At 32.4% G+C, this 55610-nt stretch overlaps 4 protein-coding genes across 6 annotated transcripts; 3 read left to right on the top strand and 1 right to left on the bottom strand.

The window, feature by feature from the left end:
- Positions 1 to 1689: 1689 nt before the first annotated feature.
- Positions 1690 to 6145, bottom strand: LOC139528311 (RING-type E3 ubiquitin-protein ligase PPIL2-like). The gene has a single exon (XM_071324239.1). The coding sequence runs from the start codon at positions 6100 to 6102 to the stop codon at positions 4549 to 4551; it is 1554 nt and encodes a 517-aa protein (XP_071180340.1). The 5' UTR covers positions 6103 to 6145; the 3' UTR covers positions 1690 to 4548.
- Positions 6146 to 8780: 2635 nt separating this feature from the next.
- On the top strand, positions 8781 to 26160 carry LOC139528327 (caspase-3-like). The gene is made up of 7 exons (XM_071324262.1): positions 8781 to 9010; positions 14078 to 14190; positions 16580 to 16660; positions 18606 to 18895; positions 19539 to 19756; positions 22864 to 22984; positions 23905 to 26160. The coding sequence occupies exons 2-7, from the start codon at positions 14096 to 14098 to the stop codon at positions 24099 to 24101; spliced, it is 1002 nt and encodes a 333-aa protein (XP_071180363.1). The 5' UTR covers positions 8781 to 9010; positions 14078 to 14095; the 3' UTR covers positions 24102 to 26160.
- A 5432-nt stretch (positions 26161 to 31592) lies between these two features.
- LOC139526590 (uncharacterized) lies at positions 31593 to 38219 on the top strand. The gene is made up of 6 exons (XM_071321749.1): positions 31593 to 31648; positions 33354 to 34445; positions 34590 to 34783; positions 35617 to 36035; positions 36694 to 36740; positions 38159 to 38219. Exons 1-6 carry the CDS (start codon positions 31593 to 31595, stop codon positions 38217 to 38219), a joined length of 1869 nt encoding a protein of 622 aa, XP_071177850.1.
- LOC139528330 (uncharacterized) lies at positions 36577 to 51738 on the top strand. 3 transcript variants are annotated; one of them, XM_071324265.1, is made up of 7 exons: positions 36577 to 36740; positions 38159 to 38268; positions 38919 to 39005; positions 44011 to 44300; positions 45999 to 46213; positions 48255 to 48381; positions 50734 to 51738. In XM_071324265.1, the coding sequence occupies exons 2-7, from the start codon at positions 38243 to 38245 to the stop codon at positions 50931 to 50933; spliced, it is 945 nt and encodes a 314-aa protein (XP_071180366.1). In that variant the 5' UTR covers positions 36577 to 36740; positions 38159 to 38242; the 3' UTR covers positions 50934 to 51738. The 3 variants fall into 3 exon arrangements, with proteins under 3 accessions (XP_071180366.1, XP_071180368.1, XP_071180367.1); XM_071324267.1 differs by lacking the exon at positions 36577 to 36740 and adding an exon at positions 36907 to 36934; XM_071324266.1 differs by lacking the exon at positions 36577 to 36740 and adding an exon at positions 37580 to 37603.
- The last annotated feature ends 3872 nt before the right edge of the window (positions 51739 to 55610 follow it).

Raw genomic sequence — 55610 nt, 5'->3', positions numbered from 1 at the left:
TGAGCTAAAAGGTACATAAATCTGGCTCAGGATGTCAGTCTGGTACACAGCAGGGTTTGTACCCTGATTTCATCCTGAATATGCTTCTAATTTGCCTCCAAATTTTAAACATTAGTCCATCATCGTACTATGTTACTGCAACAACACAAACATGAATAGACATCATTGAAATTGGAGCCTTCTTTGTGGGCCCTGCTGTCAATAATGTGTGGTAAAAATTTGTATCAAGACATTGGCTTGTCAACTGAAACTAAGTTTTTGACCATGACCTTTGACCTAGAAAGTTGTACATACATTATGACACACCCTATGGTGTAGGTTAATATACATGTCAAGTATAAACTTTGAAATCATAACGGTTCTCCAGATATATTAAAGCAGGCAACTACATTGGTTAGAGGTATAGGGGGAGGGTTGAGATCTCACAAACATGTTTAACCCCGCCGCATTTTTGCGCCTGTCCCAAGTCAGGAGCCTCTGGCCTTTGTTAGTCTTGTATTATTTTAATTTTAGTTTCTTGTGTACAATTTGGAAATTAGTATGGCGATCATTATCACTGGACTAGTATATATTTGTTTAGGGGCCAGCTGAAGGACGCCTCCGGGTGCGGGAATTTCTCGCTACATTGAAGACCTGTTGGTGACCCTCTGCTGTTGTTTTTTATTTGGGCGGGTTGTTGTCTCTTTGACACATTCCCCATTTCCATTCTCAATTTTAAGTTCTTTACCATAGGACATAGGGTTATCAACTCAAACCAGTTTTTGTCTTTAACCGAAAAATTGCACATACATTATGACAAACACATCCGGAGTTGATTAATATACATGTGAAGAATAAAAGATTGTCTACATGAAGAGAGGACATAATTCTCACCACAGGTCTTGGGGTTGTCAACTGAAATTTAAGTTTTTGACCTTGACCTTTGAAAGATGAAGTTGTACATACATCATAACACACCCTCTGGATGCCTCCGGTTGCAGGAATTTCTCAATACATTGAAGACCTGTTGGTGACCTTCTGCTGTTGTTTTTCCTATGGTCGGGTTGTTGTTTCTTTGACATATTCCCCATTTCCATTCTCAATGTTATGTCAAGTATAAACTTGAAAATCAAAAAGGTTCTTAAGATATAGAGCGGACACAATCTTTACAATAGGACATGGGGTTGTCAACTAAAACTTGTTTTTGACCTTGACCTTTGACCAAGGAAGTTGCACATATATTATGATACACGCTCTGGAGTTAGTTAATATACATGTCAAGTATAAACTTTGAAATCAATGGTTCTAAAGATATAGAGCACCATAGGACATGGGGTTGTCAACTGAAACTAAAGTTTTTTACCTTGGCTTTTGACCTAGGAAGTTGCACATACATGAAGACACACCCTCTGATGTCAAGAATAAACTTTAAAATCAAAAAGGTTCTCAAGATGTAGAGCAGGCACTTTCTTAACCATAGGACATGGCCGTTGTCAAATGAAACAAAAGTTTTTTACCTTTAACATTGACCTAAGAAGTTGTTCAAACATAATATGACACATCCTCTGGTGTTAGTTTAAAAATATATGTGTCAAGTCTAAAGCATGAAAAAATAGTGATTCTCTAGATATAGAGTGAGTGGACAGATGTACTGACTGATCAGTATAGGGGGAACGGTCACTGGGCATGGCCCTTTTAAACAATATCATCTAATTTTACTATGATTTAATTCAGAGATAGAATTTAAAATGTGAAAATACTATATACAAATGTAGTCAATCTAGGTAATTATGAATACAAAAAGTAAACAACTCTCAGATATGTCATTTTCAAAATAAGATTTCATCATGATAACAGAGTTCGCGAAATCTTTTTTTTCCCTGGTGGTCCTTGAAGAAAATCTACTGGTCCTCACTCATAGTTCTATTGAAAAATACTAAAATTGTGTCAGTCCTATGTAAAATTTTGGTGGTAAAATCCTGAGGACCGCCACTTTTCGCGAACTCTGTGATAATAGACAATGGATTTAAAAAATCATAAAAACAAATGAGAAACCCAACTAGATGTACATGAATGAATGAATGAATGAAAGGGAAAATGAAGGTGCTGTTTACTTATATGTATAAAGAAGAATATCTAAGCAGTATTTATAATTCCAAACATAAAGTTGTCAAAATAGAAAGACATTGCTGGTATCAATTTACTCTAGATACATGTAATTGTAAATGTAACTGAAACATTTTATTAGTTTACATGTAAATATCTGGCACATATTTAATTTTAGGAAATAACTATAGTTTAAAATACATACAACAACCTGACTGTGGTTTATCTTTTCATACTGTTCTTACTGTATTATCATCCAGTCTTATTCTTAGGAAAGACAGAACATTGTTTTTTCATCAGATTTTTACTGTTAATTACCAGAAATGCCATAAGTTGTATCAGAAAAAAGAAAAAAATATTTATAAAAAAATTACCATGGTTTTAATATTAAAGGAAGCTGGAGGGGACAAAAATTTCATCAAATTTTAAATATTTTTTTCATTTCGAATTTTATTCATTTCACTATTAAATGTTAATTTATCATGGTTATGGTATGGTTGAAAATAAACCAAAAAAATCAATTCTATTTGGTCCCAGATGACATTAAAAATGTTTATATCATTGAAAAAGCTACAAATTATCTCCCTTTGGTTCAAAAATGCATAAAAATTGAAATCTCTTTTTCAATACATCTGTGTCATATTTCAAATGAGCTATGACTAAAAAATTATAAAATTTTAGCACTTTCTGTACTTTAGTTTTTGTTTTATATCAATATTTACCTCTATTTCTTCTATTAGTTCATCATAAGAAAAAAGTACCTTAACAAAAATGCATGATTCTTTTGAAAGCAGATTATGGGCAATCACACCACATCTTCCTATATCTATTTAATAAACGGACTGAACCCATTTTTATTTTATTTTTCTATTAAGTATATGATAAATTTCATTTATAGAAAAGAAAAAGAAAAAGGGATTTATACCCGCTAGCCCCATTAAATACTGTTAAATGAAATCAATAGTTTCGGTAATCAGGAAATAATTAGGTTTCTTCAAAATGTATGTAATGATAAGGGGAATCTTGCTGAGCACTGTGACAAATTTTAAATAATAAATGGAAATGCATCAAAAATATACATTTATAAAACAAATATACATCACTCTTTCACCTCAAATAATGGCAATGATACAATCACTTAGACACAAAATTCAAGTTTTTCAATCAACAATCACTGAATGATTTTTTTTTATTTTGTCATGTTTATATATTATTTAATTAAGGATTTAAAATAATTGTAAAAAATATGCATATAGAAATTACAAATGGATAGTATACATGGTATATACATGTATGCATTTATGGTGCAATTTTTTCTTTTACATTAACATAACCAGAAAACTTATTTTTTATGACTTTAACAATAGAAGTATGTAATATATATCTATTTGATTACAGAAAAATTCCCATGGCACACTGTTAAAGTTAATATAATCTTGATAATAAAAAGGGATCAATAATTAGTAAATCAAATTACAAAAATAACTGTCATTTAGTTGAAAATTCACCAAATGTGCATTTGAAGATGAACGGGAACGTTATGGTTATCACGTTACACGTAAATCACTGATATTTAAAAATCTTTAAATATGTTAAAATAATTGCTAATGAAATCAAATATTAATTTAAGTCATGCCTCTGGAATTTGTGGATATTTGATTTTGTGGTTTTGCCAATCTCTGTATACAAAGCCTATTCAGATATGTGTTGTTCATTGAACATTTGAATTCGTAGTTCATCTCTACCCATGAAAATTGCTATACAATGAATAATAATGAATCCAAAGTTGTTTTTTTAATAAAGAAATACTAAAATTTAGATGAGCATGCATACATTACATGTATATATGGCAATGAAAAAATTAAAATACATGTTACATGAACAAAATTGTATGTGCTATTCATGCCATTAAAACTTGTATCTGATTTATAATAATAATCAACATTTTACTTTAGTTTAATTGCATTTTGTATTTTAAAGCCCCCACTTTTTTTATTTCAAAATGCAGAATGGCAGAATTAGAACGTTAGTTAATATTGATAAAATTAAAGTTTTTAAGATTGTATCATCATCATCATCATGATGTTTATTGAACATGTTGAATTTGAGTCTTCAACATGTAATTTTCTTTTTATTATAGTTTCTACTTTTATGACTTTTGGATTACTTGCCTCAGATCAACTTAAAATTACAAAATTATATCTGAGAAAGGGGAATTGAACAGTTCAGATGTCATCTATGACATGTACATTTGTATGATTTACATGTCATGCATGTATTAATCATGTTAATGGCATAATGATAAAATATCTTTATGTGACAAAATATCTTCATATTTTTATGAAACTTGGTATACATGTACATACAATGTACATTGTAATTTCATTTTCACCTGGTAACTTTCAGCATGAACATGATGAATAAGGTTAAAATTAGTCAATTATAACATACATGTTTATATTTTCACCAGTTACTAAAGTTCCCTAATTTCCCTGGTACAAATTTAGCTTTCTTTTTTTCAGTCTCTGATTGCTCATCGCCTCCTGATCTTTTCAAACTAGTTTCACTTCCAGTCGAATTAATGTACTTTCCAACACCAGATTTGTAAACCGTAGGAGTACCCTCAGCTGCAACCTTCCTCTTCCTTTCTTTTTCTAGCTTTTCCTTTTCTTCTTTTGCCTTCTGAAGATCTTCTTCTCTTTCTTTTTGAAGTTGTTCATCTGCTTCTTCATATGGATCTACAAACACTGCACAGTCTTCGATTATTATGTCTTCCTTTGGCCTATCTTTCTTGTCTGTCTCAATGAGTTCTACAGCATCTAGTGAACCTATTCCACCTACAACTCTACCAAATACTGAGTGTTTACCATCTAAATGATGAGCTGACCTGAAAGTGATGAAGAACTGAGATTTGTTTGTGTTTGGTCCAGAGTTTGCCATACTTAAAACTCCTCGGCCGGTGTGTTGTAAATTTGGTTTAAATTCATCTTTGAAAGTTCCACCCCATATTGATTCCCCGCCAAGGCCTGTACCAGTAGGGTCTCCTCCTTGTAGTACAAAATTTCTTATTGAGCGATGAAACTTTGAACCTTTGTAGTACTTATTTTTACAATGCTTCAGAAAGTTCTCACATGTTTTTGGGACCATATCACAATAAAGTTCAATATTCAGTGGACCATAATTAGTGTCAAGTTTGACGTATCCTTTCTTTTTCACTCTTTCATAACGCAGTATATCTTCATCAATAAGAGCAGTTTCATGTTCTGTGACGGGATTCATTGCTGTTGAGGTAAATGATGCTGCAACTTGACCAGTAGAATAATGAGCTGCATTGAACTTATCTGCTTTGGCCATTGAAGCTTCCTCCTTTACTGGAGCTTTGTAAGTTTTTTCAAGCTCATCAAGGACAGATTGAGTCATGGTGCTTGCAGATCTGATCTTTGACTTTGAATCAGCTTTGTCTTCATTTGTAACCTTTAAATTATGTTTAAAATGGTAAAAATTGGCAAAATTGCATTTTTCCACATCTGTGGGGTCCTGAATGTTTATGATGTCAGCCTTTGAAAACGGCTCGTCAGATAAAAGGTCTTTCAAGTGATTTGGCTTGAGATTAAGTTTAGCCACTGCGTTTTTGCTAAACACGTTACCTGTTGTTTTAATAGCCACGATGCTAGAGTTCTGATTAAAAACCTGAAACGTAACTGGGCAGTGAAATTTATCATCTTTGTTTTTATAAAAGTTCAAATGGATCAGATCTTTTGCTGTCATCTTTTCTCCGTTTACCGGATTCACGCCGTACTTTTTCAGAAACGGAACAATGTTCATGATATCGAAAATGACGCCGTCTTTGGTACATAGTGGATCTTGAAAAGGTTGGAACGATAAGCTACAACAGTAGAAAGGTAAACGTCTAAATTCTGCAGATTTCTGAAGCTGACCTTTATATCCTCCGAATTCTGTTCTCCATTCAGTAGATGTAAGATACAACTTATCTTTCTGATGTTGTTTTTTGCCCATTTTGCTTGGTCGGAAGTTACTGTATCATGATAAAGAAAAGAGTGCACTGACGGGAAGGGAATGCGCGAAGTTCCGATACCCACATTAACTGGCCACCCGCTGATTGATACTTCGACAGATTGAAACAACAGCAGGGGTCCAGTTTAATACCCACATAGTCGGAAGCAAGACAACTCGCCTCCTGTAAAATCGTCCCAAGTCGCCCCATTTTTTTCACCAGGTCGTCCCACTTTATAGATAGTCGCCCACTTATGAAAAAGTATTTCCCGTTAAATATACTCCTTCCAACTCTCCCCATTTTATAAATCAAGATATAAAATGATAAAGGTCCGCCAACTCGCTACTGTAACGTAACGGTACCCAAATTGCACCGAGTACCCAAATTGCACCTATTTAGCTAAAATAGCAGCGGACATCTAACAAGATTTCCTAGAGACTAAACAGTAAACATTTTGTATTTTTATGATTTGATACTATGCACATCTTTCGACATAGGTAAATATATTTAGATATGCACAAAACGTTCACAACAGTATTTATCAATAGATGAAGTGTTTACTGAAAAAGCAAAATGAACTGAAACGTCGCCATGCCGTCATCAAAACGTCATCTTTTTAAAATGATGAAATACAATATGTTACAAGTATCCATTTAAAAAAAATGAAATTAAGCATGGACTAATATCCAATTGTTTAAAATATTTGAAGAAATTAAACAAAAGCTCTGTTATTATTAGACTTTTGACGATGCGAATTTAAGCATAGATGCAATTTGGGTACACTTCTCATTTCAGAATCATTGATGGTTTGGAGGTCAGTTTAGACCCTTTTTTCTAATATATGATTCAATATGAATTAAACATCAAATTGGTGTTCCAATATAATAAAGAAGGATACGGCTAGAAATTAAACACAGAATGGACATTTTTGTCTTTATCATAAAAAAACGTAGATGAAAAAACTGTCAAAAGAGGTGTAATTTGGATACCGTCACGTTACACTTAAAATGAAAACTTATATATCCAGAATAAACAAAAAACAAACGAAATTTAATATGATATTTTTTTTTTATTGAAATGATGTACTTTTGTCAGTTTCACTTCTTAAAATATAATTGCAGATACATTATTTATGACATTTATTATTATATAATTTACCTATTTATTGGAGATGGAGAATAACTTTATTCTTGCAAGCTAAATTATTTGCAAAATAATTGCAAAAAAAAAATCTATTCATTGTATCATAATCCGATATATTTGCATAACAATTTAAAGTGAAATAGTGAAATAATCACTGATTCTCTTTTAGCAGCCAGTATGGTTCAATTTTGTCAAAATAAGATAAGAAAAATAGATGGTGAATTCTTCACTTGCAATAATTCGACCTCATTGAATCCGTAGAAATGAATAACGCATGCACTGTCCGTGTTCAGTTATTTAAAGGAAATGAATGTCAACATTGAAAGTGAAATAAAGATGAATTAGTTAATTATATGGCGTCCAGACTAAAAAAAAACAAGAAAGTATGCTAATATCTTATATACATTAGTAGATATATAAATATTTACAAGATATCAGTCGAGCTTATTAAGAATTTGTTTAACAGACTATCTTTTATAAAATTGAAAATGGAAATGGGGAATGTGCCAAAGAGACAACAACCCAACCATCGAAAAAAACAACAGCAGAAGGTCACCAACAGGTCTTCATTGTAGCGAGAAATTTCCGCACCCGGAGCCGTCCTTCAGCTGGCCCCTAAACAAATATATAGTAGTTCAGTGATAATGAACGCCATACTAATTTCCAAATTATACACAAGAAACTAAAATTAAAATAATACGAGACTAACAAAGGCCAGAGGCTCCTGACTTGGGACAGGCTCAAAAAATGCGGTGGGGTTAAACATGTTATGAGATCTCAACCCTCCCCTATACCTCTAGCCAATGTAGAAAAGTAAACGCATAACAATACGCACATTAAAATTCAGTTCAAGAGAAGTCCGAGTCTGATGTCAGAAGATGTAACCAAAGAAAAAATAAACAAAATGACAATAATACATAAATAACAACAGACTACTAGCAGTTAACTGACATGCCAGCTCCAGACTTCAATTAAACTGACTGAAAGATTATGATTTCATCATATGAACATCAGGCACAAATTAATCCTTCCCGTTAGGGGTTTAGTATCATACCATCATAACATATATGAGAAGAATATAACCCGTGTCATGCCAACAACTGGTTTTTGAATAAATGTGTTTAGTTCCGATGCAAAGACCCTATAAGTGAATCAATATTAACGCCAAAATATGCAATCTTTATAATGACCTGACAACAGTATCGTAACTATATCCCTTCTTAATAAGTCTATTCAAAGATTTTGTTAGTTTTTGAGGTGAATACTGACACCTTTGTGCTTTATAAAGAATATTTCCATAAAAAATTGGATGTGAAATACCTGAACGTATAAGAAGTCTGCATGTTGAGCTATATTTAAGAATTGAATGCTCTTTTTTGTAAATTTATTGGGGTGTAAAAGCGTTAACCGAAGTACATTTTGTATGAAGCGCGGAAGTATTCAAGATATCTTATATACTTTTACAAGATATCTGATTATCCCGTTAAGATGATATCTTGAAATTAAATAAACAGTGATAAATTCAAATTAATTTAAAAAAAAGTACTTTTAAAAAATACCTCGCAGTATAATGCGGAAAACAATCATCACTGGTAGGATTTTCGATTCTTTATTTTATTGTACGCTACTGTTACCCTAGCGAAAAAGCCAAAAAATAAGGAAAGAGAACATCAGTGGATAGAAAAGAAACCAGTATTTCGAGGAAATATTCTCGATTTTCATGCAAGAGGAGTAAGACTGCTTAAACAATTTGTCATAATCACAAAGGTTAAGTAACTTAAAGAATACCTTTTATTGTATAAATAGACACGAATATGTCATAATTAGAACCTGAAGTAATACTTTCACAATGCCGCATCTCTATTTATTTGTTTCAACTTTCACTTTATCCTAAAGTCATAATGAAACCTCAAATCAGGAACATATATATATAATATGAGGCAGGCATTACCTGTGAATACACCTTATCGCTAATCCCGGCTGACCCGGCCACTTGAACTTTTGACGCATACAACAATCACTTCCATTGTGGCGTCAGATATTTTGTTTTATGACGTCAAAATTTTACGGGAACCTGTGTGATTTCCAGTAATGACGGACAAATAGCGATAAGGTGTATGGGGACAGAGTCTGTATGAATTATTTTTTTTTGTAACTTACATATTTGTTAAAAAAAAGAAACGGAAATACTGCATTACTGTAACGTTTCCGATTTTGGTTCTGTTGTTAGGGATTTTACTTGTGACGTTATTTAAGTTATGAGGTCATGTTCAATGTAAACAAAGAAAGGCAATGCATCAGGTAATGTTAATTCATATCAAAGACAAAGAATTATTTAAAATGAATTCTAATATGACGTGCTTCTTTAGCTTTGTAAAGAAACCGTATACTTTATTATCCAATAAAATTAGTTTACACATGCGTATATTGACTACGGCAGAAAAATAAATTTCGTCAAATTGGTATGCATTTAATGTATTTCCTTAAATTAAAGCACTTTCAAACACTAAAATGATACACATTTTGTTACTAATACTTTTCCAATAACAACAATGTGTTACAATTCGTAATTGTCATAGTTGACCTAGAAACCACAACGTTCATGTTGGCTGTTCTAACTTCAAAACCCCTCCCTCGTTTCATCTCTCCTGTTAAAAAGGCATGTCATTGTATATAATAATTTCATTGAAACATATGTTCCGACGATAAAATATAAAATAAAGTATAGGTTATTATTACTGTTGTACTGAAATGACAAAATTGTTTCATATTTCTGATAAAATGGATTGACCCTAGCAGGGAATCGAACCCCATTCTCCTATAAAAAGAAATAGGCGTAATTACCAATATACCACCAAGGTTTCCAATCCATTTCACAAATGCAACAAGATTGTCACCCAGTATTAATTTAAATCATCATGTTATACAGCATTTGAAACCGTCAGATGCACAAAGGGCACCAACTTTACAAGGTGTAGCCACCGCAAGTATAAATGGAGATCTGTCAAACTGAAAGGGCCCCTCCTGCCAAGTCTCGAATGTCAGCAAAACTTTATCAAGGAATCCTCTATCAGATATGAACATATTTACCAATGCTACAATATCAACCGGCGGAATATTTACGATTAATTTAGTAAATAAAGACCTACCCGATTCTCCTTGTGCAGTGGCGGATCCAGGGGGGGGGGGGGGTGTTGTGCGTCCACCGCCATTGACAACTGACTTGAAAATGTGCGTGTCAGAAATTGACCTCAAAGGAAAAGACTGTTGTAATATAACTTTTCTGTTATATTATGACACAAATAGTGTTTTAGTTAATAAATTAATTTGTTAATTTCTGTTTCAATTTTGAATTTTAGAAATTAACAACTTTGCGAAATTAAACTGGTTTGAACTAGTTGGATAAAAATCGACAGGAAGGTTGATGGAAGAGCCTACACAAATAATGTGCACCTATACACAGCGAACATAGAAATTACCGTAATTGTCCTAATCAGAATCGAAATAATTGATGCCAGCTATTCTTTATTGTAGTTTTAACATGGGTAGGCATTATATTCGTGTTATTTTAGCCCTCGCTATCGCTCTGGCAAAAATAATCACGAATATAATGCCTACCCATGTTAAAACTACAATAAAGTATAGCTGGCATCAATTATTTCTTAAATATTGGTATTGTGTTCCTTGAGTTCCTATATTTTACGTGACTACTCAAAGTCTCACGACAACAAGACTGAAAGAAGGAAGTAGATTTTTACGTTATGCGCAAATGTGGTAATTAAAAAAATCAACAACAAAAATTTGAACGATTATGAGTTCATTAGTACAATGAAAATTTCGGAAAATTTGAACGATTTTTTTTTTTTTTTATTGAATTTTCTAATGTAATAGTGGACGAAGTCCCCATATTAGATATACTGTTCCCAGCTCAAATTAAAAAAAAAATGATGCTTATGTTTTTTATAACTAAATTGATAGTTTTCATTATAAAACTTATTTCTCTAATTTTTGTGCTATTTTCACATTTCCTGACCGGTGTGAGAAAAATATTTCTCCTCACTAGTGAAAAATCTGTTCTCGGCAAATAATTGGTCGAAATTTGATTATGACGTCTAAATGTTTTGTTTTCCTCTGAATTTTTCTATTGTGACGTCATGAAAAAAGGCGACCATGCCTGATGACGTCGCATATAAAGAACACAAATTTCTGAAAATCTTTAAAAAAGAAGGATAAAAATCATTAGAGAAACAGATTCCTACACTATAACTCGTGTATTACGATATTTCTCCACTCTCGACAGTTAAATTTTAGTTATTTAAAGAGCTCGGCAAGCCTCGCGCTTTAAATAATAAAATTTAACTGTCTCGAGTGGAGAAATATCGTAATACACTTGTTGCAGTGTAGGAATCTATATGTACATAATACTTTTTTTTCTGAAGAAAATTCTTTGATTTGTCCACTTTTGAAAGGAGTTTACTTTTTTTAATTGCTTGCTTCCAGGAAGCAATTGCCCGACTTATTTTCCTTTTCAGTATGCAAGTGGCTCTTCTCGTAAAAATCAGGTGATCACACTTTGCATGTATCTGTCATCATGGTCATTGAAATAAACTATTATTTGATTGTACATGATATACAGGTGTTCATATCCATGCTTCTTTGTTGATTGTTTACTATATTAAAGGTGACAATCGGTAAACTATGGCTTCAAAATACGACAATTAATCAGCTGCCATATTTTCTAATTCACAACATCATGCACAACAGACACTTCTAGAGAAAAAAAATTGACGATTATACGATATGTTTGCGTAAAAAAAGATAAAATAGTGCACAGAAGACTAAGTTTACGATATATACATGCATTGATTCAAGAATTGGATAAACATTATTTTTCACCAATCACTTGTTTCATATGACTTTAATATCAAGGACAAGGATTTGTAAAGTAAGACTAAAACTAAACGAATCCGTGTCCTTATTAATTAATATTACCAGCTTTTTCAATAGGATATTCTTGCTTTTGACTCTTTTATGATCAAGTGCAATAAAGGGGGTTGGGTTGACAATCATGAACATAAAGTTGCAGCTGAGATGGTGAGGGTGAAACAAACAATTTTTTTTTCTCAGGGTCAAAAAACAATTTTTTTTTTTTCTCCAAAAAATCCATATCTGCATTATATAATATGAGGACTCATCTGTACCAACAGTGTTTATCAAATTATGTTTATAAACATAAAAATGATAAAGCTTCAGATATTAAAAGTTCAATGAATCACATGTACAGTCGCTTGAAATTTAGTGATTAAAATATGAAAAAAATGAACAATATACATGATATATACATCTCTATTTTTTTATTTTTTTTATTTTATTATCACTTATGTTCAAGTGACTGTGAATGAATGTTAGTGTCAATAGAATGGCTGTTGTGATCACAAAATGAATCTCTCTCATGCTTTCTGAATTGGTTGCAATGTTAAAAATTAACTTATTTTCTAATAGACTTTCAATGACTTTATGCTGTAAATGATGATTTTTTTTAGATAACTAACAAAAAAAATCTGGAAAAATTTGCCAGAGTTGGTGAAACAATTTGAAAAAGATTTCCACACAATTGTGTTAGATTTTTCAGTTTTCAATATACAATTTATTAATACAATGTAAAGTAATTATGAATGGACATCATTGTAATTGAAGCTACAGCTAAATGGGACAATAATTAATATAAGTTCTTGCTTCAGGATGTCTATGAGGGAGGATTTTAAAGTCATGATGCTCTTTAGGGAGCTACCATTTGATTTTTATGGGGGGGCTAGGATGAAAAATTTTGTCCTGCTTTTTCTTTTAGTTGTAATCTCTGTCCTGCCTTTTTATTTTTTACTCTATTCGGTCCTGCCTTTTTTTTTACTAGTTTATCCTGACTTTTTTTAAACAAATTGTCATCCTGCCTTTTTTTTTTAACAAGTTTCTCATCCTGCCTTTTTTTTTTACTCAAAACTCCTGTCCTGCCTATTTTTTTCAAATTTCATCCTAGCCCTCCCATAAAAATCAAATGGTAGCTCCCTTAGTTACATATCAAACTTTTAATCTGTGTGTATTTTGACGTGAATCATGTTCATGATGTCATGGATGTTAATAGTATACATTTAGTACTTTGTATTATTTTTTCCCTAACTGGCTAAGGGGCATGAGGGGTGTGGGAGTCCTCTGAACATGCATGAACCCTCAAACCCATTTCAGCCTGTTTATACCTCATGTACGTTTGTTGTCTGAAAGATCAACAAAATTTTCATATTTTTACTGTACTTTTTTTTTTAAAGATTGCTCACAGAATACAAACAGGACAAACAGGACAAAATGCCTAAAAAAAATCAAAGGAAATCTGAAATAAAGAGGACTAACTAGTCAGGAGATTTCCCAATAATCATTTTCAAAATGTTTTATGTACATGTATGTGTGCTTTCATGTGATAATGTCTATTGTACTATATTCAAATAATACTTAATGCCAGTAGAATCACACCACATTAAACTAAGCAAGCCACTAAGGCATGTAAGGCTTTGTCTATCATGTCTATAGACAAATGATAGATATGTTATCAATCTGAAATAATTGTAAATTTTTTATTAGATGTCCAACAAATCAGGAAAACTTTATACATTTTTTTTAATGGAGATTGCAAAATAAATGTTTGCATAATGACAAGGATTTGTATACAAATCCTTGATAATGATAAACAAATTGGTAGATGCATGTTTGATTCCACTAGGTTATCACTGTATCATGTGTATGTATAACATGTATAAACAATATGATTTTCGTTTTTAATTTCAGAAAAGAGACAGAACTATCATGAGTGATAATCAGGATGAACCTCAGAGAGGAGACAGTGAGGTCATGGAGGTAGATGCTAAGGTTGGAGATAGTCAGATGGATGGGAAAGGAGGGTTTGTATATATATATAATCAAGTAATATACTATATGTATCTCCCTCAGTCATGCAAAGCTCTGATTCCTTTCACGGATTTGGCTATACTTTTTGGATCTTTTTGATTATAGCTCTTCATCTTTTATATAAGCTTTGGATTTCAAATATTTTGGCCACGAGCATCACTGAAGAGACATGTATTGTGAAATGCGCATCTGGTGCAAGAAAATTGATACCGTTAATTTTATTATATATGAATAAACCTATAAACATGATAAAGGGCCTCAAAATGACTAGTGTGAAACATTTAACAAGAAATCCAATGGTGGAATCTATATAAAAAACAAGAAACACTTTTTAATCACTGCAATAAATGAAAACCAAACAACAGACTCCTTAACACATGTACGACAGCCTTCACACTTAACATTTGAGTCCACAAGCCAAAAGCTGATTTATTTTGAAAATTTTGGTTAGATTCTGTTAACTTGTAGAGAAGAATTTTACAAGCCCGAAAAGAATTTTACAAGCCCGAAAAGAAATTTTTCAAGCTCGAAAAGCAATTTTTCAAGCCAATGCCGTAGGACTTGTGGTTAGGGATGAAGACTGATACAATGTACATGTATTATTGTTAAAATTCCATCTCTTGTACATTTTGTAAGACTTATCTTCAAAATTAAACTGATCAAATTTGTAATAAGCATGAGCAACAAGACAGGTGACACATGTACATGTAGAACAAGATGTACTTATAACCCTTTAAGACTTACTTTTAAAAATAAAGAAGATATAAGTCCCGGAATATATAACGAAAATTCTTGGACTTATTTCAACCATGTAATACCAGAAAGGTGTACAGTTCTTTGGGAAAGTTTCGTCAAAATAAAAATATGTGCCCTTTTGTACTAAGAAGTGGTTTTTACAACAAAACAAAAGTTTTTATCACTAGAAATTGATCCCTCATTTAAGGTGTAATCATTACATTGAAGGGTTACTCTCATTCGAGGGGTTGTTCCCAACCTTTTGAATAGATTTCTTCACAATGACAGTTTTCTTTTCTAGACCACTAAATGAAAAAGTTGAGAAGCAAAACTATGCTTGAAACATGTGTGTCACTGAAACGACTTTAAAGTACCCACTCAAATCAATTATCTATATCAAAGTCAAAGGATAAAGTTTTAAATCAGAGATTTTTCTTGCTTTTGAACATTTTTCGTCATGATAACAGTTTTCTTTTCTGAACTATTATTATACATGTTATAAGAAGGAGAGGAGACGTCAAAATTTTGCTTCAAACACGTGCATCACAAAGTGATTAATAAATCCTCTATGTGACATGTGATGGACGCCATTTAACCATATCATTCTATCAAACAATAAAATCAACACCCTTATTAATTAGTCTTTTGTTGTCGATAGCTATAAAATGCAATCAGCTGATTATTGATTTTCTATCAAAATCTTAACGAGTTCAAGTTGAGTATTGTCCGATCAGGTAAATTAAGTCCGAGAAACCAGAAAAAAAGTAAATAAACAATATGGTTGAAAATAAATCGTTATATATATTTCTTTCGCCAATGACGAATTTTAATCGCCACAATTATTATTTTTTCGCAAATTGCAAAAAACGGCGACTGCCAGCGGTACCCTGCTTTAAGTTCACATGAGATCACTGATGATATTTTGTGGGTTTTATGTTTATGATATTGCTCAGTCTCTTTATTGTGTAGTGTTTTGTAGACTAATGTTATTTTAATTTTTGGTCTTGATATTGCCAGTTATTAATCGACTTTGCAATTGTTATTTCCTTCGTTATCTCAGGCCTATTTGTTGCAAGGTCATATCACATTATTTCAAATATCTCAACTCACATGAAAATTCTGATATGACTTCTATCAGATTATGAGTGATCACCAGTCAAATTGAGAAAAACCATCAAGATCTTGAATGATGTACTGCGTTATATACGGTAAAATAGTGGCGTTGATGATTTACTTTTTACTCTTAAATGGTAAAAGTCATCCAGAATCCTGATTATGCATGAAATAATAGCCACTGGAATTTTGCAATCAAAAATCAATCATTAAATAGAAAAGTGACGTTATGAGCTCACGACGGTTATCTTACACAATCATTAGGTTGCTGTTGTTACGGATAAAAATCTAGACTTAGAACATGTCATTTCAAAAAAATATATTACACAAGATCAAGCCGAAATTAAAAGTAGCACTGGCATCAGTAGATTACCCTTTGGACATGTTGGAAAGTAAAAAAAAAATTAAAAAAATTCTTGATTATGATTGTCAAACTGTAGTCAAACAGTCCCCTTTATCATGTTTATATATATTTACAGTGTCAAAAAGTGTAGAAGACACACCAGTATATGCTATAGCTTTTTTGTATTTCAGTTATGACCAAGCTGATGCTTTAGGTTTATATCCAGAAGATCCATCTTCTCAAGGGAGACAGCAACCAGCTTTCAAAGATTTGTAAGTCAGATTTGTATACACACATTCCCCATTTCCATTCTCTATTCTGAACTTAATCCTTCTTGTTCAATAATATACAAAAAGATGTGTTATTTCTATAACATTATCAGGTATGGTCATCTTTTTAGTGACATCACAATAGGAAATTCAGAAGAAAGCAATAAAAATTGACCAATGAAGAACTGAGATCAAATGAACCACATGTTGATTAAATAGATATAATCAAAAGGTCAAGAAAAAGATAAATAAGTTAAGAATTGGGGAAAGAAAGATATATATTCAGTGATTGACCCAACAACACCTTAAAATGCTTAACCATCCTTTTCTCACCAACAACTTTTGTTTTTGTCTCACTCTACAAAAGTTGTGGACAACAAGACCATGAAGACATAGGTGTCACTTTTTCATGCTGTGTTGTGGCCCCGGTGGCTGATGCATCAACAATTGTTAAGTTTTCTGATTAAGTCTTTTTGATAGGAACTTCTTTAGATTGATCAATGATATTTTCAATAGAGTTGTAGTACTTTTCAAGGCCCTGTCCCCTATGTCATGGTTTTGTCACTTTGAAATATTTAGCAATTAACAATGTTAGTAAATCTGCTCAAACTAGTATGATAGGAATTAATTGTGATAGATTAAATATATTTTCTATAAAGTTGCATTAATACTATCATGACTATTGTACATATTAGTTTTACAACATTTCAAGGCCCTGCCCCAGGGTCATGCTGCAGTGACTTAATGGGAATTAATTAGCAATGTTGCTGTACTTCATATTGGTTTTTTTTTTCTTCAAATTTTGTAGCGATAGGCGAGACATATATCTGTATATGTCAACAGATTATCTATAAATAGAGTATAATACAGTAAATGCTATGAAATTTTTATAAATACATTTTACAAACTAGTCAAAACATTTACTAAATTTTATCATCGGTATAAAGACATTATTCGTAAATATAGCTCAACATGCAGACTTTTAATACGTTCAGGTATTTCACATCCAATTTTTTATGGTAATATTCTTTATAAAGCACAAAGGTGTCAGTATTCACCTCAGAAACTTACAAAACCTTTGAATAGACTTATTAAGAAGGGATATAATTACGATACTGTTGTCAAGTCATTAAAGATTGCATATTTTGGCGTTAATATTGAGTCATTGATAAGGTCTTTGCATCGGAACTAAACACATTTATTCTAAAAACAGTTGTTGGCATGACACGGGTTATGTTCTTCTCATATATGTTATGATGGTATGATACTAAACCCCTAACGGGAAGGATTGTGCCTGATGTTCATATGATGAAATCATAATCTTTCAGTCAGTTTAGTTGAAGTCTGGAGCTGGCATGTCAGTTAACTGCTAGTAGTCTGTTGTTATTTATGTATTATTGTCATTTTGTTTATTTTCTTCGGTTACATCTTCTGACATCAGACTCGGATTTCTCTTGAACTGAATTTTAATGTACGTATTGTTATGCGTTTACTTTAGTACATTGGTTAGAGGTATAGGGGGAGGGTTGAGATCTCACAAACATGTTTAACCCCGCCGCATTTTTGCGCCTGTCCCAAGTCAGGAGCCTCTGGCCTTTGTTAGTCTTGTATTATTTTAATTTTAGTTTCTTGTGTACAATTTGGAAATTAGTATGGCGTTCATTATCACTGGACTAGTATATATTTGTTTAGGGGCCAGCTGAAGGACGCCTCCGGGTGCGGGAATTTCCCGCTACATTGAAGACCTGTTGGTGACCCTCTGCTGTTGTTTTTTATTTGGGCGGGTTGTTGTCTCTTTGACACATTCCCCATTTCCATTCTCAATTTTACTTCTTTACTATTTCTGTTGATAGTTGGAAAAACATTTATTCTTTCATTTTGAGGACACACTTTACATTTTGTATATGTATAATATGTAGGAATCTAATCATCAGTTTTTTTTTTTTAGAAAAATACACGTAATCACAGAGATTGCTGATATAAGAGATGATGAATTTAACTCACAAACCTATAAAACTTGTGAAAATGTTGGGAAAGCCGTTATCGTTAGTAATTTTATGGAAGGCTATGTACCAACAGGTAAAAGAGATTTAGCTATCAGGCAATATGCCACAGGTGATTGTGTGAAGCTAGAAAATGCACTAAGAAGGATTGGATTTCAACCCTTGGAAAAAGATGAAGACAGTATGGTTTACAAAAACCTGACAAAAAGTCAGTTTATTGCCCTATACAGTAAAGGTAATATGATAGATTATAGATGATAGAATATCAATTCTCTTTGAGCTCATTTCAGCATAGTTTAAATTGGAAAATATGAATTATTTTGGGAAATATCATATGAATTGGGACGGAAAACACTTCACATTATGTTTAATGAATGGTGGTTATATTAAATAGTGTCCTTAAGAAATAAAGTTAAAATAAACATTTTGTGATCTAAAGATTGGAAAAGACCTATCCACCCAACACCCTTGTCTCCATTTAATCTATACCTGAAACAGTTTTAACCACCTTTCCATTAAATGCAAAGTCTGTGTATTGACATTATGCACATTGGAGACATTTATAAGCCTAATTTATCAGCATCCAAACAAAGAAAAAAAGCAAAAAAATGTTAGCTCACCTAGCCAGAATTAAGCTATACAAGACAGGGTGCAGACAAACCACAAATTTAGATTTACAATGATGTACAAATTATCTATTTATAGGGTTGTAGGCACACTCTGGTGAAACCATGAAATCAATAGTAAATATTAACAAAATTTAAAAATAAAATATATTGTCAATATATAACAATCTTTATTTTCAATCCACAAAAACTTATACTGAAGAAAAATAAATGAATCCATAGTATTCTAATTCAATTTTCTATTACTTTTAGTTGCCAAGGAGATCAACTACAGACCTAAAGGACAAGAAGGATATACCTCTGTACTGTTTTTTGTAATGTCGTATGGGAGATCAGGACTAATAAGATGTCATAGAGAACCAGAAGAAAAGGGAGACCATCCATTTGTAGAACAAAAACACCTGCAGGAAGCCTTCCAACCACAAAATAATCATTCACTGGCCTTGAAACCAAAGTTATTTATTATCCAGGTTTGTAAAAGTTTTATGATTAGGCTTAAATTAAAATATTGTTTGTTTGCAGTTTACCGACCGACCCTTGAAAATCCACCCGACTGTGAAAATTTTATTGCTTTAAATTTGAAGAAATTTTTTTTAATACTTCTATTGACACGATCACGAACTTTGGGTCCTTTCCGAAAATGATTTAAAGTCTGGGTCAATTACGCATTTCAAGTTCGGTTTTTCTTAGCTTCTCGTCAAGCGTTCATATGACCATTTAATGATAAAGCACATGGAAATTGTTTACACGTATCCATGAAGTCACGGAGATGTACTTTACGCTGTCGTCTCGTGTCAATTTTAAGACAAATAACAAAACAAAAAAGTTTATTAGTAAACTGTTTATACAGATTCAGGCACATGTAATGATGTGTGATGATATCATTGACGATGATGCAGCGGATATTCATAACTGACACGATAACCATTCTGTCTCAAACAAATCGGGTACAGAATCTGTGGAGCCTGACTTTATGGAACCAATTTCAGTGGTTAAATGATTCGACAGCAACTTGAAGTATGGCATATTTTCTACAAATCATTGTGAAGACGACAAAGATGAAACCACTCCTCCGTGACTTAAATCTTCATGGATATCTGTAAACACGCCTGTACGGAGGAAGGGCTCATTTGAAATGTTAATGGATATAGATCATGCCAAATCAATAAGAAGCAACCCTAACTACACAAAGATGTAGAGAAAATGAATGGTTAGCTTGAAAAATAAATATACTCTCTCTATATTAAATCTATCTTCGATTGCAATGAATATGCTCCTTTAGGATAAGAGGGGCTGCCCCACTCATTGCAATTATTCTCTTTCTTACAATATTAAATATACCCAAACTGTGTGGCCTGTGTGAATTCAATTAAAACATGTCCTTAGGAGCTATGCTGCCAATTTTTTTTATGCATTAAAAACATTTCAGTACAGACCATTTACTTTTAATGGGGTGCTATGGATTTCACCCCAAACTTTAGATTTCTTTGGTTTTCATTAAAGCCTGGCAAAAATATAACCTTATCACATATAATTAAATATTGTTAGAAATATGAAAACAGTCGAATGTCTTAATACTTTTTTTTCAATTGAGGAAGATTCAATGCCAATGGTTATTTTTTTTTTATTAAAAATACACTCTTTAATTGTCTTATAAATCTTTAATATCTACATTTTTCTGATGAAAATACTCTACTCATGAAAACATTCTAGTCAAGAAGCATACATGTCTGAATATATTTCTTTAAAACAGTTCTAGTCATAATGACATTCCTTGTTTATAAGTGTTCCAGTATTTAATAATTATACCATATTTTATGTCATAAATTGGATAATGACACTATGTTAAAGTTTCAGTTTTGGTTAAAAAGTTTTTTTATCTGAAAATGCCTGTTCATTTGATGTTGGTTTTCAGCATGTCCAGTGTTTGTTGTTTTAAAATGGTTTTTTTTTCTTCATAAGAAACTTGGTTTAGTGTAACTGCTTGTTTAAACTGTATTTTGGCTGATAAAATAAAATATTTTTCCTACCTACCGACCCTTCAGTCTGAAGGTACAGTCGGAAAACTGCAAACAAACATATTTTTAAGGTTGGCCTTACATCATTGAGATAACAAAAGAGAACTGAAAAAAAATCTAAGTTCTAAAAATTCAGAAATTATAGTGTGCATTTATAATTGTGATTTTGTAATTTTACAATGTAGATCTAGACTAAAATGTGATTTTAATTTTTCAATATTGAGAAAAATCCTGTTTAATTCATATAAAAAAAATCAAAATGCATGTTTAAATTATTGCGTTTATAACCCTGTTGCATTTTTCACAATAATAAAAGAATTGCAATTATTTCTTAATTTACAGTTTCTTGTCAATATTGCATTTTATTGCTTCTGTACTAATCAATGTACAAAAAATACAAATACTGCATGTGGATTTATTATTATTGTTGAATACCAATTTTCATGTAATTAAGGTTTTAGGAATAAGAATAAGAATAAGAATTTTATTAGTCTAAAATCCAAACAATAGGATTGTTACTAAAATACAAAACAAAAACATAAAAAACAAACAGACAGGCATATTAATTACAAAACGATAGACATTAAACACTACAAACATGAAGCATTGAAAAAAAAAAATATAGATTGATACACAAAATTAAATGTTCAATAATTGACAAATTTAGTTTACTATAGTCTTGTATGCAGACTTCCCCAAAACAACAAAATTAGATTTCCACGAACTATTAAGTTTTTCCTTAATACAAGAAAATTGGTACTCACAAAAATAAATGAATCAACAGTAAAGCAAGATACATCAATTCAGACAGAATAATTTCAAAGGAATAACTCAGTAATGACATCTCTCAATTGGAAATAGGGTAACATATATGTAAAAGTATGTAGTATACATTGCTTTTGAAAACCATGTGACACCAATTGCAAAATAAACTAATGTCCATGTGTAAGTATTTACAAAAAATCCTCTTTGTAATAGTTTGGTCATTTGATTCCAACAAAATAAACAAATATTGTATTTGCCAACCATGTAGTCTAGAATAAATGGAAAAATAACAATTATCATGATTATGAATAAACGTATTTACACTTATGGTATTTAGCTGAATCTTGCCCCCGAATGACCTTAGATCTACTCCGAATCACCTTTTGACGTCCAGCAACAATCAGTTTTAAATTGTGACGTCAAATAATTTAAATTATGATGTCAAAGTTTACGGGAACCTGTGTGATTTTACGTAATGGCGGACAAATTTGCATACAAGTGTAAATACGTCTATAGTTTCAAACATATTAAAAAGATAAGTTATTTTATGTGGATTCGTTTTGATTTAATTGCTTCACATTTTATAGCAAATAGGACACACTAAACAAATCTGTATACCAGTAAATATGTAACAAATGATTTGTTTCCAGAAAATTGACTAAAATGTGAAACAATATTATATGTATTTACATGTTGATAGATATAGATTCATGGACATTCAATCATTCAAAAGGGACTGACAACAAGCATTATTTTGACTTCAAACTTTAAACATGAGGTTCTCTTTTATTCAGACTATTCCTGAAGCCACATCTGAGGCAGATGCAATAGGTGGTACTGAAGTAACAACCACCAAAAGGATACCAAGAGAGGCAGATTTCTTAACATATGCCTGTGATCAATATTGTATAAAAGGTGGGTGGTATGTGTATAGATATTAGAAGGTGTGGTTTGAGTGCCAATAGGACAACTCACTATCCAAGTCACAATTTGTAAAAGTAAACCATTATAGGTCAAAGTACGGTCTTCAACAGGGAGCCTAAGTTCACACAGAATAGCAAGCTATAAAGAGCCTAAAAAATGTCTACTAAGTGTTAAACAATTTAAACAGGAAAAACAACGGTCTTATCTATATTAAAAAAACAAGAAACAAGATTCTCATAAACCACATCAACAAAAGACAACCACTGAACATCAGGTTCCTAGTAGATGTGTTCAAATTTTAGTACTCTTCATTTTTATTATTTGTGTTAAAAAAGTAACAAAAAAGAGATTAAGGTGTGCATTTTAGGAGGTGTCAGTGGCACACACAATTTGTTTAAGTTTCCAATAAGTCAGTTAAAGAGAGAACCACTAATGGTAAGTCAATGATGTTTTGTACACATTTGTATTAGCATTTGCACATATCGTTTCCATAAAGATTATTTGGTGCATCCTCAGTCATGGTCTATTGACTAGGTAACTAGGACTAGGGCTAGGTAACTAGCTTGGTTTACATGTTGAAGTTTGTAATTACCTGTTTTAGGGGAACCACTAATGAAAGATCAACAAAGTATATAAGTTGTATTTGGATTGATACATCTTATTTCTACTGAGATTTGTTGGCCCTGTATTTAATCATGGTTTATTGACATTTATGCATGTAAAAAGTATTGCCATTTTAATTTTCAACACTTGCATATTGCTATTAAATTACCATTACATACAGGCTAGTCATATGTCATTTAAGATTGATATTCCTTTCATTGAAAATTCGTCAATGTAATTGTGCTTTTGTTTTAAAAGAGATGGCTGCATATATTATTTGACTAATTATTCACAATGCTATTTTTCAGATAACAATGTCTTTATCGACTCGGTAGTGCATGTTTTAAACAATCTAGCCAAGGAGAAAGAGGAGAGAAAGCCTGCCATGGAGATACAGAAAGTTTTAATAAGAATGAACAAACAGTACAAAGACACTAGAGCAAACAAAAGTTGGAAACTGCCCTGTGTTACATCTTCCCTTACAAAGCAATTGATTCTGTTTTGATTTTTACATAAAGGGACAAATTTCTAACAATGGAAACAAAAAGCCCTCCTGAAGGAAAAAACAAATCACCATTTAAAAAAAATCATTGATGTGTACTAATTTGACCAATTTTCTCTGTATTTAAAATAAAAAACAATTTCGTTTAATCATTAATAATGATATTTTGCATAATATGCTATTGCACTATAATATGAAGTTTTTATTGAGAAGTACTGGGTCCCAGGTATATAAAAGTATTAAAGTGTATGTCATATCCATAAGATTATAAGATTCAAGAAATGTGAATGCCATCCATGATCAAATAAAATCTTTATTTGGAAACCTTGAGGTGATTAGGACATTTCTTTATACTGGATTTCATTATTAATTTACTGCTAATGTGGTTTTATATTGGTACATGTATCATGCACTATAGATGTTTGAAAGTTGACATATTTTGTATGCATTTTTCTGGAATATTATTGCTACTCATAAATTATAGGAAACAATTCTATAAGAGTATTGACAAATTACCAGCAATTATTTTTTTATGATTTTTTGTTGAGTTATGATGATATGGATTGCTTAATTCTTTCAGGTTACATATTTTGGATAGACATGTGTTTGAGAAACATATCTTACTTAAATATGTAAATGAGGTATCACAGAAATGTAATTTTTATCTTTTTTACCTGTATGTGAAAGGTACAGCTGTAATGGGATTGTCAATCTGCCCAATAGTTCATATCAAATTGTCATAGAAAGATGTATATATTTATTTTTACATAATTATTTAAATTGACTTTTAATGGGTTTTAGCAGAGCCATATGAGATATTGGTATCAATAATAAGTGTCCCCATTAAACATGTTAATAAGCATCTTTCATTATCCATTGTAAGCTTATTCCAACATAGCCAAAAGTGATGTACCAATTTAATACATATATATAGAAAAATTTTTGTGCTATTTTCACATTTTCTGACCGGTGTGAGAAAAATATTTCTCATCACTAGTAAAACATCTGTTCTCGTCAAGTGATTGGTTGAAGATCAATTGTGACGTTAAATTTTCTTGTTTTCTTCTGAGTTTTCTTATTGTGACGTCATGAAAAAAGGCGACCATGCTTGATGACGTCACATCAAAAGTACACAACTTTCCTCAAATCTTTGAAAAGGAAGGATGAAATCATAAGAGAAACAGATTACACCACTGTAACTCGTGTATTACGATATTTCTCCACTCTCAACAGTTAAATTTTAATTATTTAAAAAGCTTGGCAAGCCTCCCACTTTAAATATTAAAATTTAACTGTTGAGAGTGGAGAAATACCGTAATACACTTGTTGCAGTTGTGGAATCTATATTTCTATTAACCATATCTTGATTATAGTTTGTAAATTATTTTGTTTTTTTCAACCAACATTGTCACTAAGGTTTTTATAATATTTTAACAGGGTAAAATAAAAATAACAACCTATACTGTTAATTCGTTAATTACTGTGTGCATGAATTATTTTGATCTTTAAAGAATGGACAAAAGTTAGAGATTAATCATTGCAATTTCAGGAAAATCTTCTTACAGGTATATATATGTAACTCATTTGTTAATTTGCAGTAATTTCTGAATTTACATCTTTTATTGCACTCATCTATTTCCAGTTGTAATTAATTGTTTAATTTGATTAGGAAAAGGTTGCTATGTTATTTCTTCATGTTTATTATTCACAGACCATATGCTCTAGCATGGAGTCAAGGTCGTTAAACACCTCTCTTGTTGTAGAGTTCATTGAAAATTGAAAAAAAAGATGATTTGTATTGATGTTGATTTATTTGTTTTAAATATGATCATAGTGCTTAACTTGAGGAGCTCACTACAAATGTATACTTTATTTTTACTTATGTTTGAAGGTTGAAATTACCTATTGACTGGTGCAGACTTAATATGATAACCTATATATTGATTTTATACTAATTCAATGGGAAAAATTTAATTAACATATTGATATCACTGTTATTGATTAACACATTGTGAGTTGATCTTTTACCATATATGGTTATTAAACAGAAAACATTTATAAACATAGTGCTACTTTTCTCAAACACTTACATGCAGTTGTCGAATCAAAAGCATCCTTGGTTACATTTTCTGTCAAAATTCCTGAAATTAGAATGTTTTTTAATGAGACAGTATTTTAATGCCCCCACAATAACAGAGAGGAAATCAAGTATTATCCTTGTTTGTGTTTGTCTGACCCTACATCCATACATCCCAAAATTGATTTCCGTTCTGTACCTTTAGTTTGCCTCAGCCAAATGTCAAAAAATTCATACACAATGCTTTTTACCAAAAACTGTTTGTTCATAACATTATATGTAAGTGGGGGAGGCATCATCTGTGTCCCATGGATACAAGCCCCATCAAATTTTTAAAATAAATCTGCATTGATGTTGATTTTTTGCACTTATATATAGATACTTATGTCTGGGGTTGATGTTTTAAACTAGCCTGGCCTTAAAACCACATGAGCTAATGCATCCCTTTGAATCTATTGTCCTTCTGTTGAAACAAAAATCTTCTCCATTGAAACTGCTGGGCTAATATAACTACACTTTACATGACTGTTTAATGCTTCAAGTAAGAAAAATTGCATCAAGGGATTTGATCCATTAACAACCATAGCCTCTGTTTACAAAAGTAGAACACGAGTTTTAACTACAAATTTGGGCTCAAAAGCTTGAGTAGTGAGAGGAAAATTTCAATAGAGTAAAATTAATCAGCAGGTTGAGGTCTATCTCTGGTGGAAATTTCAGAAACACTATTATATTACATAGGAAAACCTTCTTTGAGAGATGATTGTCCCTGATATGTCCATTTTCAGCAAATGTCGTAAAGTTTTTGGCTTACACTTCATAAAACCAGATTAAACAAAAATTGGCAGGTCATCATGACAAGTTTTATCTCCTCTGGTATTAAAAAAAATGACAAAAATAGTTTTGTTGTCATGGTTGGTATTCCCTTAAATTTCCTTTTTTTTTTTTTAGCAAATATTGGTGTGTTTTATGATTTCAAACTATTATACATTGAGAGAATCTCCAAAAGTAAAAATTACCAGAAATAAGATCTACTGTAACAAATAAGTTAGTAGACAAAATCGTACATTTACAATGATTAACCCCTTATTGGAGTATTTGCTAATGTAGGATGACTTGTACAATATTTTTTACAGGAACTAGAGCAGAAAGAGTGTTTTAGAAGTAAAAATGTTTAGCAAAATTCGGCCAAATCGCCAATTGAATCATAATGGGAGTTAATGGCTATGCAAGACGAATTGTACACATTTTTTTGTTGTTTTTTGTTGAGACTATAAAGGACAGAGTGAAATTTTATTATACAAAAATGTTCAGCAAAATAAGGTTTTCTAAGATGTCAACTTGGTTGTAATAGTCAATTGCTCCCTTGCAAGAATTTAATGCTCTAAGCTACTTTTGTTTTCAAAAACTTTTAATAGATTATTATAGTAAATGTGTACAGTACAGCAAAATGATAATAGTTATCAAAGGTACCAGGATTATAATTTATAAAATATGCAAGAAGCACGTTTCGTCTACATAAGACTCACCAGTGACGCTCATATCAAAATATTTGTAAAGCCAAACAAGTAAAAAGTTGGAAGAGAATTGAGGACTCAAAATTCCAAAAAGTTGTGCAAAATACGACTAAGGTAATCTAATCATTGGATAAGAAAATTCTTAGTTTTGACAACAGGAAATTTATTAAAATTAAAAAAACACATTTGATATGAGGAGGCAGTCTTAGATTTTGGGAGAAAAAAATAGACTCTGATTTTTGCCTTAAACAAGTTCTGGCCAGAACTGGATTGAAAAACAATAATCTTGTCCATTTTTTTGCTATTAGAAACAAAAATTTCCATCAGAATTATTTAACATTAAATAAACATGGTAAACAAAAATGGACGTATTTCTTGTGGCTGTGTTTGAATTGCATGTCTGACCAGAATGTCTGTTTCGCCAAACTGATATATTGAATACTTTTTTTTAAGACTGGGTGTAGCCTTTCTGTCTCCATTTGTCGACCGTCATTCGTAAATTCGTTGTCATAAGACTCATTCGTAGCCTTTGGTTGATTTGGAACCCCCCGCTTCCCTTAATTTTGTTGGATGAAACAAATCAACCAAACATTGGGATAAAAATTGCTTGATTGTCTTTTTTAACACTTGTAGTATTGTAAATTTTGTCGAATAGTCAGGCGTATATCTTGTTTACAACATGATATCTGTGAGGTTATGATAACTTAACTTACAACATTTACAAACCGGGAAAAATTTCCTTGTCTATTTTTTACTGACAAGTCCCACATCAAATTTATTAGTACATTATATCAAGGATTTGTATAGTATTACTATACAAATCCTTGATTTTATGAAAGACAATTAATAGGGAGAATACAGGATCGAAAATGTCCAACCCTTAATTATGCTTTACAGCAACAACAAAATAAGCATGCCCCACGACAAGAACCATTTAAAAATTGCATGTTACACTTATTTTATGTTTTTAGCTTCGCTCGGCAATCATTAAAAACTTCGCCCCCTTTCCAAATCATGGATCCGCCCCCTGGTGTCAGTCCTTAATAAATATGCTTTTAGTAGACAAGATGAGAGGTTTCCTTTCAGTCATCTTAATATTCTACACGATTTGTTGCATAGACTCCTCTGTGTCGGCCATAGAGGATGTTTACTCTAAAAGATATATAGTAGTAATAAATAATAATAAATTGGTAATAAAAATTGGAGTTTGATATCTTGGAGAGTATATTGAAATGATGTTTTTTTCTACTTCCAAATCAATGTCGACATGTAAGAATCTCATACCCTAAATAAACGCCCAAATATTTCTCTGTAGCACACATAGTCGTTTATGAACAGCCTTATTTCCGATGTTACTTGTTCTGCTTCATGTCGGTCATGTGGACGTTGAAGGAATTGGAAGGGTCCGAGAACCGTTCCTTAATTACGTAATGATAGTCAAGGCCGTAGCTAGGCATCTTATTTTAGTGAGGCAAAATAATTGAGCCGAGGGTATGAAATGAATGGTGCAAAATCCTTCATTATAGGCATTTTTTGAGAGTTTGATAATGTTTTGAATTTGGACACTTTTTATATAAATTTTTCATATTTTAAGATTTTACTAACACCAAATTTTTAACAACTTTATTTAAATTTATATGACAATAGACAATATAGACAATAGACAATAGACAATATTTTATTCGCACAAACACATTTACATTAAATGGTTATGGCATACAAAATTAAGACAATAAACTGACAATAGTTAAATTGATTATAATTATATTAGAGTGACAGTGGTATTCACAGCGAAGAAGAAAAAGGCTATAAATATCAACAGTTAACACATTGTTAATGTTCATGATCAATTAAAAAAAAGAACACAAACAAAAATTAGGTTGCATATTAAAAAAAGTTATACAGATGTTCTTAATAAAAGACAATCATTTATATACTTTATGGTGATTTTTATAATGACTGGTAGACTGCTATTTAAAAGTACAGTCAAATGATTTAGTGTTATAGTGGACTGCAATTTAATAAAATTGAAATTAAGATTTTTCTTAATATTTTGTATATAGGTATCCCTTAATGATTTATAGCATGGACAGATTGAAAAGAAATGGTATTCATCCTCAATTTCTTGTCTGTTACAGGATAAGCAAATGCGTTTACTTCTTTCAATGTTGGTATAACGCCCTCTTTCAATGGCTAGGGAATGCGCACTTAGTTTAAATTTACTGAAAACTGATCGGTCGGTTTTGAATTTACATATATCAATATATGGGAGCCTTTTTCTAATTCTTTTAGTATGACAAAAGAAATTTAATTTTTCACATTTATTGATAGAACAATTCATAATTGATAAGCCTGGTCATAGATTCTTTGTTGGATACTATTTATGTGATATTTTAAATTAAAAGTATTAAAAGTGAGATGACCAAAACCTAATTTATTTAAGATAATCATCCAAATATTACTGATTTGAGTCTGCTGCCATAACATAGAACAAACATCCGGATTCAGTAGGGTTTGGGGGTGTCAGATTCCGAAAACCCGAATATAAAGAAACGAAATGTTGAGTTATATCCAGGAAGAATAGTTTAAAAGGAAGGATGACAAGTTATAGAAATTAAGGTTGAGACAGAACAACAAATGACCATTATATTTATATATATGTATAAAAAAAAATAATCAGTGTCGAAATTTTAGTGAGGCAATTGCCTCACTTGCCTCAAGGGTAGCTACGGCCTTGACTGTTAAAGTTTCAGACTAAACTCGAATCGCTACCACACACTGAGATATTGTAGATAGAAATGCGTTAATCCAAATCAAGATGTTTTTTTCCAGCGCACCATAGTTGTGAAGTTTACATTGTAATAGCTCGTACAGTACGGTGTTGAATCCTTTTTCAAAAATCTAAAATAATTATATCAGTTTGTTTCCTGATGCCCAATGACAGTATTAGTTGTCCAGTCGTGTGTAACACGTAAAAATTTTGTGTTTTTTCTTCTAAATGTATATATGTTGTCGGCATTTAGGATGTTCTGATTTTGAAAGTGCTGCAATAGGTTCGAGCAAATGCCATGTTCCAGTAATTTGCAAGTGATACATGTTAGAGGAACTGGTCTGTAATTACTCGGGATGGTTCTGTCGTTCTTTTTGAATACACATGGCATATATTTGTACTTTTCTATTCATCTGCCAGTGGATGTTGGTTCTTCTGTTGATGGATTGTTTGAGAAAGTCAGACATTTCCTCTGATATGTAACTAGGTGCCTATTCTTTCTGTAGTCAGTCTGGAGTGTTAACCATCATATTTTGAAACGCATTAACGTTTTCAAGTATCTTCTCCACTCTTTTGGTGGTTACTGTTATGTTTCTCATTTTGTCTACACAAGAAGTTTTGTATAAAATGGATTCATATTCTGTCTTGTTAGGGGGAGGGTTGGGATTCCGCTAACATGTTTAACCCCGCCACATTATTTATGGATGTGTCTGTCCCAAGTCAGGAGCCTGTAATTCAGTGGTTGTCGTTTGTTTATGTGTTACATATTTGTTTTTCGTTCATTTTTTTACATAAATAAGGCCGTTAGTTTTCTCGTTTGAATTGTTTTACATTGTCTTATCGGGGCCTTTTATAGCTGACTATGCGGTGTTGGCTTTGCTCATTGTTGAAGGCCGTACGGTGACCTATAGTTGTTAATGTCTGTGTCATTTTGTTATTTTGTGGATAGTTGTCTCATTGGCAATCATACCACATCTTCATAACTAAAGGAACGACCATTTAACTTCAAAACAATATTGGGGTCACGACATATACAAATATTCTGAATCTGGATATTCCCCATACATTCAAGTTTTAAATTTTGAAGAAAAATAATAATCTGATTTTTTGTGTCGAAAAAAAAAGATAGCGGTATGCGGGAAAAGATTACTGACTCTAACAAAACGCCAAAACCTCTTGAAGCTAAATGGTAATCCTATTTGAGCTGATGATCATATATATTCATTCGATCTGTTTAATTATTTGAAACATATCAAAGATACCAGACTTATAATTTATATGCATGGCATGCGTTTCTTATACATGTAGATACATTCAAGGCTCATCAGTGACGCTCGTATCAAAACACAGGTATACGGCTAAATCAAGTACTAATTAAGTTTAAAAGCATTAAAAAACGAAAATTCCAAACGTTTTGCCAAATAAAACTAAGGCAAACTAACCATAGGGTAGAAAAAAAGTAAGTACGTGTTCCTAAAAATGTCAACATTTATCATAGTAAATTTACGGGAAATAAACAATGTCATATATAGATATAGGAAGATGTGGTATCACTATGAGTTCCATTATGAGAAAACTCTCCCTTCAAGTAACAATGTATAAAAGTAAACCATTATAGGTCAAGCTACGGCCTTCAACACGGAGTCGTGGCTCACACCGAACAACAAGCAATAAAGGGCCCCAAAAATTACTAGTGTAAAACCATTCATACGGAAAAACCAGGGTCTAATTTATATAAAAACGAAAAACACGAATGAACTACATAAACGACGACAACTAATATACTGTACATCAGATTCCTGACTTAATTAGGACAGGTGCAAACATTTGCAGCGGAATTAAACGTTCATGTCAACACACACGTGCTGACATAGTTGAAAGCCGTATGGTGACCTATAGTTGTTAATTTCTGTGTCATTTTGGTCTCTTGTGGAGAGTTGTCTCATTGGAAATCATACCACATCTTCTCTTTTTTTTTTATAGAGACTGGATTGCGATCAAAGGTACATCGATGATGTATTGTGTTTTGAGACCATGCAATTAGTCCCCCACCCCCATTTTCATTTGCACCAATTACGCCGATGCCTTAAAGTGGCATAATCTACGAGATGTAAAACATTTAAATATGTTGTTTTTTTTTCTCAATCATAATCGGCATTAATAAAAGTGAAATATTGAAAAATTAATTTGCTTTGAGCGGCCAGTTTGGTTCAATTTTGTCAAAATAAATTTTGAAATATTGCTGATGGAATATTCCGAATTGAAGCCAGAGTTGAAATTGAATTACGCAAGCATTATGCGTGTTCCGCTATTGAACGAAAAAGAAATGCCGCATGCAACATTGATTCAAGTGAAACAACATCAATATAATTTTTTATTTGGTAAATCATTTGATTCACAGCTTCGATCCACATTACGTCAATCTTATACAGGTTACATTATTGATCAAACAGACCTAGAAAATCACCAAATTGCTCGAGTTGGCTATCCGCTATATGTACCTATATTTATGTTCATTTCCGGTTTTACGAGTCAGACCGTCGGCATTCACCTCGATAGTGATTTAGATTGCGTCTTGACTAAAATACACTCGAAATGATGATATATATTTTTCATGCCAAGAAATTGCCTCCGTTGAAATTCTGCAAACACCCCATAGAGCAAATTACATGGATGATTAATATTGACCATTTGGTATATGGCCGTGTTCTAAGCGACACGTACATGAAGGTCATAAATTAATTTCTTGAATGAAATCAAATTTTTAGCTACTAATGGCTGCCGTAGGGGGTCGACCGGAATTTTTAGCGAGGATTTCTTGGCATGGATTCATTTTTGAGCCCCCATGCATTGTTAATTGTTTATTTTAGACTTTTTATAATTTGGATTGATAGGTTACCTAAGAATTTGAATAACATCAAGCCTCTTCATGCATCTACACCCATACGTAAAAACACTTGGGTGTCATCCTTTAATAAGCCTTTGAGAGTACTAAATATTAACTTTCAGTCAATTAAAAATAAGCAACACCTAGTAAATAACATCATTGACAGCACAAAGCCTGACATAATATTTGGCACAGAAACTTGGCTAAACCCCAAAATAAAAGATGTTGAAATATTTCCTGACAATTATAAATTGTACAGAAATGACAGAAAGAAAACAGAAACAGACAAAGAAGGGGGTGGTGTTCTTATAGCTATAAAGAAAGAACTTATTAGCTCTGAGGTATATGAACTTGCACCCCCGGACAAAACAGAAATGGTCTGGGCAAAAGTAGACATTGTTGGCTCGAAAACATTGTACTTAAGCTCTTTCTATAATCCAAAAACATCTGACGAAACTAGTCTCAAAAATTTTGACTTGATAATAAGAAAAGCCACACAAATAAAAAATTCTACGCTTCTTATAGGGGGAGACTTTAATCTCCCAGGTTGGGACTGGAATAACAGATCATTAAAACCAAACACCACTTACCCACACCTTCATTACTTCTTTGGCAACTCACTTGACGACACATGTCTCACACAAATTGTTGATGTCCCTACACGTAAAGACAATATTCTTGATCTGATAATTACAAACTTACCAAACCAAGTACAGCGTGTTGAAGTTATCCCTGGCCTATCTGATCATGATATTGTGTTTGCAGAATTTGCAATAGCTTCATCAAAACTTAAACAAAAGCCAAGAATAATTCCATTATACAAAAAAGCAAACTGGAGCACAATTAAACAAGAAATTAACACCTTACATAAACATCTCTTTGAAAATCAGCAACATCTTTGTGTAAATGAAATGTGGAACTGTTTTAAAACAACAATAACAAAAGCAGTGAAAGATCACATCCACATAAAACAGCAAAATCAAAGGACGGTCACCCATGGGTCACAATGGAAACAAAACGGCTCATTAGAAAAAGAGATAGACTTTATAAAAAATCAAAAAAATCTGGGAATGCATCACTTGCTAAAAAATACAAAGAGGTTAAACACCAGGTGCAGAAAAGTATACGAAAATCATACTGGGAATACATTGAAAGCATCATATTACCACCACAAGATGAAACAAATTTTGGCACTATGAAAAAATTTTGGACCTACATTAAACATAAAAAAAACTGATTACAGTGGAATTACTGAAATCAAACAAGATGGCAAACTTCTAATTGATCCACTGCAAAAAGCTGGGGCACTTAACGCACAATTCCAGTCTGTATTCACATCAGCATCTAATATTTCTCATACAGAATTTGTCAAACAGTGTAACATGTCACAGAATACTCCTTTTCCACCCATATCAAAATTAATAATAAAAACAGAAGGTATACAAAAACTTTTACATAACTTAAATCCGAACAAAGCAGCAGGACCAGATGAAATTAAACCAAGATTTTTAAAAGAACTTTCACATGAAATTGCACCCATACTCACTATAATTATCTTTAAGAAGTCAATCAAAACAGGCGTTGTTCTAGATGACTGGAAAACTGCCCATGTCTCTCCTGTATACAAAAAAGGCCAAAAATATAACCCTGAAAACTACCGTCCTATATCACTTACATGTATTTGTTGCAAACATTTAGAACACATCGTAGTTAAACACATCATGAAACATGCAGATAATCAAAACATTTTATATCCCCTACAGCATATGGATTTCGGAGAGGTCGATCCTGCGAAACACAACTACTAGAATTTATAGACGATGTATCATTAAACATGGAAAACGGTAAACAAACAGATATTTTGGTCATGGATTTTTCTAAAGCATTCGATAAAGTTTCACATTCTTTTTTAACTAATAAGCTTCATCATTACGGGATACAGGGGGAATTAAATTACTGGATACAAAATTTTCTTAGCAATCGCAAACAGGCAGTAGTTCTAGAGGGGGAAAAATCTGAGTATGTTGCAGTTGAGTCAGGGGTTCCACAGGGGTCAGTTCTTGGACCGAGTCTCTTCCTGTACTATATTAATGACATTCCAACTGGTCTAACATCTACAGTACGTTTATTTGCAGACGACACAATAGTTTATTTGGCAATAAAATCAAACTCCGATGCATGAACACTACAAAAAGATCTCGACAAACTGGCATCATGGGAAACTACCTGGAAAATGGCATTCCACCCAGATAAGTGTAATGTAATTTCAGTCACCAGAAATAAAAAACCAATCACATTTCACTACACATTACACAATCATTCTTTAGAACATGTAACAACAGCAAAATATCTGGGGGCCACCATCAGTTCCAACCTTAAATGGGATGTGCATATTAACAACATATGCAAGAAAGCTAATAGCACACTAGGCTTTCTAAGGAGGAACCTGAACATAAGTTCAACATCCATTAAAGAGCAAGCATATAAGTCCCTAGTAAGACCATCACTAGAGTATGCTTGCTCTGTTTGGGATCCATACTTACAACAAGACATAGATAGCATTGAAAAAGTTCAAAGGAGGGCTGCGCGTTTTGTTACCAACAAATACAGAAACACCTCAAGCGTTGGTAACATGTTACAACATCTTGAATGGCGCAGTCTCTCTGACAGAAGAAAAGACTCCAGATTGGTAATGCTTTACAAAATTGAACACGAAAAGGTTGCAATTCCTAAAAATAACAAATTAATTCCACAAAAAAGACAAACAAGACATTCTAATTCGAACAGTTTCCAAATTCCATCCTGCAAAACACAGTACAGAAAAGAATCATATTTTCCAAGAACTATTACCGACTGGAACAAACTACCGGATAACATTGTAAATTGCACTTCAGTAGACTCTTTCAAATCCTCAATTTCAAAGCATCAATATTAACTCAATTACAACATCTTACTTTATTATACAAAACAATTTATATTTTTTTAATTTTTTCGTATTTTTAAAAATTGTACATTTTTTTCAATCTATGTCTTGTTGTAAGTTTCCTCCTGTGACATAATCTTCAATTTGTTGAAGGCGGTCACTATATGGTAGAATAGAATAGAATAGAATAGGTGAGCATGAATTTGACAGCTAATATATGCCCCTTGATATAAAAAAAGTATTTCGTAAGTAGTTCCGTAAACAATTGTAAAGACACGGAAATTTTGCATTACCGATAGCGACTCCTAATTTATAATGTTATAACTGGTAACAGGTTTTTCCAAACATGACAGAAGAAGAGCGAACTTTTTCAAGCAACCAGTAATATTGAATTTCGAGTAATACAATTTTTCGATTTTCTTAGAAAGGGAGACGGGAGCAGTATCATTCTTCACAACATCAGTGTCTCAGGTACTTTAAAGAAACATTTTAACATTTTTTATAAACTTTCCATGTTTGATATTTCTATAAAAATAATTCTCTCTTGGTTTTCCTACTTTAATTACTTTCACTTTAGCAATACAAATGTGAAAGTGAAAGTAAACTGTGTCTGATGGGAAAACCGAAGAACTGTTCGTCTTGAGCATGAATTAATATTTGAATAAGTTAGTATACATCCTTCTTTTGATGTAGCTGTTACCAGAAGTCTGTCTATCTTAAGGTTCATGTGGACCCTATGGCTAAAATGGCCGTATTTTCACCTCAAAATTTACTCTAAGTACAGGCAAACCTGTACATCTGGAAAAGTTTTAAGGCATAGCATGCCCTAGATAAATACAATTCAAATGCATTGTATGATTTAGAAAATTCATAACTTAACTGGATTTTGCCGTACACTTTTTTTCGTCCCTGCAGAAGATGATAAAATTAACAAACAGTTGAGTTTACCTTGATCATGTTGATATGGTCCACTCAGGTACACAGTTTAAATAACCAATTATTGTCAGGTAACTATTGTCCATCTCATGTCCATGTCAAGCAATACAGCTCACTTCAATTATTACCTGTGGGGAAGTTCTCAAACCTGTTTCCCAACTTAGTTTATTTTGGCACCTTCTGGAGGAACGAAAAAAAGTGCACGGCAAAATCCTGGTAAGTTTTTATTTTTCTAAAACATAAAACATATTTGAAATTTATTTATCTAGGGCATGCTATGCCTGAAATTTTTTACAGATGCGCAGGTTTGTCTGTACTCAGCGTAAATTTTGAGGTGAAAATACGGCCATTTTAGCCATAGGGTCCACATGAACCTTAAGTAAATAGAGAGACAAGCAGTATAATTCACGGTTACCAGACTGTTTTGTTGGGTTGTTGACATGTTTTTTTCTTTTACACTTTCCCTGTTTCCTTTCTCTATTCCTTTATAATGACAACACAACAATCATTTTGTTATCACACTACCTCACAGCTTGAAGAATCCTTACTGTAATTTACATGGTGTTGTCAATTAACTCTTTTTCAAACCTCCTGGCAATTAACTTCAGGAAATTGTAAACAGGACAATTTTGGAAAAAAAAAACCCATGTATCTATACAAAAAAAATTATGTAGTTGTTTATATAATTAGAAACATGTCATACAAATAAAACTGATGGTGCTGATTTATTGAAATACCCACAGCTATACATATGGATATATACATGATATATGGGCGCTAAACATCATATTTTTTTGTCATGGATGAGACTACACAGCTACACATTAGATGGTGCATACTGCATATACAAATGATATATATTCATAAAAAGAACAGAATAAAATGAAAATACACTTTATCATGTTTGTACATTGTTGTACAGTGCATTTAATAGATTGTTATTTGAATTTCAGAAAAGGGATAGAAGAACGAGTTGGAAACAGGAAGAAACTACAAGAGAAAGAGAGGAGGTAGATACACAAGGTGGGGATAATCAAATGGACTCCAAACATACCAAAGGAGGGTTTGTATATATATAATCAATAATCATGATAATAAGATAATCATCATCATGATCATAATATATACTAAAATAATGTAAATAATTATTAATTTCTCTTCAAGTTGTAAAAAAGAGTCATGAGTGGGAACACTACAAGCAATGAAAAGTTAACAATTTTGTAATCACTGTGCCAATTCTGATAATATTTATAATAATGATGCTCAAGATCTGTTGGATTTAAGAAATACTGTCATGACTGTGCACTATATTAGCATATATATATATACAAAGATTAGGTATGTCAGATTGCCAATGAGACAACTATCCACAAAACACCTAATAATATAGAAATAATAGGTCACTGTTCTGCCTTCAACAATGAACAAAGCACATACCAAATCAAAGGCCCTGAAATGACAAATGTAAAAAAAATGTAATCAGCCTAATTTATGTACAAAATAATGAATGATAAACCGATGAATAACAGACTCCTGACTTTAAGGTTGACAGGTGAGCCTTTAATTGCTGTAAATATAAAAAAAAAATCACCTGTCATGTCTAAAAGTATACCATTTTTTTTGATGTGCAGATAAAATATAGTCTATATTTAATGTAAAATTAAACTTTAGTAAATGTATAAATATCATCTTATACCCATTTTCTACTTGCAGTTATGACCAAGCTGATACTCAAGGTCGTCAAGAAGATCTATCTTCTAAAAAGATACAGCAACAAGATTTGAAACAATCTCAAAATGAGTAAGTCAGATGAACAGCAACATAAAAAAAAATAGAGATAAAAATTTTACGGATTTAAATGTTTCACAGTGAGATGTGTAAAATTTTTATGCCCCCCCCCCTATAAAATGTAGGGAACATTAAGCTTTACCCTTATCTACCTGAATGTCTGTCTGTCCATCCATACTTCTCTAAGTTAAGTTAGTTTCAGTTCTTTTAGTTTGCCTCAACCAAACTTATACAGAATGTTTATAACCAAGAAAGGAAGATTAAGTATGATTTTTAGTGGTGTCTTTTTAACCGTTCCAGAGTTATGCCCCTTTACAAATGGAAATATTGCTGAATTCAATTTTGTTTCCGTTCTCCAACTTAATTTACTTCAATCAAATGTTACGAAACTTTTCTATAATGCTGATACAAATCAAGTTTGAATTTTGGTGGGGTCACTTTTACTGTTCTAGAGATATTTGGCTTACAAATGAAAAAAAAAAATGCTTAACTTTTTGTTTCGGTTCTCTAAATTAAGTTTACCTCATCAAAAGGTTATGAAACTAATCTAAATACTCATAACTACAAAACTCAGATCAAGTACAACTTTGGTTGGTGTCACTTTAACAGCTCTTCAGTTATGTCCCTTTATAACTTTAAATGAAAAGCAAGAGAGGGCATCATCTGTGTCCCAATTTTTAAAGTTGTAAACAAAAGACCATCAAACATCCAATATGCATATGCAAGTAAATATTTTTTTCAGGTCTGCATGTTTTGACAACAAGTGTAGTGTCTTTAGGACAAATTCTGCGTAAATTTAAATAATTACATTAGATGTATGTTTTATTAGCTCACCTGGCCCGAAGGGCCAAGTGAGCTTTTCCCATCACTTTGCGTCCGGCGTCCGTCGTCCGTCGTCGTCGTCCGTCGTCGTTAACTTTTACAAAAATCTTCTCCTCTGAAACTACTGGGCCAAATTAAACCAAACTTGGCCACAATCATCATTGGGGTATCTAGTTTAAAAAATGTGTGGCGTGACCTGGCCAACCAACCAAGATGGCCGCCATGGCTAAAAATAGAACATAGGGGTAAAATGGGGTTTTTGGCTTATAACTCAAAAACCAAAGCATTTAGAGCATATCTGACATGGAGTAAATTTGTTTATAAGGTCAAGATCTATCTGCCCTGAAATTTTCAGATGAATCGAACAACCCGTTGTTGGGTTGCTGCCCCTGAATTGATAATTTTAAGGAAATTTTGCTGTTTTTGGTTATTATCTTGAATATTATTATAGATAGAGATAAACTGTAAACAGCAACAATGTTCAGCAAAGTAAGATTCACAAATAAGTCAACGTGACCGAAATGGTCAGTTGACCCCTTTAGGAGTTATTGCCCTTTTTAGTCCATTTTTAACCATTTTTCGTAAATCTTAGTTATCTTTTAATACAAAAATCTTCTACTCTGAAACTACTGGGACAAATTAATCCAAACTTGGCCACAATCATCATTGGGGTATCTAGTTTAAAAAATGTGTGGCGTGACTCGGCCAACCAACCAAGTTGGCGGCCATGGCTAAAAATAGAACATAGGGGTAAAATGGGGTTTTTGGCTTATAACTCAAAAACCAAAGCATTTAGAGCAAATCTGACAGGGGTAAAATTGTTTATCAGGTCAAGATCTATCTGCCCTGAAATTTTTAGATGAATCGAACAACCCGTTGTAGGGTTGCTGCCCCTGAATTGATAATTTTAAGGAAATTTTGCTGTTTTTGGTTATTATCTTGAATATTATTATAGATAGAGATAAACTGTAAACAGCAATAATGTTCAGCAAAGTAAGATTCACAAATAAGACAACGTGACCGAAATGGTCAGTTGACCCCTTTAGGAGTTATTGCCCTTTTTAGTCCATTTTTAACCATTTTTCGTAAATCTTAGTTATCTTTTACAAAAATCTTCTTCTCTGAAACTACTGGGACAAATTAATCCAAACTTGGCCACAATCATGTTGGGGGTATCTATTTTAAAAAATGTGTCCGGTGACACGGCCATCAAATCAAGATGGCCGCCACGGCTAAAAATAGAAACATAGGGTAAAAATGCAGTTTTTGGCTTATAACTCAAAAACCAAAGCATTTAGACCAAATCTGACATGAGGTAAAATTGTTTATCAGGTCAAGATCTATCTGCCCTGAAATTTGCAGATGAATCAGACAACCCGTTGTTGGGTTGCTGCCCCTGAATAGGTATTTTTAGGAAATTTTGCTGTTTTTGGTTATTATCTTGAATATTATTATAGATAGAGATAAACTGCAAACAGCAATAATGTTCAGCAAAGTAAGATTTACAAATAAGTCAACTAACCGAAATGGTCAATTGACCCCCTAAGGAGTTATTATTCTTTTCTAGTCAATTATTAACAATTTTCATAAAATTTGTAAATTTTTATTAACATTTTCCCCTGAAACTACTGGACCAAGTTCATTATAGATAGAGATAATTGTAAGCAGCAAGACTGTTTAGTAAAGTAAGATGTACAAACACATCACCATCACCAAAACACAATTTTGTCATGAATCCATCTGCTTCCTTTGTTTAATATTCACATAGACCAAGGTGAGCGACACAGGCTCTTTAGAGCCTCTAGTTACAATATATTATTCTGATTGGCTACACTGCAACTGTTATTCCTTAATCAACTTCATTACACAATTAAATTTATCTTTCATGATGACACAAGGTCCCACAATAAAGTGCACAGGTAAATTAAAAAAAAACTTGACAAAAATCGTGTTTTCATTATCCTAGCTAAAAAATGTAATTAACCGGATTTTTGTGACAAAAATGTCGGTTATTGATTTGGGGATGTACGGCGGGCGGCCGGGCGGTCGGTCGGGCGGGCGGGCGGGCGGCAATCAAATGTTGTCCGTGCATTAACTCATGAACCGTTCAACCAAAGCTTTTAAAATTTTAATATGTTATTACTGACAACTATACAAAGGTCAAGTTCAATAATGGCGATTTTGACTTTTACCGTTCAGGAGTTATGGTTCTTGAAAGGCGGCAATCAAATGTTGTCCGTGCATTAACTCATGAACCGTTCAACCAAAGCATTTAAAATTTTAATATGTTATTACTGACAACTATACGGAGGTCAAGTTCAATAATGGCGATTTTGACTTTTACCGTTCAGGAGTTATGGTTCTTGAAAGATTGAAAAATGGAGTTTTCAGTCGTGTCCGTGCATTTACTCATGAACTGTTTTACCAAAGCTTCCCAAATTTTAATATGTTGTTACTGAGGACAGAATGGAGGTCAAGTTCAATCATGACGATTTTGACCTTTACCGTTCAGGAGTTATGGTTCTTGAAAGATTGAAAAATGGAGTTTCCAGTCGTGTCCGTGCATTTATGCATGAACTGTTCTACCAAAGCTTCTGAAATTTTAATATGCTGTTACTGATGACAAAATGGAGGTCAAGTTCAATAATGACGATTTTGACTTTTACCGTTCATGAGTTATGGCTCTTGAAAGATTGAAAAATGGTGTTTCCCGTCGTGTCCGTGCATTTTCTCATGAACCATTCATCCAAAGCTTTTGAAATTTTAATATGTTGTTACTGATGACAAAATAGAGGTCAAGTTCCATAATGACGATTTTGACTTTTACTGTTCAGGAGTTATGGTTCTTGAAAGATCGTAAAATGGCGTTTCCATTCACGTTGTTGCATTTACTCATGAACCATTCAATCTAAGCTTTTCAAATATTATTATTTCAAAATGTTGATACTGATGACAAAATGGAGGTCAAATTTGATACTGATGATTTTCACTTTCACCATTCATCAGTAATGGTTCTTGTGATATTGCCAGGACACAAATAAATGTAAATAAATCCGGTTTGCTGTCGTTGTGACAGCCTCTTGTTTTAAGTATTGAATGCTTCTTTTTGTAATTTCATATGGTTGTAAAAGTGTTGACTGTGTGCACATTTTTAGAATGAAGCACTCCTTCGCTTCATACAAAATGTACTTCGATCAACGTTTTTACACCCCTATGAAGTTACAAAAAGAAGCATTCAGTTCTTAAATATGAGAGTATAAAACATGCAGTTATGTGGTACTAGGATTCACAGGAGGTGATGTTACAATGACATTTTTAGTCAATACTACATGTTCAATTTTATGTTTAAATTGAAAATGAAGGTAAATTATAAATTAGAGTCGGTGTTTTCCTGTTCTGTAGCTGTTTACGATGTGATTGATGTCTATTCAATATATGTCTGTGTTCAGATATTCACAATGGAGTTTTCTAGTGCTGATCGACATTATAAGGAAAATGAAAACAAATGATAAATTGTCAGCCTCATTTCCCAAATAGATAACACCTATTGTTGCCTGTATTAAAAAGTCTATACACAATCAAAGATATTTGTTGAAAACAAATGGACTTGATATGTAAAGTCTAATCAAACACAAAAAAGTGTTTGTTATACAGAAAATCTTGTTTAAAATCTTGTCAGCTTGATCTGTCTACTAGTGTAAGACTATCCAGAAAAACAAATGACTTTTCACCATAAAGTTATGTTAAAATGCATGTTATATTTTGTAATATTTTATGTAACTATTTTTTCTAAAATAGTTGACAATACACCTTATCGCTATTTCTGGCTGACCTGCGAATCTGTCTCGCTTGAACTATTGATGTCATACAACAATCACTTTTCCATTGTGGCGTCAGATATTTTGTATTATGATGTCAAGATTTTACGGGAACCTCTATGATTTCCAGTAATGGCTGACAAATAGAGATAAGGTGTATGGTTGAGAAGGTCAGAGGACCTATTTTGATAAGCTTATATCAAGTATTACCATGATTTTCTATATGGAAGGGTCTATAAATACATGTACAATTAAAGGTAAGGATTTTTTTTTTTATTACAAACCAACCCTTTTTGATTCTTTGATTTTTTTTTTATCTTTCATCCTTTTACCAAATTATTATTTTTTAAACTTGACACATTATTTTAATATTTTAGTAAAACTCCTTCTGTAAAAGACATAAAAGTTATGAGAGAGGAAGAATTTAATTCACCAAGGTATAACACATGTGGAAATATTGGCAAAGCAGTGATTGTAAGCAACTTTATGGAGGGATGGAAGGCAGGAACAGGAGATCACTTGGTAGCAAGGTCATATGCCAAGAAGGATTGTGAAGAGCTAGAAAAATCACTTAAAAGTCTAGGATTTAAACCTTTAGATGAAAATGAAGGCAAAATGGTGTACAAAAACCTGACAAAAAGTCAGTTTAAAGACTTATACAAAAAAGGTAAGATAATAGTATGATTTTTTGGCAAACTTCAGATTTAATCGTGGAAAGACACAAATGATACCTGAAGTGGGCTATTAAAAATAAGAGACAACATCATAAGAAAAAAAGAAAACTACAAAAGACACCAGTAGCAAAACACTACACACATACACTCAATAAAATTGGGATGAACTCCTGAGGTTTCTCCATAAGTGGAATAAGCTCTTGTTTCATTGGTGGAATAAGATCCTGATTCATCAGTGGAATAAGTTCCTGCTCATTACTGGAACAAGCTCCTGCTCTTACAGTGGACTAAGCTCCTCCATTAGTGGACTTAGCTGTTGCTCCATTAGTAGACCTAGCTCATGCTCCATCAATGGAATAGGGTCCTGCTTCATCAGTGGAATAAGGTCCTGCTATAATAGTGGAATAAGCACCTGCTTTAAGTGGAATAAGCTGCAGATCCAATAGTGAAATAAGCTCTCTAAAGTGGAATAAGCTCATGCTCCCTTAGTGGAATAATCTCATGATCCAGTCTCTGTGGTGAACTTAGATCCTACTTTATTAGTTGAATAAGCTCCTGCTCCATTAATTGAAGAAAATCATTCTCTAATAGTTGCACAAACTATCTTATTTGTCATCTTCTATGCAATTAAAAAATTGGTGATAAGATGTATCAGTAATGCTAATTAAAATTAAAATTTTTACTGCTAGGAGAAAAGAAAGTTGAGATTTGAACCAAATAATTTATCATTTGTATGTTACATACAAAAGTTAGTTTATTCTTGTAAAAAGAATAAAATTGAGAAAGGAAATGGGGAATGTGTCAAAGCGACAACAACCCGACCATAGAGCAGACAACAGCCGAAGGCCACCAATGGGTCTTCAATGTAGCGGGAATTCCCGCACCTGTAGGTGTCCTTCAGCTGGCCCCTAAAAAATATGTATACTAGTACAGTGATAATGGACGTCATACTAATCTCCGAATTGTACACAAGAAACTAAAATTAAAAATCATACAAGACTAACAAAGGCCAGAGGCTCCTGACTTGGGACAGGCGCAAAATTGCGGCAGTGTTAGACATGTTTATTAGATCTCAACCCTCCCCCTATACCTCTAGCCAATGTAGAAAAGTAAACGCATAACAATACGCACATTAAAATTCAGTTCAAGAGAACTCTGAGTCCGATGTCAAAAGATGTAACAAAAGAAAATAAATAAAATGACAATAATACATAAATAACAACAGACTACTAGCAGTTAACTGACATACCAGCTCCAGACCTCAATTAAACTGATTGAAAGATTATGTCTTCATCATATGAATACTAGTACAGTGATAATGGACGTCATACTAAACTCCAAATTATACACATGAAACTAAAATTAAAAAAATCATACAAGACTAACAAAGAAATATGTTTTGTTTTTAAAAATATTAACTCTCATTTTACACTTTGATAAAATTTATTTTCATATTATTATGTAGCATTATGCGGAAATGATAATATAAAATCTCCCATCCATTGAACAACGGACTCATAATAAATAACAGTTTTTAAATAAGAGAGATTACTTAAAATCAACTTACCATAGTCTTAAAATAAGATGCAAGAATTTTTTCACTGAACAAAGCAACTGAACATGCTACATTTTACCTAATTTTATGTTGTTTTTTTCTAATATCCTATCTTTGATTTTTTTATCACTATTAGCTGCAACGGAAATCAACTACAGACCTAAAGTGGGTGAAGGTTATACCTGTGTACTGTTTATTGTCATGTCATATGGAAAACCAGGACTGATACAGTGTCATAAAGAAGGTGCAGAAATAAAGCATCCATATGTAGAACAAAAACACCTGCAGGAAGCCTTCCAACCTCAGCATAATCCTTCACTGGCCTTGAAACCAAAATTCTTTATAATTCAGGTTTGTACAACTTTTGGTTCAACTAGGTCATACAGTGACCTACATGCATAGCTGTTAATTTCTGTGTCATTTGGTCACATGTGGAGAGTTGTCTCATTGGCAATCATACCACTTTTTTACCTCACCGAAGGGCCAAGTGAGCTTTTCCCATCACTTGGCGTCCGTCGTCGTCCTGCGATAACTTTTACAAAAATCTTCTCCTCTGAAACTACTGGGCCAAATTAAACCAAACTTGGCCACAATCATCATTGGGGTATGTAGTTTAAAAGATTTGTCTGGTGACGCAGCCAACCAAACAAAATGGCCGCCATGGCTAAAAATAGAACATAGGGGTAAAATGCAGTTTTTGGCTTATAACTCAAAAACCAAAGCATTTAGAGCAAATCTGACACGGGGTAAAATTGTTTATCAGGTCAAGATCTATCTGCCCTGAAATTTTCAGATGAATCGGATAACTCGTTGTTGGGTTCCTGCCCCTGAATTGGTAATTTTAAGGAAATTTTACTGTTTTTGGTTATTATCTTGAAAATTATTATAGATAGAGATAAACTGTAAACAGCAATAATGTTCAGCAAAGTAAGATTTACAAATAAGTCAACATGACCGAAATGGTCAATTGACCCCCTAAGGAGTTATTGTCCTTTATGGTCAATTTTCAACAATTTTTATAAAATTTGTAAATTTTTACTAACATTTTCCACTGAAACTACTAGGCCAAGTTCATTATAGATAGAGATAATTGTAAGCAGCAAGGATGTTCAGTAAAGTAAGATGTACAAACACATAACCATCACCAAAATACAATTTTGTCATGAATCCATCTGCTTCCTTTGTTTAATAGTCACATAGACCAAGGTGAGCGACACAGGCTCTTTAGAGCCTCTAGTTATATATGCAAGGCCATTTAAGCTTTTACCATGATTTATTGTCTAACATGTTATTATTTTAAACTTTTCACATTTTTTGTTTTTCGGATTCAACTTTCCTAAATTTGACACGAATATTGTAGTGAAGATCTTCTACAAACTAATATTTCTTACAAGTACAAATAGTTCTGCCAACCACAGCAAAAATAAGGTATTGCTATCACTTCATGTCTGTAATGGTCAATTCTTATAAAATATTCTTCTCAGATACTTTACTTTTTCAAAATGTTACTAAAATTCACATTATTGTTCATTACGGAATGACTGCTGTTGATAAAAATAGAAAAATAAGGGTAAAATGCAAGTCCTTTGGCCTATATATCTCAAAAACTAAAACAGTTGGAGAGAACAAATGACAGAGTTAAAACAATGAGCAGGTCAAGGTCTATCAGTCAGGGAATATTCAGACAACTTTTCACAAGCTTTTGTGTTATTGAATATACTCTAATAATAGAGAAATAGTAAACAGCAAAAACATTCAGCAAAATATGATCTACAAATGCATCAACATGGCAAACATTGTTAGTCTTTGTCTATTATCTTGAATAATATAATATATGTTTAGATAATGTGAACTGCAAAAATTATATGCAAAACCAGATCTACATGAATGCAAAACATGATGCCGTCATGGAAATAATTGGATGCCACCTAGTAGAGGGAAAAGGTTTAAATGATGATTTTTGAATGTTTTCTTTCTAATTTACAAATTTTGCAGAACTATTGTGAAAAGATTTGAAGAAATATCTTCTGTGAAAAGATGAAGAAGAATTACTATTTTTAATGGAACCCTCATGGTGAATGTGCATGAAGATTCAACTTAAAAACTATAGGTGTTTCTAGTAACTTGTATTTATAGAGAATATCCTGTTGGTTTTCCTGTTTAATTGTTTAACACTGGACATTTTTGGGCTCTTTATCATGTTTATAGCTTGCTTTTGAGTGTGTGCTAAGGCTCAGTGTTGAAGACAGTGCTTTAATTGATCTATAACTGTTAACTTTTTATACTTTGTGACTTGGAATAAGAGTTGTTTAATTGGCACTCATACCACCTCTTCTTATGTATATAATACTTTGATTTTGATGCAATGCTGATGATTTTTCCTTTATATCAGACTATTCCTGAACCAGGTAATAAACCTGACGATGTAAGTTCAGAAGATGAAGAAGTTAAAACGACAAGAAGAATTCCAAGAGAGGCAGATTTTTTGACTTATGCAAGCGATGACTACTGTATACAAGGTGGGTATCTCAAGCCAGATAAAGTGGTCCACTACAAGGTGGATATGTCAAGATAAAATGGTCCATTACAAGTTGGGTATGTCAATATAAAATGGTCCATTACAAGGTGGGTATGTCAAGATAAAGTGGTCCATTACAAGGTGGGTATGTCAAGATAAAATGGTCCATTACAAGGTCGGTATGTCAAGTTAAATGGTCCATTACAAGGTGGGTATGTCAAGATAAAACGGTCCATCACAAGGTGGGTATGTCAAGATAAAATGGTCCATCACAAGGTGGGTATGTCAAGATAAAATGGTCCATTACAAGGTGGGTATGTCAAGATAAAGTGGTCCATTACAAGGTGGGTATGTCAAGATAAAATAGTCCATTACAAGGTGGGTATGTCAAGATAAAAGTGGTCCATTACAAGGTGGGTATGTCAAGATAAAGTGGTCCATTACAAAGTGGGTATGTCAAGATAAAATGGTCCATCACAAGGCAGGTATGTCAAAATAAAATGGTTCATTACAAGGTGGGTATCTCAAGATAAGATGGTCCATTACAAGGTGGGTATGTCAAGTTAAAATGGTCCATTACAAGGTGGGTATGTCAAGATAAAATGGTCCATTACAAGGTGGGTATGTCAAGATAAAATGGTCCATTACAAGGTGGGTATGTCAAGTTAAAATGGTCCATTACAAGGTGGGTATGTCAAGATAAAATGGTCCATTACAAGGTGGGTATGTCAAGATAAAATGGTCCATTACAAGGTGGGTATGTCAAGATAAAGTGGTCCATTACAAGGTGGGTATGTCAAGATAAAATGTTCCATTACAAGGTGGGTATGTCAAGATAAAATGGTCCATTACAAGGTGGGTATGTCAAGATAAAGTGGTCCATTACAAGGTGGGTATGTCAAGTTAAAATGGTCCATTACAAGGTGGGTATGTCAAGATAAAATGGTCCATTACAATGTGGGTATGTCAAGATAAAATGGTCCATTACAAGGTGGGTATGTCAAGTTAAAATGGTCTATTACAAGGTGGGTATGTCAAGATAAAATGGTCCATTACAAGGTGGGTATGTCAAGATAAAGTGGTCCATTACAAGGTGGGTATGTCAAGATAAAATGGTCCATTACAAGGTGGGTATGTCAAGATAAAATGGTCCATTACAAGGTGGGTATGTCAAGATAAAGTGGTCCATTACAAGGTGGGTATGTCAAGATAAAATGGTCCATTACAAGGTGGGTGTGTCAAGATAAAATGGTCCATTACAAGGTGGGTTTGTCAAGATAAAATGGTCCATTTAATACAAGGTGGGTATGTCAAGATAAAATGGTCCATTACTTTAATTTGCATATACAATATGAAACTAAAATGAAAAGATTAAACAAACAAAAATTGATAAGGACAGAAATAATTTTATAAAAGGGAATATTCACATTTTTAAAATTTTCATCCTAACATGTTTATAATACCATGAATTATTGCTATTTTTACGAAATTTTCCTTTAATCTAAATACTATCTGATAATTTCCTTTCTCAGTACAGTACAGTGATATGAAAAATTATTGCTTGAAACTGAGGGCACATGTGCTGGTTGTCAATGAAATTAACAACGTCATCATAGGTAAAATAGCGATAAACAGATTACCATTGGTCATCTAAACTTGATTACTATTCTCACTTTAGCCATACCAGCTAAAGCCAGAAAATCAATCCCATTGAGATGACCAACATTAATCTATAAATATGTATTCACTAAGTTTCTCCTATATATATAAACACTTAAAAAAATAATTAAGATCTTTATTTCATTAATGAGAATTCACCAGTCAGATGTGACGTTGTTTTAATGACTAGGCCATGCATGTTATTAGTGGAATTAATTTCAGTCAAGTATATTTGATATGATTGCCAATAAGACTTATATGCACCAGAGTTCAAAAGGTGTTTATTTAAGCAGTTAAAGGCCTGTACAGTGACCTTTTGACTGGCAACAATGAGAAATACCCAATCTGTATATTCAGGGTTAAGGGCTATTAAAATTTATGTGGGAGTGTTGGAAGGGACTTTCAAAACCTTCCTACAACCAAGAACATTTCTTTATATAATTTTGCTTAAAGCAATTGTATCACTTGTATCACTTGTATAGTAGAATGAAACTTCACCTTTAATGAATATAATTTCGAATGTATATTTATTTTGAATGAATATATAGTTTAAAAAACAATTTTTGCAGACTTTCTGTTTGATTAAAATAAATAAAAAGGTGATATTTTATTAGATAGTCTTCAATTTTATAATTCTTCTTGTAAAGATATAGAACAGTATATGATATACATATGATTATCTATTGTTTTACAGACGGAGACAATTATTTTATCAAAGCTGTCGTGAAAGTTTTAAACAGTCTAGCCGAAAATAAAGAGAAGAATGAGTCTGCCATGGAGATTCAAAGAGTTTTGATAAAAATTAACAAAGCATTTAAAAAAATTAAACATAGTAGTAATGTTAAAATACCTTGTGTTACTTCTTCACTAACAAAGCAGCTGATCTTATTCTGAATTCAGCATTTAGTGAATCTGACAGTGAACTGTTAACATTAGTCATAAAATTTGTAAACAAAAGTTTTAGAACACTTTTTTTTGGAACATCCATATATCATTTTTTTGGCCCTTTATAGCTTTCTGTTCGGTGCGAGTCAATGCTCTGTGGTGAAAAATGTAATGATTTACTTTTATAAATTGTGACATGGATGGAGAGTTGTCTCATTGGCACTAATACCACATTATACGAAAATATAATTATTGTACTTGATTTGTTTTCTTCTGTTTTTTATATACAGCACATGATTTTATACAATGTATGATTCTATACAACGTACGATTTTATACAACATATAATTTTATACATTGCATGATTTTACAGTCTTGTCATGTTGTCATCAGTTGTTTTTTAACATGATTTTTTGAATTGCTTTAAAACAGTATCTCTGAATGTTTTATCATTGTGTATAACATGCTATACAAAATGCAGTCATATGTAATGAGTAAATGGATTGCTTGTTCGATGTTTTTTTATACACTTTTAACTAATTTTGATAATATTTTAAATTATAGATACAGTAATTCATGTTTTGAAAACAAACCCCTCCCAAAATTTCAATTGTAAAGGTATTATTGATTAAAGAATTGTGTATTTCAGATAGATAATTAATATTATGTAATAATTCTTTGCTATAGTTCTAACAGTTAACATATAAACTGAGTCAGATAGAATTTGTCCATATGTATGATATGTGCACATGTACATGTATACGACTTTGATTAATTTTGGAAAATTCAAATTCAAAATAAAAGATTAATTTTTGGCGGTTTTGTATGGTTCTTATAACAACTAAATTTTCAACATTTTTTTTCTTCAAACAGTTAGAAACTTTTCAAATAGATTTGATTCAACCTGAATAAGGTTAACAGATGTATTGTTATTTATATGTATTACTTGTAGGACAATTTCTGTCTGACACAACTCATATCATGTGGAATTTTGTCCCTAAACAAAGCATTGCTGGGGACATAGAACTACTGACGTCCCGTTGTCCTGCCTTGTAAAAGATGGAAGGACACCAGGGGGCATTCAAACTCATAAGTCAAAAATAAACTGACAATTTAAAGCCATGGCTAAAAAAGAAAAAGACTACAGACTAAAAAAGAAAAGGATTAACCGACAATCAACAGAACACAGACAGTCACACAACATAGAAAACTAGAGACTGGGCAACACGACCCCACAAAAACTTGGGGTGATCTACAAAGAAATGGACAGGTCACAATTTGGAAGTTGAAATCATTTCTTTTGTTGTAAGGGTTTGATTTTAACCAACCCCTTTTGTAAATTTCTAGATGTAAGTCAAAATATGAGGCAGACTAAAATGTAGCTGTTGTATCCCTTATCTCAAATTCCTGGCATAGAATAAATGTAAAATAATAGATGCATAAAGTGAAATTATGGTCAAAAAATGTTGGCCTCTTTTTTCCTGAACTGTTGGTCATAACTTCCAATGTCAATTCCAATATATCCATTTTGGTATGGAACCTTGTGTTACATTTTATGTATTAAAATCGATAGACTGCTACACCAGTTATTGTTCAGAAACTAGAAAATCTTTGGATTTGGACCCTAAACAGTATTGACCATGTAGCACCTGTTACCTGTTACCTAGTCTTTATCTTCCTCCTCTAGCAGGAGCTTCGCTTCTATAGCGTAATTCCAATTTGCACCCTTATTTGCACCCTAACCCTTACACACGGGGCACTCATAAAATCAGTATACGTAGGTAGTTATTATAATAATTTATATAACCGTAACATATATACAGCATGCGGACTAATCCATCACCATGTAAACGTAGTTAACCATATATCTTACACAGTCCAATCGTTTCATAGCCGGATCACTATTATATCTCCATATAACATAGTGTTATAGACTATAATTAAAATACTCCTGCCCTCGCAATAGCATTTACTGCACCTATATAAAAATCAAAATTCAAACCTTCCTTTTGAGGTTTTTTGACCGTTTACTACATTTTCAAAGAGATCCTTGAAAAATATCAATTTTGTGTTTAATATAACACCATACCCGTAGCCAGGGGGGGTTCGGGGGGTTCGGACGAACCCCCCCTTGAAAACTATTAAGCACTGTTAAAGTCGATGTTCTGTTCGAATTGTGACTGTTAAAGTCGAGTTTGTGAGTCAAACGAACCCCCCTTTGTAAATTCCTGGCTACGGGCCTGATAACACCACAACACAGTAAAGTTGTGTCTTGTATACAATTGTTTGTCTGTTTGTCTTTTTTTTTGGCCCTGGCGTTGTCATTTTGTTTGATTGTTCCTCCTTAGTGTGTTTCAAATATAACAAAGACTATTAGTGACAAACAATGGTAGCATTTCTCATTCTAGAGAAAATTTTATTTTAAAAGAAGAAAAAAAATGAACTGAGAGGAAAATTCAAAACGGAAAGTACATAATCAAATGGCAAAACGAAAAGCTCAAACAAATCAAACGAATGGATAACAATTGTCTTATTGCTGATTTTATACAAACTTTTTGTTTATGTAGAAAATGGTGGATTGAACCTGGTTTTATAACAAGATTAACCTTTCATTTGTTTGACAGTCATTTAAATTACATTATAATTTAAACACTCCTGAGTCGAAATGTATTATGAGATATTAAACAAAAGTTTTGAAGATCCAAAATAAACATTTTTGTTTCAGTGCTTTCCACCGGACAGATGAAATAATATTCATCACAGGGGTCATTGGAAATCTGTTCTACTTTTTCAATAGAAATTGTATTCGATAACAAATTTAAATACTTAATGGGACACAATCGCTTATCCAAAGGTATTAAATGATTACAGGAGTTGATAAAAAGAAGCTAAAAGTGCCTCCTTAATTAATTCCAAATAAAAGAGGGGGGCAAGGGGGGTCCCAATAACAGCAAAACAGCAAATTGATTTGACTTATAACAGATAACAATGAATTAAAATGGACAAACACAGATAACAGTAAATGAAATATTAAAATAAGTCGGGTCCTTGACAAATCCAGTATTTCTTATTTCGGGTATAATCCTTTGTAATGAATTCCATTTTCTATGTATCTATAGATATGTATTTGGTATATTCTTGTCCGTTTTTATCAACATGTCGGACATTAACTCAAACACTCTTTAACCAATTTACATAAAGTTTTAGGAAATTGATATATATTTTGACGTGAGCTCCCTATCGTTTTTTTATAAATTTTAGATTTTAAGTTTCTGAGTAATGGGGTTTTATTCAATAAAAATTGTGTTTTTTTCTTCAGTTTTCTGATAATATCTCAAGAATCCTTTCACAAATTTATAAGGAATTTTGGTGAATTGTTTATAGCTATTGACATGAGCTCCCTTTCAATTTTTATAAATTTAAGATTTTACGTTTCCGAGTTAAGGGGTTTTATTAATTAAAAAGGGGGGATTTTCTAGTTTTCAGACATTAACACAAAAACGTTTTCAGCAGTTCTCATGAAACTTTGCTGAATTATTTATATCTATTGTTGTAAGCGCCCTTTCGATTTTTATTAATTTTCGATTTTATGTTATTCAGTTAAGGGGTTTATTCATTAAAAAAGATGATATTTTCCAGTTTTCGGACAATAACTCAAAAATGTTTTCAGCAGTTCTCATGATACTTTGATGTATTGTTTATATACATGATATATATTGACTGAAGCTCCCTTTCAGTTTTTATAAATATCTGATATGACATTGAGAAGTTATCGAATATTTCAAAAAGGCGACAGGCGTATCATGCGCTCATGGCGTAGCTGTTTATTTGTTATATAATACTTTTTTCAGCATTTATTTTTGTACAGTAATAGAAACTCACACATGCTGGTAATTTAAAAAGACTTATAGTGTGTAATAAAATGGAAATGAGGAATATGTCCAAGAGACAAAAATGATATCTAGTAAATATTCAAGGGCAGCTATGGTATCAAAGTAGATCCAATTGACATAGTTCTTGTGTTTGTTGCTACTGAAAAATGACATAAAAAAGTTTGAATATATATATTCGCATTCTGACTTTTTTAAATGCCCATTTAATGAGGTGTGTGGATTTTTCTGAATAAGACTGTGAGGCAAAGTTGTATATAGGGTAGAAAAATCAAAAGCACCAATTATAAGCATGCAATTTATCAAGTACCTCGAACCAATTTCGACACTCCAAAAGTACTTTATTCCACTTTTTTCAAAGGCCTTATTTGAACAATTTTTTTTTTATCAGGTTTTTGATTGTACCAAGTCTACTAGTAAGTAGAATACATAGTTTAGTAGTGAAACAATGGCTTGAAGACGAAATAAATCTTGTTTGTAATGAGTTATATGTGCAGCTTCGGAACCTAGTACATATGGTGGAAACTTTCATTGTACAATGTATTTGGTTCTGCTTTGAAAAGAGCTGAGTCTATGTACCATATAATATAAAAGGTTAACTGGTTGTAAGGACCTAGTCCTTAATTGAGATCCTTGTCAGATATTCCTAGCCATATGTTTTCCTTTTTGTCATATTAAAAATTGTTCTAATTTAATATGTTCGTACGGGAAACCAGGAACATTATCCTCATACAAAAAAATAAGATACTTCTAAATAAATGTTCCAAAAGAAATGGAATGTATGACAAAGGATAAT

The sequence above is a fragment of the Mytilus edulis genome, chromosome 6 (assembly GCF_963676685.1).
Source record: "Mytilus edulis chromosome 6, xbMytEdul2.2, whole genome shotgun sequence".
NCBI classification, from domain to species: domain Eukaryota; kingdom Metazoa; phylum Mollusca; class Bivalvia; order Mytilida; family Mytilidae; genus Mytilus; species Mytilus edulis.
The sequence above is the reverse complement of the archived record's forward strand: the minus strand, read 5'-3'. Positions and strand labels throughout refer to the sequence as shown.

Excerpts from the sequence above, each read along its gene's own strand:
- LOC139528311 (XM_071324239.1), bottom strand. The coding sequence starts at position 6,102 with ATGGGCAAAAAACAACATCAGAAAGATAAGTTGTATCTTACATCTACT.
- LOC139528327 (XM_071324262.1), top strand. The coding sequence starts at position 14,096 with ATGAGTGATAATCAGGATGAACCTCAGAGAGGAGACAGTGAGGTCATG. Across the intron at positions 19,757-22,863 it reads CAAAGTTATTTATTATCCAG|ACTATTCCTGAAGCCACATC; the intron begins GTTTGTAAAAGT and ends TCTTTTATTCAG. Across the intron at positions 22,985-23,904 it reads TGATCAATATTGTATAAAAG|ATAACAATGTCTTTATCGAC; the intron begins GTGGGTGGTATG and ends GCTATTTTTCAG.
- LOC139526590 (XM_071321749.1), top strand. The coding sequence starts at position 31,593 with ATGCGGGAAAAGATTACTGACTCTAACAAAACGCCAAAACCTCTTGAA. Across the intron at positions 34,446-34,589 it reads TTGCTAAAAAATACAAAGAG|TGGAATTACTGAAATCAAAC; the intron begins GTTAAACACCAG and ends AACTGATTACAG. Across the intron at positions 34,784-35,616 it reads ATTAATAATAAAAACAGAAG|TCACCAGAAATAAAAAACCA; the intron begins GTATACAAAAAC and ends ATGTAATTTCAG.
- LOC139528330 (XM_071324265.1), top strand. The coding sequence starts at position 38,243 with ATGGACTCCAAACATACCAAAGGAGG. Across the intron at positions 38,269-38,918 it reads TCCAAACATACCAAAGGAGG|TTATGACCAAGCTGATACTC; the intron begins GTTTGTATATAT and ends TTCTACTTGCAG. Across the intron at positions 44,301-45,998 it reads TAAAGACTTATACAAAAAAG|CTGCAACGGAAATCAACTAC; the intron begins GTAAGATAATAG and ends TATCACTATTAG.